Source organism: Mya arenaria, chromosome 16, assembly GCF_026914265.1.
Source record: "Mya arenaria isolate MELC-2E11 chromosome 16, ASM2691426v1".
Taxonomy (NCBI): domain Eukaryota; kingdom Metazoa; phylum Mollusca; class Bivalvia; order Myida; family Myidae; genus Mya; species Mya arenaria.
Window position 1 is genome coordinate 45,468,956 of NC_069137.1, and position 61,876 is coordinate 45,530,831.

Here is a 61,876-nt window from a genome sequence, read left to right on the forward strand (position 1 = left end):
AAACCATGTGCATTTTTTATTTGGTCATAAAGGTTGAGTGAGTTAAACATGATAATGCATTGAAATCAAAATGGATCGACTATAAGTGTGCGCCTTTATAGTGGACAACTACGTCAGTAGTTATATACAATCCAAGATAAAATCAGTGCATAATGTTGTTGTTGTTGTTCGTATATGAATTCCAACCGTTCAAATGAAGAATTGTGTATTCATTCGTGTTTGGTCCTTTTGCAATGAATTTCCAATTTACGAGAATGAAATATAATGCAAATACTATATGGAGAATGACATACAATGCACACTGATAATATAAATAAACTAAATGTTGTAATTAACAATTTTCTAAAATGAAAAAAAAAACAAAAACAAAAAACAATATGTTATGTAAGCATTATCCTAATTTGGGTCAAATTTACATATTTGACATGTCACGTTGATTGTGTACCAATGTTGTACATATGAGACGGGAAGATGGACACACATACCAAGCAAAGACCGTTTATGTATAAGATGTTATACGTTAGGAGATTAGTATCTCTTTTCAGTTGAATGCTGAACGTGGCAAACATTTAAGAAATACTGCAGTGAACACAACGCTGCTGATCTATTTCAATTCGAGATTGCATACATCTTTAAAAACGTGGCTTAGTGCGAGTAATTGGCCATACATACTATGTGAGTCCCCTATAAACTCGTGTTTAAGTGAACTCGTGTTACACTTGCGGTCTCAAGACAGTTATCCCATGTTTTGTAGGTAAGAAGTATTAATAGCGCTTCAAAATTTGTTCTTCTTCTCCTTTAGCGGCGGGAACTGTTTTAGGCGGGAAGTTTTCTCGTGGTCTGTGTTTTACTTACGAAAACAGAGTGAAAAAAGCTATTTTGATGCATCTGTGGTATTTTTGTTGTTTGTGTATTAATTGTGTGCATGTGGTGTTAATACATTTTTGGCTCCATTGTATTGTCGTTCGGTGTCATAACAGGGTTATATATTGAATTTTGCTCTACTTGGTTTGCCCATGTAGTTCTCAGTAATGTTATTATAAATGCTATTCTATTTGTGATCAGGTAATTTATTTGACACCCCTTATACGTTTTTTGTCTCTAGTTCATTGTCATTCGGACTCTAGGACTCTAAGCAGGGTTATTTTTTTTTAAATTTTGTCCCTTCAGTTCTTACTGTAATATTCGTATTTGAACTCTGATAAATTCGTTGATAAACCTGTTAGTCTTGCTTGCCGTATTATCATGATGTCTTTAATTTAGGGCACCAGTATATGACATTAAATGATAAGACATTTATAAGTTAAGGCACACAAACAGTTTAGTTTTTCTGGCTCGCCTCAATCATTCTTTTTTATCGAATTTTATTATAAACCAAATGTTATTTATATCAATCCTCAGCCAAACAGTGATTTTAAAATATATTTGAAAACAATATAAGAAAACAATTTGTTTTGTTGATTGTTGATGATAGATTCTCCATTTAGACATGCATATATATACAAAGCGGATATGGGTACTTTCTGGAAGATATTCAACAATCTAAGAATATGTTTATAGACTGCTAATTCACCATTTGGGACCGTTCGGAACACATCACGTTGATAAAAAAATATCGTCATATTTTTTTTAATTTACTACTTGGGACTGTTTGAAAGACATTCAAAATCTTCAAAAATTAAGAAATTTTCGTAAAATGTTCATTAACTTCTTTGGACCTTTTAGAAGACATTTAACGTCTTAACAATATTCTTCTTAAATAAAAAATGAACTATTTTACATCGTATGAAAGGCAATACATCAAATAGTAATTGAGTCATTGTGGAGCAAAATACTATAATAAAAATTATAAGTGAACTACAACAATATCCTTCACTAACTTTAAATACATGGGAATCTAGAGTATAGTTTGTCTTGGCCTTCCTACACTATCTACATTTTCATTTGAAAGGAATACTGAGGACACCACTGCTCTAAAAGTAAGTTAAAGTTTAAGATCATTTAAAGGTTATTTCAAACAATCCTATTTGATGCTTTTAAATAATTAAAGCGAGCAGCATTTATTTATTAAGAAGTGTTTGTTTTCTGTTGATGTATATTAAAATAATCCAGTCAGTAGTATAATTTTATTTCATCATGGTATTGACTTAAGTAAAATGTTTAGCCGGTATTAATATGGTTGTCTTATCTACTTTAGTTCACACAGAGTACACAAATATTGACCTTCGTTGATCTTCAATTCAGAACTTGAAGATGTTTAAACATTCAACATAAACGTTAGGTCAGGGCGAAAGAGATAACGCATTGCTAAACCTGCTTTAATAAATGACATTGCTCCTTATAAAATAATCACTTTAAAAGTTTGGTTTAAAAAATCAATTCACAACTGATGTTAAAGGCCTAGTTTAAGGAATGTTTGGCATGATAATCCCCTGCTGTGCATCTCCTGCTAATTGCACTGGTGTCACAGTAGAGGTCAATTTCCTGTGTATTCGTTAATTGGCTCAGGGCCATTTAGGGTCTTTTTTCATAACAAACATCCCCAACTGCACAGCAGGATAGTTTGGAGATCTGATAAGACAATTAAGCAAGAAGATTAAGATCAATTAACAAAGGTTGTGTACAAATACACGTCGTTTGTTTTTGTGGCGGGGGGGGGGGTCACTTACAGAAGGCTTAAACTAGGCCTTTAAACAAGAAACTGCCTTAATGTATTTGTGGTCAACCTTTCTGTTTGTTTAATGAGAAGGCAGTATTTTGCATTTTTCCAATTCATTTATTTCAGTGAATAAGCAGTCAGCAGTTATTGGTATAAAAACACGTGAAGCGTTTTATATTATTGTGACATATATAGTTTACACAATATAATGTTGACCACTTAAAAGATAAAGGTTGTTAGTCGCTTCAAACCTTTTTTTGTAAGGGTATACATACACATTTAAAACATTTGTAAAACACTCTTGTAAGCTCGATTTTACATCATTATTTAATTCTTAGTACATTGTGCTATTCAAATGTTTTCAGAATCAGAATTATATCCAGAAAAATGACCTCAAAAATTGGCCTGGCAGTATTTGGTATGGGCAAAATGGGTGAGCGTGTTTGTTTGTATGATTTGTAAAGCAGGTGTCAAATGTGTGTTAATATACGTCAGCTTACACTGATAATCATGTTGTTCCTTTTTGGGCTATAATTTACAGTGGATCCATATTCATATAATACTCGTCTTCAAGATGTTTTAAGTTTGAATGGCAAAAGCGGCAGTACAAAAGCCTGTGTCAATAAACAATGCACATAGAAATAGGATGTTTACAATTCTGAAAGTTTGAGTTAATAATTGCTATTAATAAAAACATTTCCAAAATGCATTTTGTTAAACACAGAGAATTTGTATAATTCAGTGTATTATCAAAGTATGAAGTAACGTCAACAAAGATTTAAGGACGTCGTAGAAAAGTCTTTTAAATATGTTTGAACCCTTTATGACAGATTTATCTATTTTGTAAACGGACTGTTGTCACATATACAACGGCTGTTTTTTACATTTAAACACTTTTTCTGCTTTATTAAGGCTGATTAATTAATTATTGCTCTTTTTCAACTAATGAAAGGTAAGATGGAAAGAGTAACCGTGGAGGTTGAGAGTTTAAACCCTACCAGGGTGTCAGTTGTCCAGTGATATATGTGTCCGCCCATCACGGAAAAGGTTCTCATTCTGACCTCGAACAGGATTAAAGTTGACACAAGTGCTGAGTTATATTCAAATAACGGAATCGAGCGTGATCCTATATTCAAAATATAGCTACAAGACATCATTATGAACTAAAAACATTACAACACTTTTATGCTTAGTTCCGCGTTTTATTTGTTTCATATATAACTATAAACATGTTTCATGAAATGATAATCAACATATCAATGCAAACCCATTTCCGTTGTCAGGATTAGAGCACGTACGGAATATTCTGCGATCGCCACGTGCCTCTCTCAGATGGATCGTTCGTGAGAACGTTGAAGAGGCACGTGCTCTGACGTCATCATACAACCTTGACACGCGCTGCGAGACGCCTGCTAATGCTCAAGTGGCCATCGAGGACCCAAAGTCGGTAGTTCGTGAGATAAATTTGATGAATAATTTGTTAAATGTCCGTTTTAGTCAAAATTAATCGTCAGCACATTACTATTGATTTATATATATATATGTGTGATCAAAAACGAGTCGACATATATTATGCACCTCTATTTAACGAGTCCATTAAATGTGTAAGTAAGCGAGCTTTTGGTGAAATTGGGTATATATGAGTTGGGCGAGTGGAATAAATTTGGCAATTATACATACACGAGTGTCACAGTATTTTTATCCCATGCTTTTGTCACCAATAAGACTTTAGCTTATGATGTGCCGATCACCAAAAACTGACAAAGCATGCCATTTCCCGCGGTACATGCAGTGCAGAAATTAAGTACCCGAAAAGAAATTCGACCATTTTAATTCCGTGTATAAAAAAAAATAATAATGTGTTGATATCTTATACGAATCATAAAATCGACTCTACATCTTTAACGAATTGTTTTATGTAGTATTTAAATGGTGAAATAACACCTGTTGGATCATAAATTTGTAATATGATTATGTCTTCATTGCCCATTTAATGCAGAAAGTGTTAAACGTTTGATTATTGTCTTTTATGAAATCAAGGGGGAAAAATCATGTTTGCCTCTAATTATCTAAAAGGAGAAGGAAGTACTTAAGACAAATAAAATTGTATCATCTTAAAACAAAATGAGAAATAAACGTATGCTTTACTGAAACATTATCAAGTTATCAGTTATTGGAACCAAATATACTGTTAACAAACAAAAGTGATATTGTTTTCTTGTTTAAATTTGTTAGTGAAGTTATCTTAACGTAACGTCTATTTGAAGAAATTTGAAAAGTGTTATGGTTGTTATCAGTGTAGAAGCAGTGCTGATTGTATCCCCATCATCCACCCACGAGGATCTCATTACCAGATCTCTTCATGCAGGTAAAATACAACAATACTCTAGAAGGCTACCAATTGCCTGTTAAAAAAGCATCAATGTCTTGCTTACACAAAGTACATACCATTTAAACGTAGATGGACAAACTCAACGGGCAAGACTTAACTATGACCCAAGCATTAAACTGATCTATTGGTAAGTAAAGATACCAACCAAGCAGCCAAAGCATTACCAATTTCATAGTTTTTATTGAACACAAGCGAACATAATTATGTAAGTGAATGTACAGGGATAAGCAAGTAAGAACGCCTTAACAATTATCATCTTTGCAAACACATAGCCTAATACAAAAACTAAAACTACACAGAAAAGCCCAGAAAGCAAGCCTTGACAATGTTCGTGTTTAAACACACGTAGCTCAATACAAAGTTTGAAACTACAGAGACAAGCCCAGTAAGCAAGCCTTGACAATGTTCATGTTTAAACACACGTAGCTCAATACAAAGTCTGAAACTTCAGAGACAAGCTCAGTAAGCAAGCCTTGAAAATGTTCAGGTTTAAGCACACAAGTTCATGTTTAAACACACGTAGCTCAATACAAAGTCTGAGATTACAGAGACAAGCTCAGTAAGTAAGCCTTGACAATGTTCGTGTTTAAACACACGTAGCTCAATACAATGTCTAAAACTACAGAGACAAGCTCAGTAAGCAAGCCTTGACAATGTTCGTGTTTAAACACAAGTAGCTCAATACAATGTCTAAAACTACAGAGACAAGCTCAGTAAGCAAGCCTTGACAATGTTCGTGTTTAAACACAAGTAGCTCAATACAATGTCTGAAACTACAGAGACAAGCTCAGTAAGCAAGCCTTGACAATGTTCGTGTTTAAACACAAGTAGCTCAATACAATGTCTGAAACTACAGAGACAAGCTCAGTAAGCAAGCCTTGACAATGTTCATGTTTAAACACACGTAGCTTAATACAAAGTCTGAAACTACAGAGACAAGCTCAGTAAGCAAGCCTTGACAATGTTCATGTTTAAACACACGTAGCTTAATACAAAGTCTGAAACTACAGAGACAAGCTCAGTAAGCAAGCCTTGACAATGTTCATGTTTAAACACACGTAGCTTAATACAAAGTCTAAAACTACAGAGACAAGCTCAGTAAGCAAGCCTTGACAATGCTCATGTTTAAACACACGTAGCTTAATACAAAGTCTGAAACTACACCGACAAGCCCAGTAAGCAAGCCTTGACAATGTTCATGTTTAAACACACGTAGCTCAATACAAAGTCTGAAACTACAGAGACAAGCTCAGTAAGCAAGCCTTGAAAATGTTCATGTTTAAACACACGTAGCTTAATACAAAGTCTGAAACCACAACGACAAGCCCAGTAAGCAAGCCTTGACAATGTTCATGTTTAAACACACGTAGCTTAATACAAAGTCTGAAACTACAGAGACAAGCTCAGTAAGCAAACCTTGACAATGTTCATGTTTAAACACACGTAGCTGAATACAAAGTCTAAAACTACAGAGAAAAGCTCAGTAAGCAAGCCTTGACAATGTTCATGTTTAAACACACGTAGCTCAATACAAAGTCTGAAACTACAGAGACAAGCCCAGTAAGCAAGCCTTGACAATGTTCATGTTTAAACACACGTAGCTCAATACAAAGTCTAAAACTACAGAGACAAGCCCAGTAAGCAAGCCTTGACAATGTTCATGTTTAAACACACGTAGCTCAATACAAAGTCTAAAACTACAGAGACAAGCTCAGTAAGCAAGCCTTGACAATGTTCATGTTTAAACACACGTAGCTCAATACAAAGTCTAAAACTACAGAGACAAGCCCAGTAAGCAAGCCTTGACAATGCTCATGTTTAAACACACGTAGCTGAATACAAAGTCTAAAACTACAGAGACAAGCTCAGTAAGCAAGCCTTGACAATGTTCATGTTTAAACACACGTAGCTCAATACAAAGTCTGAAACTACAGGGACAAGCTCAGTAAGCAAGCCTTGACAATGTTCATGTTTAAACACACGTAGCTTAATACAAAGTCTGAAACTACACCGACAAGCCCAGTAAGCAAGCCTTGACAATGTTCATGTTTAAACACACGTAGCTCAATACAAAGTCTGAAACTACAGAGACAAGCCCAGTAAGCAAGCCTTGACAATGTTCATGTTTAAACACACGTAGCTCAATACAAAGTCTAAAACTACAGAGACAAGCTCAGTAAGCAAGCCTTGACAATGTTCATGTTTAAACACACGTAGCTCAATACAAAGTCTAAAACTACAGAGACAAGCCCAGTAAGCAAGCCTTGACAATGCTCATGTTTAAACACACGTAGCTGAATACAAAGTCTAAAACTACAGAGACAAGCTCAGTAAGCAAGCCTTGACAATGTTCATGTTTAAACACACGTAGCTCAATACAAAGTCTGAAACTACAGGGACAAGCTCAGTAAGCAAGCCTTGACAATGTTCATGTTTAAACACACGTAGCTTAATACAAAGTCTGAAACTACACCGACAAGCCCAGTAAGCAAGCCTTGACAATGTTCATGTTTAAACACACGTAGCTCAATACAAAGTCTGAAACTACAGAGACAAGCTCAGTAAGCAAGCCTTGAAAATGTTCATGTTTAAACACACGTAGCTTAATACAAAGTCTGAAACTACAACGACAAGCCCAGTAAGCAAGCCTTGACAATGTTCATGTTTAAACACACGTAGCTTAATACAAAGTCTGAAACTACAGAGACAAGCTCAGTAAGCAAACCTTGACAATGTTCATGTTTAAACACACGTAGCTGAATACAAAGTCTAAAACTACAGAGACAAGCTCAGTAAGCAAGCCTTGACAATGTTCATGTTTAAACACACGTAGCTCAATACAAAGTCTAAAACTACAGAGACAAGCCCAGTAAGCAAGCCTTGACAATGTTCATGTTTAAACACACGTAGCTCAATACAAAGTCTAAAACTACAGAGACAAGCCCAGTAAGCAAGCCTTGACAATGTTCATGTTTAAAACACACGTAGCTCAATACAAAGTCTAAAACTACAGAGACAAGCCCAGTAAGCAAGCCTTGACAATGTTCATGTTTAAACACACGTAGCTCAATACAAAGTCTAAAACTACAGAGACAAGCCCAGTAAGCAAGCCTTGACAATGTTCATGTTTAAACACACGTAGCTCAATACAAAGTCTAAAACTACAGAGACAAGCTCAGTAAGCAAGCCTTGACAATGTTCATGTTTAAACACACGTAGCTCAATACAAAGTTTAAAACTACAGAGACAAGCTCAGTAAGCAAGCCTTGACAATGTTCATGTTTAAACACACTTAGCTTAATACAAAGTCTGAAACTACAGAGACAAGCCCAGTAAGCAAGTCTTGACAATGTTCATGTTTAAACACACGTAGCTCAATACAAAGTCTGAAACTACAGGGACAAGCTCAGTAAGCAAGCCTTGACAATGTTCATGTTTAAACACACGTAGCTCAAAACAAAGTCTGAAACTACAGAGACAAGCCCAGTAAGCAAGCCTTGACAATGTTCATGTTTAAACACACAACACTCAATCCGAACACCGAAACTACAAGAAAAGGTCCAGTAGCATTAAATGTTATCATATGTCCTGTATATAAACACAAAAGTCAAACACCTAAACAACATATAGCGCTGCAAGACAACATGTATTTCCGAATAATCATAATATAATCATTATTAAATGAACCGACTTGACACTGTCCATAAAAACTAAGACAGAAATCGCCTAATCGGATAATGATTAATAGTCCCAAAATGCAACGAAAATCTAATATGACTAACAATCTTATCGGCAAATCGGCATTGCCAGAGTGCTAGTAAACTTACACACCACCCTGAACATTATTTCTAGTATAATAAAACTGTAACCACATAGAATTGCTTCGCGTTCAACAATGAGTCAACTGTATGACCGAACGACATTATTTATACTGGAGCCGTTGCGCTTCTAGCGTATGTAATGCCATGACATTATGCCTCCAAACACTGAATTCGTTAAGCATTCGGCTACTTGGCAGGTCTCTCAAAAGTTGGATGGTGTTTTCTTTGATTAAATCTACAAAATAAATCAAATAGCGGAACGATAACAAGAATTGAAGCAATAACTAACGTGTGAATAAATAACAACGCCTTTCGCTCATAAGCTAGTAAGTTATTGAACGTTGTCCATGATAGTATGGCTCAAAATGATTACTTCATCCACAACCTTCGACAAAAATAAACAAACGACTCGTACTCGAGTACAATTTCAATAATTCGGATGGTGGATGTTTTAACATTAACATAAACACAAAACTCTTTTATGGATAGCCATCAGAACACATTATGTTTGCTAGTATATTTTAGGGAAGGCCGTGTTTTGCGAGAAGCCGCTGACCACGAGTATACAGTCCACCCGGGCATGTTATGACTTAGCTGAACAAAAAAATAAACCAATCTTTTGTGCCTTCCATAGGTGAGTAAACCGTCTACCCAGTAAATTACTATCTTGCTAAACAGAGAAACAAACCAAGTCTGTGTGCCTTCCATGAGTGCGTATTGTGTCCAACTGGGCATGTTACGGTCTTAGTGAGCAGAAAATAAAAACACCTTATGTTGTGGTTTCTATAGGTGAGTATACAACCACACTACAATTCGAATACAATTATCAATATTTATTGGTGTTTACCGAGGACTTAGGAACACATTGTACCTTTTGAATAACAATTTTTTTTTTCGCTTTAGGCGATTCGACCCCAGTCATTTCTCGATCTATCAACAAATTCTCACAGGAAGTACAGGACCGGTGCGCATTGTAAAATCTACCAGTCGTGATTTTAGCCACCCACCTATAGAATACGTCAAAACGTCAGGTGAGCTATGCACCAGCCATGTAGCCACGTCCCAAGGTCCTGGGGTATACCGGGGATAGCGGGGGGAAATAGGCCTCCTCACCTAGGATGTCCCCGGGTGCGGGAGCATTATGCGGGGATCTTACAAGCGTTTTGTTCACGAAGGGCAAATATTTTACTTGGGATCGGCTGGACCGAGAGTCAAAGTCCTCATGAATGCTTAATGGCTAATATAAAGACATTTGCACTAAACACTTAAACACCTAAACAGTGCGGGCTGGATCTGTCGAATCGTTAAGAATACTTTATATAAGCACAAACTCAGCTTACAATACAAACTTCATATGTGCATATGCAATCAGTAATCTCATTAATATGTATAGCTGTTTTTGTCCTCAATATTAGTATATTATAACAGGAGTTTCCTCTGGGAAAAAACACATCAGACACCACTATCTAGGTGACAGTTGACAGATGTTCTTCAAAAAACATTGTTAAAATGACCAATACCGTGTACGTTGTAAATGATGTACAAGTATGTTAAGCGATTGCAGATCAAGAACATTTTGAGGGTTTTGCGAAAGACATGCGTTTTTCCTTATATTCATATGTACGCACGTTTCTCCACACGATTGAATTTTTAGGCGGAATTTTCCGGGACTCGACCATCCATGACCTTGACATGGCAGGCTGGATCATAGGAAGCCGACCGACAAGCGTCTTTGCACAAGGCCACGCCCACAAAGATGAGCTAAAGGGGGCAAGCGACAATGATCAAGTGGTTGTTGTAGTAACGTATGAAAACGGCGCCATTTCTGTGATAGACAACGGGAGATGGTGTCCCTTTGGCTATGATCAACGGCTGGAGGTATAAAAACATATAATTCACTCTTTCAGTATTGTATAAGTAAACATGTGGAGGTGTCTTTATTTCAAATATGGGAAAGGGCTTTAGAGTGCAATTGTTTGAATGGGAATAGCATATTACAGTGTAATACTTATGTAAACAATTAGACGCAACGACAGCTTACATAAAAATAAGAAACATTGATTGGTCAAAAGTGCATTCAATTATTGATATTAACCAATCAAATGAATTAAAACGTACAGACTAAACTTAACCATGGTGACAACTTTTCAAGATAATATATATACTTATATTAATTAATCATGGTATGCTTTGAAAACGATGCTACAAGATAAAATTATGTTGTGACGGTACAACATAGTAACTAGTAACGATAAAAGTTGTTCATTTGCTATCGCTTAAAGTGATCAATTAACAACAATACTTATTTATGTGTCGTGAAACATGGGGAATCATCTGTTGTGTTATCATATCTTTAACTTTTATCGTATTTAAAATCTGACTCTTTGTTAAATTGAAACGCGTTTTACAATTCAAAATATATTAATATGTATCTAACAATATCTGTTTACATTTGGGTATTTCACTTTTACGGAATGTGACGATGTCAAATCATAAGGTTTTTTTTCGTGTTGATTTTCAATGGTTTTTCGATCTTTGAAATTTTGGTATTTCATACCGACATGCACGTGCCTGATACGAGTAAAGTGTGACGCGATTTTCTGATTTCTTCGAGCTCAACATCCTTTAAATGTACATCTTACCTGCAAAACAGTAGTCCCATAACATGTGAACCGTATGGGTTGTTGCGGGGGGCCTTTTCCTTTTAGTCCCGATACATTATTTCTCCATCTGTTCTTTAGGTACTTTGTGAAAAGATGCAGCTCTCCGTTGAAAACAGGGGAGCTAACCACGTGGTTAGCGGTACGAACCGAGGTATGTTACAATCGGCTCCTGAGGCCAACTTCATGCGCAGGTACCCGGAGGCGTACGCCAACGAGCTGGAACACTTCCTTGACGTACTTGAAGGTAAAGAGAGTCCATCGACGGATAAATTTCAGCAGTTAATGTGAACCTTGTCTTCTAAGTAAAGTATTCAAATATGTATCATCCATACATTTTAAATTGTATTAGACAGGATCAAATCCAATATTTAACGTAAGAGGGGAAGAAAAATGTGGCTAAGTTTTTTTGTTTTTGTTTTATTTTGGCGTGGGGGGATCTTCTCCCAGGAGAGTGTGGCAGTTTTAGTTTAAAATGAAGCAATCTGATGTATTCATATTTATTATATAGACATTAAACTTCATTTGGTCAATTAACGCCTCCCCTTAATACGCTAGGGTTGTATGCAAGAAACTACATTTGAAAATTACACAGTATAAACCACAAGTTTGTAACGTTTTAACATAGCTTATAACAATTAAAAAGGTATTATTTCGATTCCCTTCAGGAAAAAAGGTGAAATACGAACAAAAAGCAGGGCTTAAATTGTGTAACTCAACATAAAAGTATGAAATAGTAGAGTGTAACCTAAGTAAGTGTTATGGAACCAGTAATTAATACTTTCCTTCATTCTCGTGTATCACATGACAACATACTTTTATCACACAGTTCCTTCCCCTGTTTCAGAAAAGGATGAGTTGCGAGTCACGAGGAGAGATACTTTACAGGCCATGCGTCTGGCTGACCTGTGTTATGAGTCACTTAGGACGAAAACAGCCGTACCGTACACGGATTAATATCTATGAATTAGGATTTCATGTATAGTACATTCTAATTAAACATACAATTTACGAATATTAGAATATTAGAAATACTTGCTACATTTTTAACCATGATAATGCAGATAGGCAATGAAAAATTGTTTAAGGTCCGTCAGCAGCCACTCATCCGATACACACTCCCTGACAATGTGCCGGCCAATGTGGTTATATTTGTATGACAGTTAGATGACCTGATGTAATCGAAATTATTAAGAAGGGCTCGTTTGCTACGCCCTCACCGCCTATTCTTAATTATTTAAATATGACTTCAGGAAATCTAACTATTACATTACTGCATTATATCAAGAAAATTTGAATACACAATAGATACTACAGGGCAAGACCAATACCCGAACAAAACACATCACCATAGCGGGATGAACATCCGTAGGTCTTTCGGACCATCTTATTTATGTATATATACATATCGTTTTAAACCGCATCGGTATCCCGACAACATGCTCAGTATCAAGTTAAAGTTTCTAAACAGAAAGTATAATGGTGGTTTTATATGGTCGTAGAAGTGTTGTTGTGGTGAAATGGTTGCATGTGTAAACCAACGGATCGTTTTCCTGCCTATGTGTGTTAGGAATACTTTTTCTCTTTAATATCTTTTTTTTATAGATCTTTGCTTTTGTACATGTTCGTCAATCGCCACCGTCTTTATCTTGTTGTGAGTTCATGTTATATAAAACAATAATTTATACAACATCACCAACTTCTTTATCTTATTGTGACCTAAGGAAGTTATATATCCGTCAATGCCTTTTTGAATATTGATGTGTTCGCACTGTCCCAGAATGACCATGAACAGGTTGATGAACTTTGAATGACTATCGGCATTCACTCACCAAAATCCAGCCGATGACTGACATAAATAAGCTGCTTATCAGTCGTCTACTGGTTGCCAATGTCGAACAACGATCTCTTACTAGTCGCAAGAACAATCGTTGACCAGTCCCCGACTGAGTTTGACATTTTGGTCGCCATTGGTATTCGTTATACGCTGCTAAAGTAGTTATTTGGTACTAAAATATGTGTGACAGGGGCTTTATATAGATATTCGAGACTAGTATCATCAGAAAACATAAATTACGTCATAAGAACAAAATATGAATCACAGCCGGATACGCTTTTTTACAATCAATACGTATGATTAGAATATTTCAAAATACTAGAAAGAACAAACTATAATCGTTTTCTATGCAACATTTTTATCGATATTTGAAGATAATTCCAAACTTATACACTCGGCTAATATCCTTAATATCCATCGTTGTAAAAATGGCAAATATTTAATTATATCATGTTCCTTTGTAACCCGAGTTTGGGATATGATAAACAAGTCGACAAAATGGCTCAGTAATTAGAGCATCGTGATAGTATTCTCGGGGAAGTTCGTTCGGGCCCCGCATGTCGTCACACCTGGTTGTACAGGTAATATGATACATATCATACATTTGTTTTATTTTTCTGAGCTGATACAAGAATGTATCCAAAACCGAGCCACTGGAAAGTAATTTCTACTGTTTACTGGTTTGTTCACGAAACTATACATATGCAAGCAGGTGTCTCAAGAGTATCTAGAACAACACGACCTCTTTCATTAATACGTATTTTAACATGTTTTGATATTTTGATTTGAATCGCACGAATTCAAGCAGGCGAAGTGCGTCAAGTCTGAAATGTTTTACCATCCGTCTAAACAATCTATGAAATAAATGGCCAACATAATAAAACCCATTGATAACTGAGTATAACTCTTTCGTCAAATGCGTTATGAAGGATGAACCAGAAGCCGTCCGTCAAACTGAATGGTAGGGACATGAGCTTCAAGACTAAAGCGTATTTTTGCTATCATATAAAAGAAAGTCCTTATATATGTTGTTCAATTATACATATCGTATAAAATTGTACTAGTTTCCACAATCAGGTCAGACAGAGCACGAACTTAAGATAAGCAGGACTATAATAGTTCTGTAATATAATATTTAATCGGAAAAAGTAAGGCCATGGCTTCTGTCAAAGAGAAAGGTAATTGAGCTTATTTTATTTAAACTATATAAAATACTTTAATGTTATAGAATATCATATAATATAACGTAATATCAATGTGGTATTGACTCGTCGACGGAGTCTTAAAGCTGCACTCTCACAGATTAACCGATTTGACTACTTTTTGATTTTGGTTTTATAATCAGTTAATTGTTACGTTCATGTTTGGAAACCAGTGATACAAGACTGTTGTCAAAAGCTCAGATCGTAGGTTACCGTATTTACTACTTTTGTATGCAAAGAAACCCTCAATTTTCTTAACGCGTAAGTAACGCTTTTAGCCATATAGCATAGCTTATTAAATGTTAATAAAAAACTGCGATCTAATCTTTTGTCAGCAGTCGTGAGAGTGCAGCTTTAAAAACGTATACTTGTTTATGAAAAATGTCAACATTATGTGAGATAGAACTAATTTCCTTGCAGCAATAATACTGTTTTGGGCGGTTTGCTTGCACGTGGACACAGGTTCAGGGTCATGCGTGGACCTGGATGTGACCGGCTGCCGGACCAACCCACAACTCTGTCAAGATCCCCTTCTTGCAGAGGTCACTTGTCCCGTTATGTGTAACAGATGCCGTGAGTATAGTGAACGGTTTTCTAGGCCATTGTGTAATATATTGTTATTAATTGGGTGATTTCATATTGGCCTAGTTAATTCCAAGGTTAGCTGCTGACCGATGACAAATAACTCCGCAAATATGACATCAAGTAAATTATTAGTATTTTCTAACATTTTAATAACTTACCTTAAGTATATATCGAAGCTTAGTAATCCCTTATTCATTCAAGGTGTCTGCTTGTGCTGATTTTGACATGAATCCTTTCAGTGACATTGCACATACTTATGAATAAAGCACAGTACAGTCTTAGGAAGCATGTTTCCTCTATATTATTCCGGAAATCGTTTGCAAAAAGTTCAGAATTATCACCGGCCATTTTGTCGGTTTTCGAAAAGATAATTATCGAAAAATCCACCAACAGGTTGAATACAACTGTAATATCAAACCGTGCAAAGTGGTTGAAATACTTTGTTTTAATGAGGGACACTCTTTTCAAAACAGTCGGTAACACGGAAAACATAATGGCTGTCTTTTAAGATAATTTTCTTCATATTTCTCACATAAGGGCGAGTTTCGACAGCCAATGAAAACGGTCCATTTGTCTAATCCAATATTTAGCGAGTTTAGTAGCCAATCAAAAAGGTAGAAACTCATATTGGCCGACTTTGTTCGATATTGGGCGAGTTTTGGCATACATTGTCGCCAAATTTTTGGTATGAGTGCTACGACTGCCCACGTATCGCGTCTAATACGTAATAGTTCATTAATAAAATCAACACTTTTGAAGTGGAACAAGTTGTGATTCAGTTGGTTGACAATAATAAAGACAATCAGTTCGAATTAATTGAAAACAGCAACTCCATATAAGATTATTTTTTCCAGCAACTGTTCCACAAACGACACCATCTGCATCATCAGGTAAAATACTTTTAACAGTTTTAGAAACAATTTTTGCACCATTAGAAGGCCAATACTTAATTTGAAGGGAATTGCACAAATGAACACACTAGAAAAAAACTAGGTGTAAATAATACTATACGGTTATTGCATTTAAGTGAAGTCGCTATGATTTCTTTTGATCTGCTAATAATCAGAATTGACATCGATCGAGGGCGTAGTTCAAGGTTGTAACACATTCACAAGGTCGATAAATCAACCCATTGTCCGAAATAAAAAAGTTTTAGAAACAACCTTTGTACCATTTTAAGAAGGCTGAAATACTCTTAGACAGATGTACATGCTAGCTTTTGTAACTATTGTATTCGCAAGCGATAACATTTGAATTATTGCATTTAAGTGAACGCGAATCGGACATTATTCCATCCGCTTACTTGACATCGACAGTGGGCCTAAGTCGAGATTCACTATGTCGATTATTCAACACATTGACCAACACTGAAATGCCCGAATTGCTTGTTATCAAATACAATGATATAATGACTGATACAATTAAGTAAGTGTAGACAACGCCCCAATCAAAAACATGACCAAATGATTATATATATACATAGGTGGCAAACTTATCATGAATGAACCGCAAGAGCGATGTAATTGAAATACATTGTACACATGTACTGAGGAATTAGAAAAGTATTCAATATTTCACAATATACATTTAACAATGGTACAATGTAAAAGTCACTGTTAAATTGATACTACTACTACTACTACTACTACTACTACTACTACTACTACTACTACTACTACTAATAATAATAATAATAATAATAATAATAATAATAAAATAATGATAATAATAACAAAAACATTCATTTATTTGCCCACAGACACCGAATTAATTGAATAACGTACACTATAACATAACTTACGGCGCGGCGAAGGAGAGATATAACCCAACGCAATATTTTTCATATTTTTTTTATATAAGTAGTGTTATAACTATGCACATAAGTTACCGCCACCACAGAAAAAAGTATTCATACGCGCTGTCAAAAAAGTAAACAAACATTAGAAACGATGTTTCAAAAGAAATCATGTCGGTGTCAACAAACTCAGCACCACGATGAGCTTAATCCAAACAAACACTTCCAGACAGTGCCAGAAATTACCTTGTCCAGAAATTGAATGCCAACAATGTTCCTGCGAACTAGATTATGCAAACATAGGTACATAAGAACATTGTATCTATAAACAACTATAGCCTAATTAAATCCAAATCAAAACAAAAACATGTACAGCATCCTGTACTTCAGTGAAAATACCCCGTCTACTTCCTCGCAAAATGCTCGATCTATGCAGTTCGCCAGCAACGCTTCAAAGTTGACACACTGTCAGAGTCACTGATTCCTAATGAAATCCAACTTTTTCTGGTGGATTTTACCACATGTGTATAGCTCCAATTCACGGAGGTATTGTCCTTGTGTACATCCATTAAAATGACAAAATTCCATGCTTTAATCGACCAGCTACAAATCGAATTCGCACTATTGAAAGCGACTGTGACGCTGACTCATGTTCTTTTTAAACTTCAATCGCCAAATGTCATGTACACACTCGCGTGATTACTTATGACGTTACGCAGTTATGACCTTGCTTTTATTGTTGATTTGCTTGATTTAAATGGATTGAAATATATGTTTTGTTTGTTTTAAAGTAAAACTTTTGAAAATCAGTTGATAATTGAGACATAGTTTATGCTTTTATTGTTAATAAAATGATTATAGGTCGGGCTATTTTCTTTCCTGCGGATGAATCATCCTAATAACATACAGTGTAAATTCGTCCCACTATGACAAGAGAAGAGTATTGAAGAAACTTCGTCCTATATTTCGACTGTAAATGACTTATGTTATAAATAAATGTTTATTTTGTATCAAATTTATTAAACTCTTCATTTCAAACGATAAAAACTCGGCAGAGCCTCGTTTTCATCGTTTTAAAATGAACTCGTTTAATAAATTCGATACAAGTTAAAACACTCATTTGAGACACTCTATTCACATTGTTGTTATGGACTTTATATCTGTCATAGATAAAAATATTTGCAACGAAATTACTGAGGTGTAGTTTTCAAAAGATGTGTCTTATGTTTATATTTGAAGGTTGTTAATATCTTCTCATTTCTTATGTCATATGGAAAGTGATTCAGTATAACATTGTCCACAACAGATAGAGCAGACCTATTGTCCAAAATATAATGTTAGAATATTCACCACTATTTTTTCGTTATTCTTGTGTAAACACCAAACAGCATACAAGTAGATTATCAATACAATTATTTAAAGGTCGAAAAAGGTAGCCTTAAAAAACACATATCAATGATAAAGTTCAAAAAGAAAATATTAAGCAGATACATTGAGATATATCACCGGACGTGACGTGTTTAATGTAAACTGTACAATTTTTTTTGGGAAACAAGTGGCTTAATTCAAAGCAATCATGCGACTCATTCGTTCCTCTTGTATTTATTCTATTAATGACACCATGATAAATATTAAACTACTAACGGTACCAATGCAGGTGTCACACCATAGATTAAACAATTTCTAATAAATAATTTACTGTTTTTGTTGTGATTTTTACTCGTGAATTAAATACAATCGGCTTATTTGATTGTGGTAATAGAACACACTGCTTCTTCAATACTTAATATCTAAACTTAATTTGTATCAGTTAAACTCATACTTAGCCTGTATAAATATTATTATAATAAACATCTAGTGTCAAAACTTATTTAATACCGGTTGTTCTCATAATTAGCCTATGGAAAATAGCTCGTTAAAAACAACTTCAATATAAAAACGCATGTCCATATTTAATTCTGCTTCTTGCGCGTTTAAGTCTACTTTTGAATTATAGGCTCCCTCGAATGTTACAGTTGTCAGAATATAAAGACACCATCAACATGCAACCAGACCCAGATGTGTAGCTCGGGACAGGTTAGTGAAATGATTACATAAGCACACACGGTTATCATCTGAGCTTGGGAGTAAACGAATAGACGCACGTTTGGATTTTTTTAAAAATACCAAAATTCTAATACTTAATCTCAACAAGATAATGCTGAATTATGTTATGGCTAAAGCACACAAACACTTAACTAATATAAGCGTGTTGAATGAAATATCAAAGTACAAATATTGAAGAAATAATTTGTACTTGCATTTATATAATAAAATACATTTTATGTTTCCAGTCATGCTTTATGGAAACAACAGATACGGTGCATGGTGTTTTATATCACACGGGATGTCTCAGCAACAACGTTAGTACTTTCGTGTATAATTTGTATCATCGACGGGATAAGGTTTTACGGATCAAAACGGTTATGATGACATACTTTAATTGTAGAATATGCGTAATGATAAATAGTGCAAGCAATTACCAATTTACTTGTAATATAAACAATAATGCTACCACGTTCAATTGGACTTATATATACCGATAGATACAAGAAACAATCAATAAAAGACCAGCTCATTTACAAATAAAACCAATTACAAACAAACATATAATTGATAATCACTTGCCAAGACAAATCAAGCTTAGCTGCAAACATAGGGTCGCTAATAATGGCGACATTCTCACTATGACAGTACACAAATTAAAGGCACTTTATCAGGTATTTCCAAATACGTGGTAATAGTTATATACACGTCTGGACATATTGAACGATACGGATATTTAGTGGTCATTTGTTAAATTGAGATAATCCATAACTTAGTATCAAATCATGACTAGCTTGTTGATAAAACGTATCATTTGATGACATCGCAAACAGAAACTCATGGAATTCGTCGATTAAAGGATAGAAACAGTTCATTAAATTTACTTCTACTCAGGTTGACAGACTCGCCATCGTTAATTGTCGCACAACAATTTTGAACTGGTTTCAAGGATTTGTGTATTTTGCACATAACAGATGTGCACACCACCGGGATATGAGCATGGGATCGTCGGTCGCTCCACTGAAAAACGACAACGAACATCCTGCCATGAATGTTGCTTTGGAAATTTATGTAACGATCATTTGTGCACAAGCAGCAAATGTAAGCATTCCCTTAATACGATACACGTGTACATATTGTCCATATGTTCATGTATATAGCATTATAAAGAAGCTAGTATTTAATATCAGCATTCACTACAAGTATAACAGCCTCTTTTATTATTACAAAAAGGTATTACGTGTTCATGTAAATGTAATATAAAGGTTTTACTGTGCATCTGTGTATATATGTAAAAAATCCTTTATTCGCTTCTGTTACATAATTCTTAAGTATAGATTAAGAGACATTACAAAATCCCTTGCATATCATAGTTGAATTAGTGACAAAGAATTTTTTTTTTGTATATTTATACTTCATATTATTTTCAGCCATTGTCCAATAAACCTGAAAAGCTGAAATCATAAATCCAAATAAATGATCACATTCCTTCATTTGCCTTCCAGAACTTGAAAGCCTTCATTAGCGAATATAATCCAAATAGTCACAATTCATGGAAAAGTCATAGGCTTTATCCCATTTTATACTATTAAATTTGAAGCATTTTGAATTATGACATAATTGTGAAAAAAGATAAATACACTTTTTTTATATATTTACTCAACAGATGACTGCAGTGATGTGTTAAGATCGGGTCTTTCGCGCGGGTCGGGTGTTTACAGAATCACGCCCTGGAATATGCACAAGGAAGTGGAGGTTTACTGTGATATGGATACCGAGGGTGGGGGATGGACGGTGAGTATTATGTTATTCATGCTTATTGCTAAGTGGTAGTATTACTTGTGGTGATAAAAACTTTGTTAATTGTAAATGAAAATTATCGATTTTTTATGAAAATATATTAATCATTAAAGTCTGGTTTAAGCATCTTGAGGAAAGTATAAGTACAATACATCTATTGAGACCATGAACCATTTATCTTGATAAAGCTCAAAGCGAATCTGAAATATTTGTGGCTTCACAATCATCATGGTATCATTGGTCTTAATACTTGAGCCGGTATTCACATGATACCTTACCATGCTATCTAAATTGTTCATCATTCAGTATTTTCCTTTATTTATCAAAGCAAGTAATTTCGGGGGCCTTCCTTATCCGATTAAGCGTCATATCAAATCTGATATTAAAAACCATTGTCCTTTAGCCATTTAAAATACAGCCTTCTATTATCTTAAAGGTATTCCAACGACGCTTGGATGGGTCTGTGAACTTCAACAGGAACTTTTCGGACTACGAGCAGGGTTTTGGCTCCTTAGATGGTGAATTTTGGCTGGGTTAGTTTGATTAAGCTTATAGTTTAAATTCTGCAGTTATTAAGCACTGGGAATGATATGGATGAATATTGGGAAAACTTTAGGGTTGAGGTTTTATGATTCATTTAAAGAAGCAATTGACTTTCGTTTAAGCGTACTGTCACATGTAGTAGTGTGTGTCATTTTTATTTTGTGTATGTAAAATATTTGCCTTGCAGCTTTACGTATGATACACGTTGACGGCTTGGCTACTGGGTGTGTCACGTTGATTCTACTGTATCGCAAAAAGCACGCAAACGTTAAATTTTAGAAAATATTGTGGAGTAATATAATAATACAATGAAAGATGTAGGGACAAGCCGTAGTCGAAAATTCAAAAATAAACCCTGTTTATGGTACAAAGCAAGAACCAAGCAACAAACTTTAGCCACAAAGATTAAATACAATTACAAACATCACAAACAAACCATACCCTCATCAATAATGTTTTACCATTAAATGATGGGATTACCGCATTGAAACAGTCATTATAACAATAATTCACTGGAACTGGACTCCACAAGAGGCTTAAACTTGTAAGCATGACCATAAACTCACGCTTCTCCCACTATTATTTATAATTGCTAAATAAAAATATATAAGCCTCATCAGAACACGCATCCTCTTAAAAGCAATGACAAATACGGGAAAAATCCCCCATAAAACCTGATAATTTTAAGTACTTTATGACACATTGCTTTTTTCCAAACGCTTTGCGTTTGACATTATGGTTGGCCCTTTTCCCAGTCAATTGCAAATAACGCAATGTTTGGCGATTCTCTGAGCCTATTTGTATGAAACCATGATTGGTAATTCTCACAGCCCATTACATATTACGCCATGGTTAGCCATTCTCCCAGTCAATTTTATATGACACTATTGTTGGTCATTCTCCAAGTCCATTGTATATGGCACTATGGTTGGCCATAATCCCAGTACATTGTATACGGCACCATGGTTGGCCCTACTCCCAGTTCATTGTATATGGTACCATGGTTGGCCCTACTCCCAGTCCATTGTATATGACACCATGGTTGGCCCTACTCCCAGTCCATTCTATATGGCATCATGGTTGGCCTTACTCCCAGTCAATTGTATATGGTACCATGGTTGGCCCTACTCCCAGTCCATTGTATTATACAACATGATTGTCCCTTAACGGAGTCTTTGTTTACGACGCGTTGATAAGCCCTTTTCTTGGTGCATTGTACATGACACAATGGTCGGCTCTTTTCGAAGTCCATTTAATATTGCGCCATTGTTGGCCCTTCTCCCAATCCATTGTATATGACGGCACGGTTGGCCCTTTTCCGAGTTCCTTGTATATGTCACAATGGTTAGCCCTTCTCTTTGTCGATTGCATCTAACACCATGATTATTTCTACTCCCAGTCCATTGCACGTGGCTTCATGTGTATCCTTTTCTCCAGCACGTTGTATGTAACACCATCATAAGCCCTTCTCTGAGTGCATTGTATATGACACAACGGTTGGCTGTTCTCCCAATTTAGGGAATATGATGCCATGATTAACCATTCTTTAGGTAGTTAATATACGAAACCATGGTTTGCCCTTTTCCGAGTCCATTGTATATGACACTATGATTGGCTCTTTTCCCAGTCCATTGAATATGACCCACCGGTTGGCCCATCATTTAGTCGGCAATTTATTACGCTATGGTCGACTCTTTTCCGAGTCTATTTCATATGACACCATGGTTGGTCCTTTTCCGAGTCTATTGAATATGACACTACGGTTGGCTCTACTCCAAGTTTAGTGTATATAATGCTATTGTTTGCCCTTTTCCGAGTCCATTGAAAATGACAGGATGGTTGGCTCTACTCTCAGTTTAAAGTGTACGATGCAATGGTTTTCCCTTTTCCGAGTCTATTGAATATTACACCACGGTTGGCTCTTCTCCCAGTTTTAGGGTATATGAGGCCATGGTTAACCATTCTTCAAGTACTTAATATACGAAACCATGGTTTGCCCTTTTCCAAGTGCATTGTATATGACACCATGGTTGGCTCTTTTCCCAAACCATTGAATATGTTCCACTGATTGGCCCTTTATTAAGCCTCAATTTATTACGCCATGGTCGACCCTTTTCCGAGTCTATTTCATATGACACCATGGTAAGCCCTTTCAAAAGTTCAATGTTTAAGCCACTGTGGTTGCTTTCTACAAGTTAATAGTATGTCACTGCTGGCTGCCCATTTCCCCATGCATTGTATATGACACCATGGTTGACCTTCTCTCAGTTCGATAAATATGACACGATTGTTGGCTCTCCTAAAAGTACATTTAAAATTGACAGTTAGTGTATGCCATTCCCGTAGTTCATTCCAAATGAAACTAGCTTTTCCTCCTCTTCTAGCTAATTGCACATTATGCCATGGTTGGCACTTTTCAAGTCAAGTGTTTGCCCTACAGCCTTTTCATTGCATATGACATTATGGAAGGACCTTCTCCTAATACATTGCACATGACAACATGACACCATGGATGGTTCTACCCCCGGTCCATTGAATATGACGTCTTGGATAGCCCTTTTCAGAGTATACTATATTTGAAACCGTAGTTGGTCATTCTTCCAGTCAATAACATATCACACCATGGTTGGTACTTTTCCCAGTGCGTTATACATGACACCATGGTTGACCTGACTCCCAGTTGTGTATATGTGTTATCAATCTTTGCCATTTGTTAGTAAATTGTATAAGACATCGTAATTGGACTTTTCCAATCCATTGTATAAGACACCATGGATAGCCCGTCTCCCAGTCCAGTGTGTATTTCCTAGTACAATGCATACGACACTATGTTTTTTTTTATTTTCCTAGTTCATTGTTTGTTCATTTGGCACATTGGTTGGTTAATGTTGTAAGGGTAAATTCTAACGATTAACTTCTAAACTTCTATCGTGTACGCAAACGATAATGTGGTGATCCATTGTGTAATACATTCACTACACATTTGCATACCACCAACCTAAGCATTTTCAATCAGTGATATGTTGTTATTTATTTCTGAAGACTAACTGAAATTAAATAATGCTCATTTCCTAACACATACTTTGAGGTAAAGTTGGACGCGTCATTTTAATAATACTGATTGTTTCCTCATTTCGAAGAAAAGTTGATTCTATGTTTAACTTATTAACCGAATTTTTTTGTCTATTCGAATATATAAGAAGATCATGTACTGTTAGTTGTCAGTATATGGGCGTTATGAAACATCAATATATACTTAATTAACGAGATAACTTTCACACACCCTTTCATCCTTTTTTTTCAATTTCCAGTTAAACATCGAAATTCACACAATTCTCTGACTGAAAGATCATGTATTCATTATTTCCATGTAAAATGCAATGTGCACACAAAGATCTCACTGATAAACGCACATAGTTTGTAATCACAATTGCGGATAGGCTTACTACACTGGCTTTACGAGATGCTCAACGTGTTTGGCAGTAGGCTCTGTATAATGGTCAACAAAACAAAATCTTGATAAGTGAACGAGGAGCGTGAAATACACTAGTCATCAAGTCTAAATTAAATGTATCTTTCTCACAGGTCTTAGTCTTCTTCACTCAATGACAAGCCGGGCTAACATGACATTACGACTGGACATGAGTTTCTCGAACGGAACTACGGGATTTGACGAGTACTCGGGCTTCTATATTTCGCCACCAGAAGGGTACAACGTTAACGTTGACAAGAGGATCAACTCAGCCGGAAGTACGTTTTTTTTGTTTAAGACGCTAGGAGTGCATACAGTTAGGTCGAATACGGTTACATACGATCATAGAAATGATATGGACTTTAATTGGTGGCATACACGCGTTATTCTCTCACCGACATAATTTTATGAAGAATTTGTCACGTGTCGTCAAACAATACATAAAAATATTAACATATATATAAAATGTGTAAGTTAGCGATGATTTGTAATATACTCATAACTCCATTTTCTTGTCTTTGTGCAAAAAATGATGAAAGTCTCAGATATTTATATATAAAATTAAGAGAAAATATCACGTTTCCTCATTAATGAAAAATAAATACTGTATTCAAATAAATATTTATTATAAACAAGATTAACAAAATAACCGTATGTCTTGCAGGAATATTACTAATGAAGCAATTGTTGTTTTGAATTAAAAAGTTCATTCTGATTGATTTGGTATATAACACAATTTACATCATGTGTATACAGGACAAAAGGAGACGAATATAGGTTTACACGTTATTCGTGTATTGGTATACTTAACATTATTTTACATGTTAGGTATAATAAAAAAAACAAATACGTTTTTTAAAGTAAGTTGGTTCATTATGATAAGAACAAATCAATACGTGAAATAGCGGAAACATTTGTATCAATAAATTCATAAATATTTAGCATCTTTAAAATGGTTTATTATAACAGCCTATAAATGATAAATTTCTCTTATTAACAAAAGGTTTCATATCAGAAGAGAATTGGATTTATGGAAATGAGTGTTTTTGTTTAAACAAAGTATCATTGAAAGTAATTCAGATTCAAGACTCAAAACATTTATTCAGTATTTGTAAACAAGCGGGTTCTTCATTACATAATCAAAATGCTAATTCATTTATACATATATACATCGATAACGCAACGAGGTGCACATATGAGACAAGAAAAATGTTATAAAATAACCATTAATAGTCACCATATTAATATAATTAAATATGACACTTGTTTATAAAAAAGTTTTATATTAGCATTGAGGATGCACAAACAAGCGTTAAGTAACGTTTGCATGTACTTTTTCTCAAGCACAGAAACATATCATATTACAAACATGTACATTGTCAACAATTATATTGTATGTTATATTATAAATATAATTTTAAACGTAAGCACTTAACTAAGTAAATTTGGTAACGAAACAATATTAACAATATGAAGACAATTTAATCCTTTAAAAATACATTTGAACAGATTTAGTTGAATAGGATAGTTAGTAAATAAGATAAGGTCATCGTACTAGGTCTATCAAAGTATTTTCGTTTATGTTATGCGTAAATCATTATGAATATTACATATACAAACAAAGTGAAACTCATCTTCAATATCACCACATTTGCGTTTGGTGCACGAGCGTTGATTATAAGCAACTGTAAAATTACCATAAGGCCCAGTTTTAATACGTAACTGGTGAGCCGAAAGTCTTTAATTATTAAGGGAATTCGAGCGTTCGAAAGAAATTTAAAGAGGATTATACGTACACAAAATGGGACTGTTATTAATCGAGTTGTACCAAGATTGTTTAAATATGGCGTTATAAAAAAAACACTAAATTGTGCTATTTCATATCCTCACAGCTAGTCTGGTAAAACTTTACAGTACTTGCTCAATGGGACTTGTCCTTCCGTACAGTCAGCTACAATATCGTTTTTCTAGACATTGGTATCTACCAAGTTCACCATATATTGGCATTGTCAATTTGGTCTGCTTCACGGGTAATAATGATTTATAACACTTTAAATAAACCCTCTCAATCTCTTTATTAATTCCAACACCCCAAAATTCACAGGCATATTTCGAAATTGATGTTACAAATGCATCAAATAATTGACATATCGTTCTTGAGAGGCATGTTTTTAACTTTAAAAGGCCATAGAAAGCTTTTAAGCATATCCCCGTTAGTGTTGATTGGTGCTTTTTTGTGGAGACGGGCAATCCATGGTGTCTTCAGTGGAATGACCCATTATAACCATGTCATTTGCAAATAACATTCGCATAAAAATAATTTCCCCTAAGGTTATAACCGAATTAACATTAACCGATTAAACAAGTTGAACTCCAGAACTTCTAAATATAAATAAAATAATATCGGGGGTATATTCTTCGCTTGCTTTAAGCCTATGGAACAAAGTCAAAAAATGTGTTACTGGTTTTCACAGTGCCTTTTCTCATAATACATATCACGTAAGATTTTTTTTGCCACGTCCACCTAGATTATACAGTTTTAACCATAGGCCATTTCTCTATTTAATGTCCAATTCCTTCCCATTATCTAAAAATGCACAGGCTGTTCGTGGTTTTTCCTTTTGTTATTATGACAGCATTATACAGCAATCCTTAGTATTGCTATGATTATTTCAAAACTGCCCTGCGTGGTCATTCGATGCGGTCGGCATATCCTCATTTAAAGTATATAGTACACATCATTAGTACTATGTCTTATATAATACAAAAATCTAAAAAATTAATACAATGAACATTTTAAGTATTATCTTGTGAACGACACTCAACGGGCGAATTTGGGCAACATTCCGCATCATCAATATACATGTACACTGCGATCACACTCAATAAAAATCCTTCTGCTGCTTCCGTAAGCAGCATTCCAATCGCTTATAAACATTGTTTTACAAACAATTTGATAATGACTAACATCATTTTATACAATATCAAACAAACCATATCTATGAAATTAAATGTCCCTCGACCCATATATATACACCAGCTAGAAAAATACCAGAATCAATATTAAAATATAATTTACTACATTTGAGCCCAAACATCTGTATCCAAATTAATTTCAACAATTACTACGCCTTAAATAGGTAATACAATTAATCTCTAATCTCTCCAGATTTAGAAACATTACAGATTATCTCATTACGTTAAAACAAGGTATAGTTTGTGATAAATAATATTTATGAATACGTTAAATGTGTGTAGAAAAGTAATATGACTCTTAAAATCTGCTTGTAAATCGATACGTTTTTCTTTATCTTATTATCATACTGGTAATTAACATTCGAATTTATAATGATACACTCATATGATTGTGATATAAATGAGATACACCGATATATTTACAGTGTCGGATACCTCTTTATTCTCCGACCACAGTACCCCGTGGGATACAAACCACCGTCCGTTTGCAACATACGACAGGGACGTGAACGACTGTTCTAGAATCTCCGGAGGAGGCTGGTGGTTCAATAGATGCTCGAACAGTAACCTGAATGCCCCGTACAACACTAATGCTTTGTTTTACAATACAATGTACCCAGGAAACCCGAAGACGACAAAAATGATGCTACGATTGAGTTATTAAGATTTGACCGGTGTATTGTATGCATTAAATAAAACAAATATTATTCATTCCGAAGTGTTGCAAAATTACCAACAAATTTTGTTTAAAAGCCAAACCTCACTCGTACAGGCGGTCTTCTTTTTCGAATGTGTTTCAGTAATTATATGTTATTATTAAAATCATAGGAAGACAATTGTTAAAAATACATATTTATTTATTTCACTGAATATTTCATCGCAAAAAAACTGCTTTATTTTAAAACAATGTTTACATCTGATTAAACTAAAAAAAAACATGTGTATGTCCTTTGAGGCTAGTATGTATCAATATGCAATAAACAAACCATTGCATTCATCATTAACATGGAACTTTTAAGTTGCAGTTTAAAACACTTGATTCTTATTTTGTGTTAACATTTGCTAACAGTTAAACAAGCATGAACACATAAAAGTAATCGCTTTTTAACGCACTTGCAATAATTGAATACATAATTTCGATATTTTTTACGTATAATGGCATACACATGGGCAAATATTTGGCAATCAAACCGGTAGCGTAAAGTGGGTACATAAACAGGTAAATTTGGTTAAAAATGTCATTGAGATAAAATAAAATGGCATACACTGCTATTGGTTAAAAATGTCATTGAGATAAAATAAAATGGCATACACTGCTATTGGTTAAAAATGTCATTGAGATAAAATAAAATGGCATACACTGCTATTGGTTAAAAATGTCATTGAGATAAAATAAAATGGCATACACTGCTATTGGTTAAAAATGTCATTGAGATAAAATAAAATGGCATACACTGCTATTGGTTAAAAAGGTCATTAAGACACAATAACATACGGGAACACGCCAGCGCATAAGCCATTTCTAAATTTTCTCAATACCTCAACGTTAACGTTTAAACGCCTTTCTAGCCTAGTCTAACTGCAAGTAAAAACTTAGTTTTCTGAAAGATTATATTGATTTGGCTCGTTTTATGAGGGAACCAATAAGTTTAATATCATGATACAAATATCATGGGAATTGATTCACTGGATACAATGTGATATGTTAGAATCTCTTTAGCGACCATGAAGCATACATAGTGTATAACTCGTACTATGAATGATAATATCCCTTTAATTTGATCATCTGTTAATAGATGTTATATGGAATGTTTGATAACACTTTTATTTCTATTGCATGATTTCCGATTGATATTAGAGATTTTTTTCATTGAATACAAATATGTTTTAGTGTTTAAAAGATTGAAATAACATTATGACAGTGTTAATTGTTTAGAAATTTTAGCCCGCTCATGATCACAAATCGAACTACAACGTTAATCAGACTAAAGTCACGCAGCGCTTACCATTAACAAAAAAGGTACTTAGTATCAATGATGTGAATATAATTTACACCAATTACATTACGGCCTACAGAAAAACAAATATTTTTTTCACGATTAATAGTAATATGAAAACTAGGTGTTGGTATAAAGTGACTTACATATAAAACGAGAAATGAAAATAAGCATTGTGAATATGTGATAACCATGACATATTTGTGTCGTGTACATGCCAATTCTAACTCTCAGACTTTAAGAAATCAGAACGGTTTGAACTTTCTAAACTGGAAGTGGTTCATACATGGTGGTAAATATTGCATGGACATATCTGAACCAATATTTACCCATACAACATTTTTTTTATCAATAACGGCTTAATGGTACAAAAAAGGAGAACAACAGCCTATGTCGGCAACTTGTGCAATACGTGGACCCAGATAATGGCGACATCTCACCTGCCAGAGTACATTGATTGTATTCACAATATACTCAAAAAGGTGGTTAATGGTCACACGAATCAATCCACACATAAACGGACAATCGACGACAAGTTAATTTAGGCAGTTGCGAATATTTTCCGATTAATGCAACATCCTCGGGTCGCGATGCATATTTTGACCAGCCAAACTTCATTTTAACACGTATAATGGCATCAATCACGCAATACATTCCTTAAACGAGCCATAACCTACCGATGTCGATATGGTTGCAATTCGAAACAAAGTCACAGTAATAACGTTTAAGTGTTGTTGTTTGCAAATGTGACTTTGTAATAATACTCGTTTTATAAAGTTAAATTAACACTACTGATCTGTTATGTTTAAAACCGTGTCATGTGACTATAAAAAGGGCAAAAGAAGCAATGCTACAACAAAGCCAACAGACCCAAGTCCAGTCAAACATTCAAACATAACCCTTATCTAGGACACTGACCTGTAAACACAAACGTACACATTCACGAATTCAAACGTCACACACAAATACGATTAACAATAGGAATAACGCCTTGTATTGGTCAATGAAAAAACATATAATATAAAAAGTCATTACAAAATGTGCTTCTGATATAAAATAATACGTCTGCTATGAACATCTTTCCCTGAAAATGAAGGTATGACAACATATGTGAAATAAAGCAACTCATTAAATATAACATATTTTGTGTCCACTCGGTGAAAGCAATCTCCTTACACATATTTTTAAATACTTTCAAAATTATTCAACTCACATGTAATTGTAATACACTCGATTGTTTTGTTTTTTCGAACGTACGATATCAAAGGTATTTCTATCAGTTGTAAACACATATTATATAGCAATATCGAATACAAACTTGAGAAAAGCGAGAAAGCAAGAGCTGAGTAAATAAAACAGGTCCTCTATTGAAACAAAAAAGATGCTGTTTTGTAATTAAATTATGTTGTTGTTTTGGTTGTTTTCTTATAGTTCGTAAACATCTCATCGGCATATGGTATTAATAATTTAAAAAAAAATGAAGGTATTTCCTCGAAGAGGTATATTTTGTTACAAAATTAATTATATGTGTTTAGTGTTTTGTTCATTTACCAAAACAAAACTTCCTGGCAGAAAACAACACAAAATACTGTTTATATAAACCCAAACCAGAACATATTATTTATAATTTCACTTCTTTGAGATAAACAAAATATAACAACTTTGTCGGAAAAACAATCCATAATAATAAAACAAAAAACGAAACTATTCTCTTGCAGGTTTATAAATGACTAAAGTCGTGTTTACCTTGATAATACACTTGCAAACATGTCTTCTGTAGTTTGGCTTCAAAATGATATTATATTGGTTTTGAGACTGATAAATTTTATAATGGCAAATAGGTTTGGAATAACCTTGATACAAATACAGTTTTTTATAGCTTTAAATGGTTGCCCTGTCCTGTATGTTTATGCATTAATTTTTAGGCCTGCTTTGATGATCGTTAAAGTTGATCGAGGAGTTTTTAAGTTAATATTAAGTAGAAAAATGAGTTGTTGTAGCTTTAGGAGAAAACATATAAACTTTATATACAGATATTTATTTTTTATTTTTTCAAAACCTTTTTCATTTGAGTACAAGAGTTTTTAGTACAATATTTGAGCATTTGTGTGAGATAAATTTTGTAAATTGCAATTAATGGTTTCTGATGTTAAAGGTAATATAGATGAACCCGTTATTAAAATATACTTTGCCTCAATGGCATTACACAAGGAGTGTGCATTTGTTCTTCGAAATGTAACCTAGTTTGCTTGTTAGGACATTGTTTAAAGCATTAATTTGGCAACACGTGTTCAACAGGTACTTGACTTCAATAATAAATCTAAGCAAATAAATAGTGTTTCTATGGCAATTTCTCATTGAAGAGGAGGTATGTTTGTACATCTTAATAGCTATTGCAATAGTAAACATATACTGTCAAATGTTTGTTGCAAAGGCTTTATAAAACTGACTAATATGTTCAGCAACAAAGTCCAAAATATTGTATAACGTATGCTTGGCTGTTTGGAATGACTGGGAAATACCATGGTGATTGTTACCTCAATTCATAATCCGGAATAGCGTCTTTCTTTAAAAAATAATATCCTACATTGTTGTCCAGATACAGCAGTCACATTTTTAGCTTTGGAAGATACCAGTTTAACAGTATGCGTATGCATAACACACATATATTGTGTCTTGTTGATATTACTAGTTAATGACAACCCGTTTATTTATATATAAAAAATAAACAATAATTACAATGTATAAAATGTGTTGTAACAACAATTGTTTAACGATTGGGTTAATAGTCAATATGAATAACTGCTTAAACATTATACAGTAATATTATGAACCAAATCGTTATAAAATGCATTGTTGTCGGTTTCAACCTCCTTTCATGTATATCATATCAGACACGTATCCGTGTGATAGAAACTAGGAATAGCTTTATTGCGATCACATCGGAAAGCACGTTCGTTGTCATATTTAAAAAAAATGATTTCAAATCAGGTAGCGTTGCTAAGGTTTCGTATTTGTAACTTTATTCAACATGTAACGTCTCTTAGGCTTCATTTGTGTGTCTTATTTCAGTAGGTAACATTTATTTGGCATTATAATTGTGCCTTAATCAACAGATAATTTCACATTAGTGTCTTTGATCAACTGGTATTGTTTCTTAAGCTATATATTTGTGTCTTTAATCAACAAGCAACGTATCCTAATCTTCACGTACGTTTCTTTTATATCTATGTACTTAATCAATCAGTAACGACTCTTAGGTTTCATACCTGTGTCTTCAACTAACAACTTACATCGATTAGGAGTCACATTATGCTTTAATTAAGATATAACGTCGCTTACACTTAATATGTGTGTCTCAAATCAAGGTAATATTTTCCAGGCTTCATATGTATGCCTTTAATTAGAAGGTAACGTCTTTTAAGCTTTATAGTTTTGCATCTGAGTAATAAGTTACGTTTCCTAGGCTTCCGTCCCGTATGCTCTATATTGATTGCGTACCTTTTCTACGAGACGGCGGGTTTTACAGAGTAAAGAACATTCACTATTATGAATCATTTTGTGTTGTTATGTTGTCATAGGAGTTGAGATGGGGAAATGATTTAATTATCAAGTGGCCTCGTAAACGTGCGACTAGCACAGTTGCACAATACATTTCCCCAAATCTTCCTTGCCGAACAGACGAGAGCATTACAACTACCTTTGGAAAAATAGATGGCTTTCGGATATATATTTGTGTTTAAAAAGTATTGCTAAATACTTTATTAAATCTCCATTTTATAACGTTGTTGTTTTTGCTGTTTGAACGACGTCATGTGATTTTGATAATCATTACAAGATATGCTTTAAATCAATGACAACGACAAGTATAACCAATGCAAGCCATTTCCTAACTCAACTCCTACGACCTCAAAGTTATGTGTTTACCCCTTTTAAATCAATATTTTAAAAACAATATTTATTTAAAAGTTGGATTCTGGAGAATAATATTTATAGGGGGACTTTAAATAAAACTATTTTTAATATTTACAGAAATTATGCAATTAAAGTCTGTGTTCTACAAACGACACTTGTTACAAAATTGATAAATAATGTTTATGAACATAAACATAACAAAATGCGAAAATTAAACATGGATTTATTCATACACCTATGTAGAACAATCATTGGGTCTTGAGAAAGAACATCATTAATTAAATTTAAAAAAAAAATGTTGAGATTCGGTAAACATGCGGAGATTAACATTAAAATTTGATTGGCTTAAATGAGACATACTACTACTACTACTACTACTACTACTACTACTACTACTACTACTACTACTACTACTACTACTACTGCTGCTGCTGCTACTACTACTACTACTACTACTACTACTACTACTACTGCTACTACTACTACTACTACTACTACTACTAATAATAATAATAATAATAATAATATAGATAATGTTAACGATAATAATAATTATGATGATGGTAATGATATTAATAATGATAATAATTCGGCATGCAGTTATGTATCGCATGGCACTAACAGGAATCCATTAGAAAAACATGATAATTATCTGGCAAAGGTACACGTTGTAGTATGAGGAATTTATTCAGGGTACGTGCATGTTTTCTTCTACAGCAGATGAGCTGATTGTTTAGTCTTCGATACCGGCAAATAAACGGAACGTACAGGTAATGCGGTATGTTTCTAGTTAGCGAAGAACTGTCTGCTCGTAATGCCAATTCAAAGACAACAATGCAATTCTATTGTACACTATCCAAAATGACACTTGAAGAACTAAAGTACTGACTCTCATGACACCCATATCGCTGATGGCCGGATAGACTACGCATGCAGGGGACGTTGATAATGCACGGACGAAATAGGGATTATCTTATATGTAGCCCTCGTCCGTTTTTTAAATGCAATACACTATATTCCCAAAATAAACTCTCCGTTTTCTTAATAACTTTAATTTTGTTGACTTGTAAATATTATCTTTAGTGGAATAGACTTATACTATATTTTAATTTACAGTGTCGATATCACAGATGGATTACGTGGTTTAAATTGTTCATAAAATTATCTCGTGCCTCCTTTTATTACAAAGAACGGTGTTGTGTATTACTTGGGGAGGGGTAACCATCCAAAAATTAAACAAAGTGTTTAACAATTCTTTCAACAATTTTGCCTTTAATTTCGAAACAGATACTGATGAATTAATGTTTGCTTTTTATGCTTTTAATTCAGTGAGTAAAAATAATACTGCTCGGTCAAAACATTTCAAAAACACTTATTTTAATCTTCAATTTAGACATTACTTAATAAATGTTTTACTCGACATCCGGGGAATGTGTCTATAAGATGTGCTGCTACTTGTTTTTTTCTTTTGATAAACATTCTGCAAACTGCAGCAGTGCGCAAGAAATAGGGCATTTAAAAATAAACCTGCACGAGCGGAAGCTCGAAATAGCTACCTATATAACAGTGCTGGTTCCTCCCAGAAACCAGACACGCGGATGCCTGCCTGCTGTAACATTGAGAAACAGTGGTAACGTTGAACTGGATAAAGTTAAGGCGTAGTAGTCATTTCAATCTGGACAAGGTATGTTTGTATAATAGTAAATATATTTTTTATAAAACAAACGTGAATTTTAAGTTATTCCCAGTGGTTTTCAAAACAATATTATGAGCTTATGTATATTATAACGGAGAGTTGTATACATGAATAGTTAGAGTGTATTTTCTTATTTTTCTAGAGCGCTTTTGCTTTCAAATTACATTAATTCGCAGAAAGCAATACGTTTTAATATGATACCAAAAATAATGTGATCATTCATTATTCATATAAAGCATAAATGACTCAATGCCAAGACAAGTACGTTTGCATATCGAATATATTCAGATAACACAATTTTGAGGAATCATAAATTAACATTAGCTATTGGTGCAATTGCAACAATTTTTTGTGGTAGTTTGGCTTAAGCCTGTTGCTGTTTATAAGCTTATGGTGTGAGACAACAGTTATTTTTGCTATATGTTTCATATAGACACTAACCTGGCTTTTGACTTTATACACATCCCAGTTGAAAAACAAGGACATGGCATCTCTAGAACAATTCAAGAAACAAAATATAATCACAAGAAAACACCATGTTGACCATTGACCTGACTGTCAAAATTGAGTTCAAATACATAACCCTTCCGCCAAGGAGTCAATCGGCTACAAACAACTAATTTTCAGACTTACACAAGCTATGATTTTTCAAATATTTACACTAAAAACTATCAATTTCTGCAATGGAGTGTCATATTCAGTCAAGTTCTCTGCAAATAGAACATTTTTTGCTTCTTTTTCATTCAATATTAATAACATATTGATACTTGAACACAAGCACTCTTTTTTCTGTATTTACATCCGGATTTTGGTCAACGGGGGGGGGGGCAGATAACTGTGGTCTTGAGCCATATGCTAAACGTTATCATTTACTACGACACTTGTTTATTGCGCATGCGTTTTAACAGCCCGCTCGCTTTATTGCTTATCAGCACAGGTATATAAAGTATTCTAAACGAATAACGCGTGTTGTGTTACAGTAATAGTAATTAGTATGTTTTAATGCTACGAGTGTATCATGTTCAAAACGTCGCGAACACTTCGGACGAAGATAAACTTGATTTGCATTTGTGCATTTTAAGAATTTGTTTTTCCGACCAATCAGTTGTAAATGTCTTACTGGGAACCGAGGGAAATGGAGTTAAGATTTAGACGGGCAGTCAGGGGAATAATATTTCATCAACGCAAGTTCAATACTAAGCGGTAAAATTAGAATAACAAGCACCTGAATCCAGACTATTATCATACACAGGTAACCAATGGGAATTTCAAGGCAGAGACGGCAGATAACGTAGAAGTTTATGTTTTAGCATTCCCGTGCACTGATTAATCATAGCACTGCACGTAACCTTTATAAAGTCAATTGATGTACTATATTCAATTTGAAAATATTTTGCGTGTCAGAACATTGTTTAAAGCATTAATTTGGCAACATGTTTTCAACAGGTACTTGACTGCAATAATAAATCTAAGCAATCTATGGCAAGTTCTCATTGAAGAGGAGGTATGTTTGTACATCTTAATAGCTACGGCAACATTAAACATAAACTGTCAAAGGTTTGTTGCAAATGCTTTATAAAACTGACAGATATGTTCAGCAACAAAGTCCAAAATATTGTATAACGTATGGTTGACTAATTGGAATGACTGGGAAATACCATAGAGGTTGTTACCTCAATTCCTAATCCGAAAAAGCGTCTTTCATTAAAAATTAATATCCTATATTGTTGTCCTTAAACAGCAATCACATTTTAATGTTTGGAAGATACCAGTATGCATAACACACATATCTTATGTATTGTTGATATTACTAGTTAATGACAACCCGTTTATTTATATATAAAAAATAAACATTACGTACAATGTATAAAAAGTTAATCAACAGATAATGTATCTTATATTTCACATTAGTGTCTTTAATCAACTGGTATTGTCTCCTCAGCTATATATTTGTGTTTGTAATCAACAAGCATCCTACTCTTTACGTGTGTTTCATTTATATTTGTGTACCTAAACAACCGGTAACGACTCTTAGGCGTTATATATGTGCCTGTAACGAACAGCTTCCATCCATTTGGATTCATAGTATGCTTTAATTAAGATGTAACGTCGCTTACACTTAATATGTGTGTCTTTAATCAACAGGTAATTCTTCTAGGCTACAAAATTATGCCTTTAATTAGAAGGTAACGTCTTTTAAGATGTATAGTTTTGCATTTGAGTAATAGGTTAGGTTTCTAGGCTTCGTATTTGTCCCGTGCTCTATATTAATTGCGTACCTTTTCTACGAGACGGTGGGTTTTAAAGAGTAAGGAAAATTCACTATTACGAATAATATTGTGTTGTTATGTTGTCATAGGAGTTGAGATTGGGAAATGATTTAATAATCACATGTCATCGTAACCATGCGACCAGCCCCTGATTATCAAAGTTGCACATACAATTCTTCCTCGCCGAACAGTCAATAACATTACAGCAACGTATTGAAAAGTAGATGGATTTCAGCTATATATGTGTCTTTGAAAACTATTTTTACTCTTTTTATAAAAAATGATTGATTAAAGCTCCATTTAATAACATTGTTATTTTTGCTATTTAAATGACGTCATGTAATTCTGATCACCATTATAAGACATGTTTGTAATCAATGACAACTACTAGTATAACATAGGCGAACCATTTCCCATCTCAACTCCTATGACCACAAAGTAATGTTTTTACCGCTTTTAAACCCATATTTTAAAAACAATATTGATTTAAATCTTGGATTAATGTTATGGAGAACAAAAATTATGGAGTGACATTAAATAAAAACTATTTATAATATTTACAGACATTATGCAAGTTAAGTCTTTGTTCTACAAACGATACTTATTATAAAATTGAGCAATGAAGTTTATGAACATAAAACATAACAAGATGCGAAAGTCAAACATGATTTATGTTATACATATATTTATCATGGTATACATCAAATGATGTTCTGTAGAACAATGAGTGGATATTGGGAAATAACTTAATAATAGATCAGGTGAACATGAGGAGAGCAACTTTAAAATTGGATTGACATAAATTTGACATCATGATAACTATAATAATAATAATAATAATAATAATAATAATAATAATAATAATAATAATAATTAACTATAAATAAATATAAATAAATAATTATGTATTGCATGGCGCTAACAGGAATCCAGGAGAAAAAACAAGACGATGATTTTAGTTTCAAATAGCATTATTATTATTTGGCAAAGGTACACGTTGTAGTGTGGGAAATAAATTCAAGGTACGTATGGCGATATTTTTACTTCTACAGCAGATGAGCTTGAGCTGATTGTTTACGCTACGATACCGGCAAATAAACGGAACGTACATGTTATGCGGTATGATTCTAGCTAGTGACGTACTGTAACTGTCTGTTTGAAATACAATTTCAAGCACAACAATGCATAATTATTGTACACTATCTAAAATGACACTAGAGGAACTAAAGTACTTACTCGGAGATTCTTATGACACCCATATTTCTGACGGCATGACTACACATGCAGAGGACGTTGATCTTGCACGGACAAAATAGGGATAAGCTTATATGTCTCCCTCGCACGTTCTCAATTGCAATTCAATAGAATACCACAATAAACCCTCCGTTCCCTTATTAACGTTTATGATTTTGACTTGTAAATATTATCTTCAGTGAAATAAATTCATGCTATATTTTAATTTACAGTGTCGATATCATAGATGGATTACATGGTGCATGATATTTCATAATTTGCTCTTGTGCCTTCTTTTATCACAAGTTACTGTACATAACTAGAGGAGGGGTAACCATCCAGAAAATAAATATAGTGTTTATCATTTGTTTTTCACAAACTAATATTGATGAATTAATGTTTGCTATTTATGCTCTTAATTCAGTGAGTAAAAAATAACTGTTCGATCAAAACATTTTAAAAATACTTAATTTAATCTCCAATTTCGACATTGCTTTATATCTGTTGTACTCGACATGCGTGAAATGTGTCTGTTAGATATTATGCTAGTTGTGTTTCGGCTAATAAACATTCTGCAAACTGCTGCAGTGTGCAAGAAATAGGGCATTTAAAAATAATAAACATATGTGAGCTTAGGCTCGAAATAGCTACCTATATAACAGTGCTGATATATCCCAGGTATCAGACACGCGGGAGCCTGCTAGCTGGAACATTGTGAATAAGTGTTTACGTTGAATTGGATAAAGTTAAGGCGTAGTAATCATTTCCATTTGGCAAAGGTAGGTTTGTTTATTATTAAATATACTTGTTTATCAAACAAGCGTAAGTTTCAGTTATTCAGAGTTATTTTCAAAACAATATTATATTAGTAGGTATGTTATAGCACAGAGTGGGATAAATGCACAGTAGGTGTGTGTTTCCTTTATTTGTTAAGAGCGCTTTTGTTTTCAAATAACATTAATTCGCAGAAAGAAATTCCTTAAAATATGATACCAAAATTATACAGGGTCACCATGAAGTTATATTAAGCATTATTGACTCAATTCTAAGACAAGCTTATTTGTACATCAACTATTCTCAGATAATTAATTTTGCCGAAGAATAAAAGAACATTAGCGTTCGGTGCAATTTACATGATTTGTTTTAGCACTTGGGCGTAAAAGTAAAAAACCGTGTAAATAGGGGTTTTTGTTGCTGTTTATTAGCACGTGCTAGAAATCGTCTTAAACTATACAACTTTTTAATTTTGCATGCGTATAAACAGCCCGCTCGTCTTATTGCTTTTCAGCTCGGTTGGATAAAGTAATCTAAATGTTTGTGTTACAAAGAATAACGAGTAGTTTTTCATGTCACTAGTGTATCATGTTCAGAACGTCGAGAACACTTTGGACGAAGATAAGCATGCATGTGTGCATTTAAAAAAAAATATTCTACCGACCAAGCAGTTATAAATCTCTTATTCGGAACCGATTAACATTGAGTTAAGATTTACACGAGCAGTCAGGTGAATATCATTTTATCAAAGCCAGTTCAATAATAAGCGGTAAATTTAGAATAACAAGCACCTGAATCCAGACTATTATCATACACAGGTAACCAATGGGAATTTCAAAGCAGAGAGTGCAGATAACGTAGAAGTTTATGTTGTAGCATTCCCGCTTACTGATTAATCTTGGCACCGCACGTAACCTGAATATAGTCAATTGACGTACTATATTGAAAGTAGCATGCCCATTGAAAATGTCACGGTTATGAATAATTTCAAAGTTTGTTCATGGATTTGGTCTGTTTGAAGGCCTACATTCTACCAATCTCTAAATTGATGATCCGTCCGTATGTCAAAAATGTAAAGCACGACATTTGGGAAAATTAACGGGAGTTACATATATAGAAGAATGGGACTTCGGATATCACAAGATGATTAAAATAGGAATATGGAAGAGGCATTCCAAGTCTTCATTGACGTTGATAATTTATTGTAACGGCGAAACGAGGGCCGAACGAGACAAACGTTTGCGCAATTTGCTATTGAGAGCACGCGATTAAGGTGTTAATACTAACCAACAATAAACGGTCATCGGTCATGTATGATAATTCAGTCATTATGACGTCCACAAATAAGGACAAACATACCGCAATACTGAACTTGAAGACGTTTGAATCTAGGTCAGATAAAAAACACTCCTTGACATGGTAACGTGTTGTCAATGCTCGCGCCAAATCTTGCAGAAATAAAGGACACTCACACAGAACTAAATGCGATGGGCTTAAATTGAAAAAAAGCTAGCAATAATGTTTGTGGTTTGTAATTCAAACAATACGTTTATTAAAAGCTGACGTTATTTGTGATCGATTGCAAACATATTCACTCGGAATTGAATAAGCCGAAAGGTGCTGCACCTGCAAGGTTATAAAGAATAATGATGCAAAAACAGTCCTTTGACATATATTTTCATTCACAAAAAGGCACATAAATACCAATCGGTGACGCTTAACAGAAACTTTTATCCGGAAACCTTCGCGGGAATTTTCGTAGACGTTTATCCACACGTGCACACAGTTTAGAATAAATTAGATACAAAACACAAAGCTATGAGACTCTCCAGGACGTGAAACAAATCATAATATAAGTTTGGCATGAAAAGCGTAAACTAAACTAAAGTTCCCAGGTCATATTTTTATGTTTACACTATGTTGCAAAAACTCATTTTTATGAATATTAGTAAAGTATTGGAGAAAACTCTTCTTCGAAAGAAATTGTTTGATAACAAATACATACTCTTTAAATAAATAAATTAACACTCACGATATAAAGGGTTTTTGTTTCGTAATATAACTAAATATGAAAAAGAACATACGACGTTATCCTAGTCGGTATCAAAAAAACTGATTCAACAATTACCCATGATAACAAGATATTCAAAGCGAAATATCCCACTGCCACGGTACTTAATTGTACAAAGGTTAAAATCAACAAAGGGTATAAGACGATGCATTCAAATATGACATAATAATGCTTTTGACATTGGAGCACCATTACATGTATATGAATTGCAGGATTGATTTCAGTTGTTTAATTTGTGTAAGAAAGATAAAATCGAGATTAAACAATTATTATATTCTTATGCAACTTCTAACATCTTCATCGTTTTCGATTTAATGATCATACAAAGGATATAAGAGAGTTGCCCGCCTTTTCTAATTAAACATGATACAAATATTTTTAATCATTTATAAAATTCGTACATTATAGTAAAACAAGGAACACCCTTTTTTGATTACTTTAATGCAGTCATATGTTGTTTTTTTGTAATTTCTGATTGCAATCCTTTTATTTTCGTACACTCCTTATATGCATGACAAGCATAAAAAAATACATGGAATTATAACATATTCGTTATCATATCATCAGGGAAAATTAATAGCTATGATATATATTGAAGGAATGAGTTGCAGGATTGATTTCACTATCGGGATATGAACGCAATTTAGATTGTTAAAGCGTGTGGTGTTCTAAGGCCTCCACGCGCACTTCGACCAGCCCAATTGCATTTTTTATCCCCGATAATTACAATTACACGCAATTCATTACTTATATTTACACCAAACGTTAATCTTTTTTGTTTTTTACAGTAAATACTTTATTTTGCAGAATTTTTTCTCATCTAGTATGTTATTCCGTAATCGAAAGCAGTTTATCAAATTACGCCAAACAACGCGGGAAATAATAGTAACTACAAATATATTTTTAAAGTACAATTTAAATACTATGAAAAACAACAGATTTAACATATCATGTTTTCGGAACCTGCTGGCACATTATAAACAAAACCACGATTTGTGGCCAAGATTCCATGTTGTGATGAAGTTTATACTTAAACAGGTCAATTTTACGTTGGCTAAACAAACGAAAAATATATACTATGAACGTATGATACAGTCGTATAATACTGTCGTATTGTTCAGACTATAAAAGTTTCATATGTTTTAATCATTCACATGTAAAGACTATTCGTTTCTTATTCTAAAAATATTAATCTTGTCAATGTATTTTTACAGTATGATGTTCTTACGTCCGTTCGTCATCGTTGCGCTGGTAATGTTGACGACCTGTGAGGCGGACAGGTTGAGAAAATTGGAGTTACAAATGAACGGGATGAAAGCTGTTCAGTCCTACGTAATGGCGGTAGGTGTACATTAAACAATTATATACGTCCGTTAACGTCAATGTGAAGTTTGACTGACCTGATCAACGGTATTGAGCGAGAAAGTGAACTACTTGATCATACTTAATGGCGATTGGTAGAGATTGTAAAATTATATATTTTTGGTTTGTGGTCAATATGTAGTTTTGCTGTACAATTAAATAATTATGATGAGCGCAATATGTGGTTTTGCTGTACACTTATATACTTTTGTTGAGGGCTATATGTTGTTCTGCTGTACAATTATATACTTCTCTTGAGGGCAATATGTAGTTTTGCTGTACAATTATACACTTCTCTTGAGGGCAATATGTAGTTTTGCTGTACAATTATACACTTCTCTTGAGGGCAATATGTAGTTTTGCTGTACAATTATATACTTGTCTTGAGGTCAATATGTAGTTTTGCTGTACAATTATATACTTCTCTTGAGGGCAATATGTAGTTTTGCTGTACAATTATATACTTCTCTTGATGTCAATATGTAGTTTTGCTGTACAATTATATACTTGTCTTGAGGTCAATATGTAGTTTTGCTGTACAATTATACACTTCTCTTGAGGGCAATATGTAGTTTTGCTGTACAATTATATACTTCTCTTGATGTCAATATGTAGTTTTGCTGTACAATTATATACTTGTCTTGAGGTCAATATGTAGTTTTGCTGTACAATTATATACTTCTCTTGATGTCAATATGTAGTTTTGCTGTACAATTATTTACTTGTCTTGAGGTCAATATGTAGTTTTGCTGTACAATTATATACTTCTCATGAGGGCAATATGTAGTTTTGCTGTACAATTATATACTTCTCATGAGGGCAATATGTAGTTTTGCTGTACAATTATATACTTGTCTTGAGGTCAATATGTAGTTTTGCTGTACAATTATATACTTCTCTTGAGGGCAATATGTAGTTTTGATGTACAATTATATACTTCTTTTGAGGGCAATATGTAGTTTTGCTGTACAATTATATACTTCTCTTGAGGGCAATATGTAGTTTTGCTGTACAATTATATACTTCTATTGATGTCAATATGTAGTTTTGCTGTACAATTATATACTTGTCTTGAGGTCAATATGTAGTTTTGCTGTACAATTATACACTTCCTTGAGGGCAATATGTAGTTCTGCTGTACAATTATATACTTCTCTTGAGGGCAATATGTAGTTCTGCTGTACAATTATATACTTCTCTTGAGGGCAATATGTAGTTCTGCTGTACAATTATATACTTCTCTTGAGGGCAATATGTAGTTCTGCTGTACAATTATATACTTCTCTTGAGGGCAATATGTAGTTTTGCTGTACAATTATATACTTCTCTTGATGTCAATATGTAGTTTTGCTGTACAATTATACACTTCTGTTGAGGGCTATATGTAGTTCTGCTGTACAATTATATACTTCTGTTGAGGTCAATTTGTAGTTTTGCTGTACAAATATATACTTCGGTTGGAGTCAATATGTAGTTTTGATGTACAATTTTATACTTCTGTTGAGGGCAATATATAGTTTTGCTGTACAATTATATACTTCTCTTGATGTCAATATGTAGTTTTGCTGTACAATTATATACTTGTCTTGAGGTCAATATGTAGTTTTGCTGTACAATTATACACTTCTCTTGAGGGCAATATGTAGTTTTGCTGTACAAGTATATACTTCTCTTGATGTCAATATGTACATTTGCTGTACAATTATATACTTGTCTTGAGGTCAATATGTAGTTTTGCTGTACAATTATATACTTCTCTTGATGTCAATATGTAGTTTTGCTGTACAATTATATACTTGTCTTGAGGTCAATATGTAGTTTTGCTGTACAATTATATACTTGTCTTGAGGTCAATATGTAGTTTTGATGTACAATTATATACTTCTCTTGAGGGCAATATGTAGTTTTGCTGTACAATTATATACTTGTCTTGAGGTCAATATGTAGTTTTGCTGTACAATTATATACTTCTCTTGATGTCAATATGTAATTCTGCTGTACAATTATATACTTGTCTTGAGGTCAATATGTAGTTTTGCTGTGCAATTATATACTTCTCTTGAGGGCAATATGTAGTTTTGCTGTACAATTATATACTTGTCTTGAGGGCAATATGTAGTTTTGCTGTACAATTATATACTTCTCTTGAGGGCAATATGTATTTTTGCTGTACAATTATATACTTCTCTTGATGTCAATATGTAGTTTTGTTGTACAATTATATACTTGTCTTGAGGTCAATATGTAGTTTTGCTGTACAATTATATACTTGTCTTGAGGTCAATATGTAGTTTTGCTGTACAATTATATACTTGTCTTGAGGTCAATATGTAGTTTTGCTGTACAATTATATACTTGTCTTGAGGGCAATATGTAGTTTTGCTGTGCAATGATATACTTCTCTTGAGGGCAATATGTAGTTTTGCTGTACAATTATATACTTCTCTTGATGTCAATATGTAGTTTTGCTGTACAATTATATACTTGTCTTGAGGTCAATATGTAGTTTTGCTGTACAATTATACACTTCTGTTGAGGGCAATATGTAGTTTTGATGTACAATTATATTCTTCTCTTGAGGGCAATATGTAGTTTTGCTGTACAATTATATACTTCTCTTGAGGGCAATATGTAGTTCTGCTGTACAATTATATACTTCTCTTGAGGGCAATATGTAGTTTCTGCTGTACAATTATATACTTCTCTTGAGGGCAATATGTAGTTTTGCTGTACAATTATATACTTCTCTTGAGGGCAATATGTAGTTTTGCTGTACAATTATATACTACTCTGTTGAGGGCAATATGTAGTTTTGCTGTACAATTATACACTTCTGTTGAGGGCTATATTTAGTTTTGCTGTACAATTATATACTTCTCTTGAGGGAAATATGTAGTTCTGCTGTACAATTATATACTTCTCTTGAGGCAAAATGTAGTTCTGCTGTACAATAATATACTTCTCTTGAGGGAAATATGTAGTTCTGCTGTATAATTATATACTTCTCTTGAGGGCAATATGTAGTTTTGCTGTACAATTATATACTTCTCTTGAGGGCAATATGTAGTTTTGCTGTACAATTATATACTTCTCTTGAGGACGATGTGTAGTTTTGCTGTACAATTATACAGTTCTGTTGAGGGCAATATGTAGTTTTGCTGTACAATTATATACTTCTGTTGAGGTCAATTTGTAGTTTTGCTGTACAAATATATACTTCGGTTGGAGTCAATATGTAGTTTTGATGTACAATTTTATACTTCTGTTGAGGGCAATATATAGTTTTGCTGTACAATTTTATACTTCTGTTGAGGTCAATATTTTGGTTTTCTGTACAATTATATACTATTGTTGAGGGCAATATATAGTTTTGATGTACAATTTTATACTTCTGTTGAGGTCAAAATTTGGTTTTCTTTACAATTATACACTTCTGTTGAGGGCAATATGTAGTTTTGCTGTACAATTATATACTTCTCTTGATGTCAATATGTAGTTCTGCTGTACAATTATATACTTGTCTTGAGGTCAATATGTAGTTTTGCTGTGCAATTATATACTTCTCTTGAGGGCAATATGTAGTTTTGCTGTACAATTATATACTTGTCTTGAGGGCAATATGTAGTTTTGCTGTACAATTATATACTTCTCTTGAGGGCAATATGTAGTTTTGCTGTACAATTATATACTTCTCTTGATGTCAATATGTAGTTTTGTTGTAAAATTATATTCTTGTCTTGAGGTCAATATGTAGTTTTGTTGTACAATTATATACTTGTTTTGAGGGCAATATGTAGTTTTGCTGTGCAATGATATACTTCTCTTGAGGGCAATATGTAGTTTTGCTGTGCAATGATATACTTCTCTTGAGGGCAATATGTAGTTTTGCTGTACAATTATATACTTCTCTTGATGTCAATATGTAGTTTTGCTGTACAATTATATACTTGTCTTGAGGTCAATATGTAGTTTTGCTGTACAATTATACACTTCTCTTGAGGGCAATATGTAGTTTTGATGTACAATTATATACTTCTCTTGAGGGCAATATGTAGTTTTGCTGTACAATTATATACTTCTCTTGAGGGCAATATGTAGTTCTGCTGTACAATTATATACTTCTCTTGAGGGCAATATGTAGTTCTGCTGTACAATTATATACTTCTCTTGAGGGCAATATGTAGTTTTGCTGTACAATTATATACTTCTCTTGAGGGCAATATGTAGTTTTGCTGTACAATTATATACTACTGTTGAGGGCAATATGTAGTTTTTACTGTACAATTATACACTTCTGTTGAGGGCTATATTTAGTTTTGCTGTACAATTATATACTTCTCTTGAGGTAAATATGTAGTTCTGCTGTACAATTATATACTTCTCTTGAGGCAATATGTAGTTCTGCTGTACAATAATATACTTCTCTTGATGTCAATATGTAGTTTTGCTGTACAATTATATACTTCTCTTGAGGGCAATATGTAGTTCTGCTGTACAATTATATACTTCTCTTGAGGGCAATATGTAGTTTTGTTGTACAATTATATACTTCTCTTGAGGGCAATATGTAGTTTTGCTGTACAATTATATACTTCTCTTGAGGACGATATGTAGTTTTGCTGTACAATTATACACTTCTGTTGAGGGCAATATGTAGTTCTGCTGTACAATTATATACTTCTGTTGAGGTCAATATGTAGTTTTGCTGTACAATTATATACTTCTCTTGATGTCAATATGTAGTTTTGCTGTACAATTATATACTTCTCTTGAGGACGATATGTAGTTTTGCTGTACAATTATACACTTCTGTTGAGGGCAATATGTAGTTCTGCTGTACAATTATATACTTCTCTTGAGGTCAATATGTAGTTTTGCTGTACAATTATATACTTCTGTTGAGGTCAATATATAGTTCTGCTGTACAATTATATACTTCTGTTGAGGTCAATTTGTAGTTTTGCTGTACAAATATATACTTCGGTTGGAGTCAATATGTAGTTTTGATGTACAATTTTATACTTCTGTTGAGGGCAATATATAGTTTTGCTTTACAATTTTATACTTCTGTTGAGGTCAATATTTTGGTTTTCTGTACAATTATATACTATTGTTGAGGGCAATATATAGTTTTGATGTACAATTTTATACTTCGGTTGGAGTCAATATATAGTTTTGATGTACAATTTTATACTTCTGTTGAGGTCAATATTTTGGTTTTCTTTACAATTATATACTTCTGTTGAGGGCAATATGTAGTTTTGCTGTACAATTATATACTTATGCTGAGGTCAATATTTTGGTTTTCTGTACAATTATATACTTCTCCTGAAGGCAATATGTAATTTTGCTGACCTATTCAGCGATACTGACCGAGAACGCGAGTTTCTTGATACTACGTAATGCGATTTGTAAAGATTGTGCAATTATATACTTTAGCTGTGGTAAATATTTACTTTTGCTTGCATGTCAAGTGATATTGACCTAGGACGCTAGCATATAAGTGGTTCTGAATTGTGAACAAAACATATCGTTCATTTATATATGTTTGAGGGCAATATGTAGTTTTACTGACCTGTCAAGTAATATTGACCGATGACAGTATAATACTCATTGGTAATGGCGTAGGGTACATAGTAGCATTATGAACTCCTTTTGTGGTCAATATGTAGTTTTAGTTTTATTGATATGTCAAGTGAAATATACCGGCGACGCTAGCTTCTCAATACTTCTTTATGTATTGACAACTTGATAAGTGATAACAATCTTAAAATAGGTCGTATAAGTTTGTAACATATCTAAGATAAAAAAAATCTTGTTAGAAATGACTTTTCTCCATTTGCAACTTAGATTTTATTTCTAATGAGTTAACAAATGTTATCATGCAGTTACAGCCCTTTTTTAAAGGAGGATTTGTTCTTGTTTCAGAGATTGGACACAATTGAAGGAGATTTTAGTACATTAACTGATAGAGTTTCAATGCTTGAATCACTTGTTAACACATCCTATAGCGATACTCGGGAGACGGACAGTGTCGAATCAAAAACCGGGCATACTGTAGGAAATACATATTCAAAATCTGAAATTAGCGACATCACAAAAACGCTTACAATGTATAAACATTCGTTTAAAAAGCATAAAAAAGAACTTACTAATGTCAATAGCGTTTTCAAAGACACATTGTCGGCCTTTGTTTCGAATGCATCCTCGACTGTAAGCTCATTAGTTAGCATGGTCAATGCCCACGTGCTACAGAGCGCTGAAATATATCAGCTACTTTGCAAAAGGTCAACAATACAGTAGCTGAAAGTGGGCGGAAATTGCGCTCTGATAGTTTTATATATTTGAGCAACTTAAGCTCCGACGTTAGGACTGATATGGCCATACAATTTGAAAATGAAAAACAAGAAAACAATAAAACTTTGCTTGCTATTAATTCTCAAGTGGGAAAACATGTCGCAAATGAAACTGATACTCTTGAACGTTTTAAAACAAATATCCTTCAAGACCTTTATGCTGCACAGGCAAATGTCCAAAACGAACAATTGAGATGGAAAAGAAGGTTGAAGAACTAATAGGCAGAGCAAATGAAGTTGTTGGCATCATTGAGGAGCAGAGATCTACAATAGAAGACCGTATTATGGTCACCATCAAGGCGCGTAAGTAGCTCGCACCTAACGTGAGTATATCATATATTATACAACCGTATTCTTGCTTACTTGTTTAAAGCAATTATATCTTCTACAATTGACTACCTGTATTAGTTACTCAAACATATGTCGATTAGGTTATAAAAAAGGTTCATTAAAAGGTTAATAGATGTGTTTGATAAGCGGTGTACCGATCAATGTACTGTGTTGTATGGTCACTTCAACAGTGGAGTAAAGTCAATATGACATAACGTTATTTAATCTGCCATGAATAGATACTATTTAGGACAAACATTGCTTCGACAACCTTTGTAAGCATGGTTATTAAGGATTGGGTCATGTTGGTAATTCTACATTTCTAAAATGGCTCGCGTCAAAGAGACAACAGCAGACGTTTGTATACAATTGTAGCAGTGTTAACACATCATTACTGAACATTCTAATCCATGTCTCCCATTTACAACATACGAATCAATGAATGATCATTTATGAAATTGACGATGCATTTTATTGATCTATTTCCCTATCGAGATCCGACTTAATGGAGTGACTAGTCTGGATTATCGTTTTGACAGGGGCAGAAGAAATATTCAAAGAACCTGCTTTGCTCCACTGTTGTTCAATATTTCTCCGTCTAGTTCATAATATAAGTATGGTTTTGTATGGTCCGACTGATCGCAGTCAAGGGACCGGGCGTAATAGAATGAGTTACAGAACCTTGGCTGCTCTACTGCCGTTAACTAATTCTCTATACCTCTATCTATGTTACAGTTCACGACAATAATGGTCGTCATGGTATTTCTGTTCTAATTCACGTGACACGTGCAGCAGATTTAGTTCCAGCACTAGCGTTGCTACACCGCCTTAAAATATTGTTTTTTGTTTTTTCTATCTAGTTCACATTTCGTGGAGTGACTGGTCTGCATGGTCCGATTGTTCTCGGTCATGTGACAAGGGCAGCAGAAGTAGACACAGGTCATGTGATGTAACTCCGCCTTTTACTGATGGCATTTGCATTGGAAGTGATACGGATACAGAGGAATGCGTCATTCACGAGATATGTCCATGTGAGTACGTGGTGTTCACTTTTAAAGATGAATAGTCTCTCACAAGTAAATATTGTTTGTGTATGTTATACCTTTAGCTTTTCAATTTTTGCGAGAATAAAGAAGAAGAAGCTAAACTGAAGTGTTTAATATATCGTACGAGTATAAGGTTTAACATGCAGCTAATAATGTTAAAAGGAGACAAAGTTTTAAGAGAACATTATGTTCAAATGAATGAAGTAAATCACAGAACTAGAAGTTTTTCTGAACGTATTTATCAAAATAATATACCAACTCGAGACATGCCTGTTGTCAGCCGAATGTCTACGTAGTTTTACTATTTATAGTTATTGCAGCAGTTTTATACTTTCAATATAATAATATTTTGTTATTTCAAAGCATTTTTATTACAGTTTTAACCTCAACGATTTCAATATCAGTGATTATATATATGTAGACGTAATATGTTGATGTTTAACTTAATGCGAATGCAAGTTCTTTCACAATTATACATATGCCAATAATCAAACTTTCTTTCTTAATTGTGACATTATTATACTAACCAGATGACTGCAGCGATGTGTTAAAACTAGGCATGTCACGTGGGTCAGGTATGTACATAATCACGCCCTGGAACACGCACAAGGAAGTGGAGGTTAACTGCGATATGGATACCGAAGGTGGTGGGTGGACTGTAAGTATGATTGTGTTTAAATTAATGTTACACTAATCTCATTAAATTCTAGTTTCTTATAAAACGATATGTTTATGAGCCAGGCCCCAATTTCTCGAAACTTCTTAAGTCTTTTATAACAGGATTAAGCTTATTTCACTATTTTTGTTGTTCTATAAAATGTGTATTATTTACTTCTTAAGAGTTTGTAGAAATTATGAAGGAATATTCTAAATGACAATAAAAGATTTTTTATTTTTCAAAATCCATTTTTAGTATGTTTTTAGGCTAACTGAAATAAGCGACTTAAGCCTGTTAAGCTTAAGAAGTTTCGAGAAATTGGGGCCTGGTCAGTGAATACCTTGGCATTGGAAGTAAGATACGAATTAACGTTTCTTAACCGAAAGATGTTTATAAGAAAGGCATTGTGACATTATGATTATTGATAAGAGTATGAGTGGGCTACTTTTTGCGCTCTACGTCATCAACATATATTTATTTCGTACAAGTTCTAAATGACTTATTAAATTACACGAGGAAAGTGATAAATGTTTGTATCATCAAACCTACGAGCAAAAGTTGAAAGTAATATAGGAGAACGAGTTTAAAATTCAACGGCACATTTTACATGCACGTGTAACTACACTAACGTGCTCATGTCGTGTTTTGCAATATCTCTTTTATCTTAAAAGAAATAACGCAATAATCTTTTCAATCATATTTTGTGCAAAATAAAGACATTCTATAGAGATCAAACTCTTATCTATCAAATATGTTTATGATGTTGTCCCATTAATAGTAAAAGTATTGTTGTTCGAAATGCATGACCCATTTATGGTAAAGAATAATGCAGGTGTATGTTCAAAAATAGTAAAGATCAATGCTATTTAAAGAAGTCTACCCATACACAGCGAATAAAACTGTTGCTTAAAGCAGTCGACCAATAAGAATTACGACTTATGCATAAACTGTTCCCAGATATATACAGTAAATGTTTATGCTGTTCAAGGCATTCGACGCATATAAGACACCTTACATATGAAATTATTTGGAACATACATACTAATGAATAATGTGTTTTAAGGTATGTAGTCAATACTTAGTTCGAAAAAATGCTATATGAAATATTCGACACATTAAAAGTAAGAATCAGAGTGTTTCAATGTGTTGGGCCTTTTTACCTCAGAAAGTATGCATTGTGTTCGACTTTAATATAAATATATATGATGAAAACTGTTTCGTATATTTTAGCATATTTATGAGTGTGTATAATGTAACGACAGTATGACACTAGACATGAATAGGTGGCATTGTCCTTTACAATAATAACTATATTATATAGAGCTATGGAACATTTAAATGAAAACATGTCGAGTTTCTTTAAGCTTAATATTCCGTAGTCTTATAATGTTTAGTTAGAAAGGAAACATGTTATTAAAAGTATTTGACAGAGCGAAGTTACAGCACGTGTATTTGACCTTTATACATTAGAAATTATTGGCAACGTTTATAAGTATTTGAGATATAATGTTTTTGGATATATTCTGCACAATTTTAGAGTAAATCATGTAACTGCATAATATAATCGACATACATGGGGATAAATATAAACTTCACAAAAAATGATTATATTTTCAATTAATACACATCGGTTTTCTTTAAGGTTTATTTAGTATTTTCAATGTCATTTAACCGAAAAATGACGTTTATGCCAACTTTTTTTATCGCGGCTTTTTTTTTAAAAAGTATTGCTTTTAGTCAAGCTCAGTGCATTATCCAGGTATTCGGATATACAAATGGTTTGTAATCAAATTAGTTATTAACATTGCTTTCCATATGTAGGTGTTTCAAAGACGCTATGATGGTTCTGTTGCCTTCAACAGGAGCTTTGCGGATTACGAGAGGGGATTTGGTTCATTGGATGGTGAATTCTGGACAGGTGCGTTCTTACGATAACGAAACCTTTCATCGTATGAACAAACGATAATTGAATGATACTCTTCGTTATAATATACTAGACATATATATATCAAACAAGACATCTCAGAAAGTAAACAGAAATTTAAAAATGCCCGTTCACAAACATTAATTTTGACGTAAGGGTTTTCAGTTGTATGCGCCACGTAAATAACACTAAATGATATTAAGTGTTAATTTGCGAATAAACTAAAACCATGAGTTCAAATGCCTATAACTAATGTATACTCTGTTCGAAGAATGGTTTATTTATAGAATAATTCATGGTTGACCATGGCTTTTGGTTGATAATTGCCTCAGTAGAAGGAATAATTGCCCGAGAGCTTTAGCCCGAGGGCAATCATTTTATTTGGGCAATTACTCCTATATCTTATGAAATGGGTACACATAGAGTTCACTATTAGACGCCCACGTTTCTTCTATATCCAGTAAAATATGTACACATAATATTCGCTATTAGACGGACAAGTTTCTTCTATATCTAATGAAATATGATCACAAAGTCTTTACCGTAAGACGCACACGTTTCTTCGATATTCAATGGAATATGCACACATAGATTTCATGGTAAGACGCCCAGGTTTCTTCTATATCTTATGAAATATGTACATATAGTCTTCATTATTGACGGACACGTTACTTCTTTATCAAATGAAAAATATGTACACAAAGTTTCCACTGTTAGACGCATTCGATTTTTCTATATCAAATGAAATATGTACATATAGTTTTCACTGTTAGACGCATTCGATGTTTCTATATTAAATGAAATATGTACACATAGTTTTCACTGTTAGACGCCCTCGATTTTTCTGTATTAAATGAAATATGTACACATAGTTTTCACTGTTAGACCCACTCGATTTTTCTGTATTAAATGAAATATGTACACATAGTTTTTAGACCCACTCGATTTTTCTGTATTAAATGAAATATGTACACATAGTTTTCACTGTTAGACCCATTCGTTTTTTCTGTATTAAATGAAATATGTACACATAGTTTTCACTGTAAGACCCATTCGTTTTTTCTATATTAATTGAATTATGTACACGTAGTTTTCACTGTTAGAAGCACACGATTATTTTATATAAATGAAATATGTACACATAGTTTTCACTGTTAGACCCATTCGATTTTTCTATTTTAAATGAATTATGTACACGTAGTTTTCACTGTTAGAAGCACACGATTTTTCTATATTAAATGAATTATGAACACGTAGTTTTCACTGTTAGAAGCACACGATTTTTCTATATTAAATGAAATATGTACATGTAGTTTTCACTGTTAGAAGCACACGATTTTTCTATATTAAAACGAAATATGTTCACATAGTTTTCACTGTACGACGCACACGTGTCTTTTATATCCAATACAATATGTTCACATAGTGTTCACTGTAAGACGCACACGTGTCTTTTATATCCAATAAAACATGTTCACAAAGTGTTCACTGTAAGACGCACACGTGTATTTTATATCCAATAAAATATGTTCACATAGTGTTCACTGTAAGACGCACACGTGTCTTTTATATCCAATTAAATATGTTCACATAGTGTTCACTGTAAGACGCACACGTGTCTTCTAAATCAAATGAAATATGCACACATAGTCGTCATCGTAAGACGCACACGTGTCTTCTGTAGCTTTTCGCATAAATATTTATATATCTTATGGCATTTGTACACATAGTTTTCCCTGTTAGACGCACACGTTTCTTCTATATCTAATGACATTTGTACTCATAGTTTACACCGTAAGACGCACACGTTTCTTCTATATATAATGACATTTGTACACATAGTCTTCACCGTTAGACGCCCAGGTTTCTTCTTTATCTTATGACATTTGTACTCATAGTTTACCACGTTAGACGCACACGTTTCTTCTATATCTAATGACATTTGTACTCATAGTTTACACCGTTAGACACACACGTTTCTTATATATCTAATGACATTTGTACACAAAGTCTTTACTGTAAGATGCAATCGTTTCTTCTATATCTTATGAAAATGAACACACTTTTTTCTCTGTTCGACGCCCATGTTTCTTCTATATAATGACATGTGCACATATAGTTTTTACTCTATCACAAAAGTTTCACGAGTTGTTGAACTTAAATGGCAATACGCCGTGTCCATCGATATAAAGAGATTTTAATCAATTAATTATTAGGATGAAAAGCAACTAAGTCATAGTGGCCTTCACAACCTGCTATTTGTGTTACTATATATAGTATTGTTCGTACCCTTTACCTATAACGCTCGAACACGAGTGTACACATCGCATAAGATTATAGTTGAATTAAATTTATCTTTTTCACAGGTCTGGATGTTCTCCATTCAATGACAAGCCGTGGTAACATGACGTTACGAGTGGACATGAGTTTACCAGATGGAACTACTGGATTTGACGAGTACGCGGGTTTCTATATTTCTCCACCTGACCAGTACAACTTTAACGTTGATAGGAGGATCAACTCAAGAGGAAGTATGTTATTCGAGGAATTTGGGAGAAATTGATACACTGTTTAAATACAATACGTCTAACTAAGATCATTACCCTTTATTAGTTTCCAAAGAGACATAATTATACTAAATTATCCTTTTATATCAAGTATATTAGAACAATTTAATGTATTTAAAACGGAATAATTCACCACAATATTTATTTTGTCAAATATATTAGTGCCCAGTATATTTAAGTCTTAGTCGATGCTAGAAGTTGCTATATTATTTTAATAAAATACGTCGCGATTCGATAATTATCATGACATGCCTTTTAAAGGTAAAACTTGTAGATGGGTGCACAAGGGAAATGTTTTAATTATAATGAATGATAATGTTTAACGCATTCGACTTTAATTATTAAAAGAAAAAACACGTATAATTTGTGCACATATAAACAATCTTTATATGTGGGGGATGTAATAAAACTAAGGACTAGAAACCAGATGATATAAGTGCAAGGAAAAAATATTTTTTTCAAAAACTTACATTCAATTAAATCATTGTATACAACGCATTAAATCTTACTAACTGATGTATTACATCGCTGAAGAAACAGGCATTTTTTTGCGTATTTTCCAATTCGAAATGTTCTGGTTCTGACTTCCGCGTAATCCCAGTTAATTTTAGAAAATAAATTAGGTGTATGTATCTGTACTTATTACGTGACTTTCACATGCTAAATATACGCACTTTAAATAGTTGTAGCCCGGAATTAAAGCTTTTTCTGGTTTTCCCTACCTAATCCTCCGGTACAAACAAAATTAAACCGTAATATACTTCTGAAAAACAATAGAGTCATTGGACTGTTAAATGAATTTCAATAGCTCGAAATTCACTTTTTATTTGTACCGGCATGGGAAAACCCAGTTATGTTAATTCCGGGCGATATGTATTGGGAAACCATTATGCGCTATTATTATACGGCTAAACTCAGCTGAGACAGCGACAACAAGGTGATCTACTATTATAAAATGATGTATTATCGGCTTCATATTAGCTCGTATTGACAGATATAAGCTTGTGGTTTTTTTTCCGATTTGGGGACCGTCTGGTGTCTAGCCCTTAAATAGCAAAGCCAGCACAAACTCTCCAGTTAAAAAGCGCCAAAATATCGCATATATGATTCTAATTAATTAATATCTCTAGACACTGTACCTTGTGTTCCAAAAACGAATATATTATCTCATCTACATTCAAGAAATTAAAAAAAAAACAAGTCTGTTAGCAATAGGTTGACTTGTTTATACCTTAATATGATTGACAAGCAAACCCTTTTTAGAGATCAAATAATACTTATACTAATTGTATATTCACAGTGTCCGATTCCTTCCTTCTGTCCAACACGGGTGGAAGGTATGATATCAACCACCAGCCCTTTTCAACGTACGACAGGGACGCGGACAACTGGCCTGACAACTGTGCCCAAAACTTTGGAGGAGGCTGGTGGTACAATGGTTGCATGGGCAATAACCTCAATGGACCGTACACCAGTGATTATTTTTATTACCTGTCATTTAAACGGGGCGATCCTCAAAGACTGAAGACGTCTACCATGATGTTTCGATAGAGCCGTTAAGATTTGAGTAGACTATTAAAGCATTTCATCGTTTGTGTGTTTGTTAATTATCAGTAGCTATAGTATGCAACATTATAAACTTGATTTTATTCATCCCAATGATATAATTGATACAGATGTAATGCAACTAAAGCAAAAACGCTGTTCTCAACAATATTGTGAACATAAATTTATGATAAAAATCATGGGTTGTTCCATTGTAAAACAAATGCTCATTTGAATGAACTCTCTTATATATTTAGTAAAGTAGCTATCAAAACCGTTTTATCATTTTTTTAAATTGTTAGTTCTTGTAATTTATCTATTGTGTATATCTTTATGCTGAGAAACCCTAATGGTTTCAGTCGAATAAACTCTGTTCAGATATGTTATTTTCTGTTAACCAGAGATGACTGAGAGCTCACGTCATACAGGCTGTTTCTATAAATTATTACAACAAGTCTTTAATTTGAATATCGTGAATAATGTGATTGAGACAACACATATCAGGCAGTACAATGCATTACTATTTCTAGTACACCGGATAGGCATTTCCGGTAAATTCAGCCGTGCTGGAAAACTCCATCTGGCATCCCCCCAAAATAACCCATAAAAGACGTGATAGAGAAGGAACTTATATACGTATGCAGTGAATACAAATTACTGCGCGTCATGACGTCAGTAAACATCATCACACGCGCTTTTTGGTGAAATGTACAAAAATGCGCTTTCTTATGTATTTTCCTCACAAAAAAATGTAATGTAAGGTATGCTAGAAAAAATATCTATCATGTGTGTCCGTTCCGGATAGAAAAATGCTTGCACACCGGACGTGTGTTTCCGGTCATGGTACCGGTGCTGGAAAAACTCATCTTACACCCCATGTAAGATGAGTCACGCGCAACAACGCGCCATTTCTGATTTCTTTTATTGTATGGTTTATGAAAGTATATTTTGCAGTTTCTCTAAAGCGGAATCAAAAATATAAGTATACAATACTTTTAATTCAAACTGAAAATAATCGTAAAAGCGCGATTTGTAAAGGAACTAATATCCGTAGATAATGATTTAAAACTAATGCGCTTTCTGACGTCAGTACACAACGTCACACGCGCTTTTTTGTGAAATGTACAAAAGTGCGTTTTCTACGTCATTTTTCCACAAATTCATAATTTTAGGTATGCAAGAAAAAATATCAATCATGTTTCTTATTCTTAATTTGATTGCAATTATTCACGTTTTTCTCCTGTCATGTTATAGGTTCCTACCATTTCATTTCAACAAAACGGTACATTGTTTTCCTTCCATAAAAAACTGTTTGGTGCGATTTTATGAAATTGCTTATTAAACTAAAGCCGTTCATTGCTATTAAAATTGTACCCCGAATTCTCATTTGTTTGTCTTTGCGTTTAACAATTCAACATTAACAATTTATTACCACAATGCATTCGCATACTTTCGTTGCCATTGCATATACATGAACAAATAAATGCATATTGCATTAAAATGGTGGATATACAGACAACCAAAAAACATCACGAGCGTTTTAGTTTTTATAGCCCTCTCGATGGAATCACATAGATTCTAGAATATTTTCCGTGCTTTGTACTGCCTATTTTACTCTTGTAATATTACCGCTAGCCGGGCTAAGTATTGCCTATTATCATTAAGAGTGCCGCCTTTCACGTTCGTGAATACTCCTTTGGCCACCATGTGCACCGTGGAGTACTGCCTATCACCATTGTGTGTACCGTCTATCACCATTGTGAGTACCGTCTATTACCATTGTGAGTACTGTCCATCACCATTGTGAGTACTGCCCATTACCACTGTGAGTACCGTCTATCACCATTGTAAGTACCGCCTATTACCATTGTGAGTACTGTCCATCACCATTGTGTGTACCGTCTATCACCATTGTGAGTACCGTCTATTACCATTGTGAGTACTGTCCATCACCATTGTGAGTACTGCCCATTACCACTGTGAGTACCGTCTATCACCATTGTAAGTACCGCCTATCACCCATTGTGAGTAACGTCTATCATCATTGTGAACACCGCCTATCACCATTGTGAGTACCACCTATCATCATTGTGAGTACCGCCTATCGTCATTGTGAACACCGCCTATCATCATTGTGAACACCGCATTTTACCGTTGTGTGTACCGCCTATCATCACTGTGTGTACCGCCTTTCACCATTGTGAGTACCGTGTATCACCACTGTGAGTACTGCCTATCACCACTAACAGTACCGTCTATCATCATTGCGAACACCCTCTGTCACCATTGTGAGTACGGCCTATCGCCATTGTGAATAGCGTCTATCACCATTGTGAGTACCGTCTATCATCATTGTGAACACCGCCTATCACCATCGTGAGTACCACCTATCATCATTGTGAGTCCCGTCTATCACCATTGTGAGTACCGTCTATCACCATTGTCAATACCACCTATCATCAATATGAGTACCGTTTATGACCATTGTATCACCGCCTATCACCATTGCAAACACCGCCTATCACCATTGTGAGCACCGCTTATCAACATTGTTAGTACCGCCTTTCACCATTGTGAGTACCGCCTATCACCATTGTGAGTACCGCCTATCAACATTGTGAGTACCGCCTATCACCATTGCGTGTACAGCATATCGCTATTGTGAGTACCGTCTATCACCATTGTGAGTACCGCTTATCACCATTGTGAGTACCGTCTATCACCATTGTGAGTACCGCCTATCACCATTGTGAATACAGCCTATCACCATTGTGAGTACCGCCTATCACCATTGTGAGTACCGCTTATCACCATTGTGAGTACAGCCCACCACCATTGTGAGTACCGTCTATCACCGTTTTGAGAACTGTCTATCACAATAGTGAGTACCGCATATCACCTTTGTGAGTACCGTCTATCACCCATGTGAGTACCGCCTATCACCATTGTGAGTACCGTCTATCACCATTTTGTATACAGCCTATCACCATTGTGAGTACCGTCTATCACCCATGTGAGTACCGCCTATCACCATTGTGAGTACCGCCTATCACCATTGTGTATACAGCCTATCACCATTGTGAGTACCGTCTATCACCATGTGAGTACCGCTTATCACCATTGTGAGTACCGCCTACCACCATTGTGAGTACCGTCTATCACCGTTTTGAGAACTGTCTATCACAATAGTGAGTACCGCATATCACCTTTGTGAGTACCGTCTATCACCATTGTGAGTACCGGCTATCACCATTGTGAATACCGTCTATAACCATTTTGAGTACTGTCTATCACAATTGTGAGTTCCGTCTTTAGCCATTATGAGTACCGTCTATCACCATTGTTAGTACTGTCTTTCACAATTTTGAGTAACGTCTATCACCATTGTTAGTACTGTCTATCACAATTGTGAGTACCGTCTATTTCCATTATAAGTACCGTCTATCACTATTGTGTGTATTGTCTAGGACCATTGTGAGTACCGCCTATCACCATTGTGAGTACCGTCTATCGCCATTGTGAGTACCGCCTACCACCATTGTGAGTACCGTCTATCACCATTGTGTGTACTGTCTAGGACCATTATGAATATCGTCTATCACCATTGTCAATACCGTCTTTCACACCATTATGAGTACCGTCTATCACCGTTGCGAGTACCGCCTACCGCCATTGTGTGTACCGCCTATCACCGTTGTGAGTACCGTGTATCACCTTTGTGAATACCGCCGATCACCATTGTGAACAGACCGCCGATCACCGTTGTGAGTACAGTCTATCGCCGTTGTGTGTACCGCCCATCACCATTGTGATACAGTCTATCGCTATTGTGAGTACCGCCTACCACCATTGTGAGTACCGTCTGTCACCATTGTGAGTACCGCCTATCACCATGGTGAGTACTGTCTACTACCATTGTGTGTACCGCCTATCACCATTGTGAGTACCGTCTTACCATTGTGAGTAACGCCTATCACCATTGTGAGAAACGCCTATCACCATTGTAAGTACCGCCTATCACCGTTGTGTGTACCGCCTATCACCATTGTGAGTACCACCTATCACCGTTGTGAGTACCGCCTATCACCGTTGTGTGTACCGCCTATCACCATTGTGAGTACCGCCTATCACCGTTGTGAGTACCGCCTATCACCGTTGTGTGTACCGCCTATCACCATTGTCAGTACCGCCTATCACCATTGTCAGTACCACCTATCACCGTTGTGAGTACCGCCTATCACCGTTGTGTGTACCGCCTATCACCATTGTGAGTAATATCTATCACATTGTGAATACCGCCGATCA

The 61,876-nt window shown here is 34.2% G+C and overlaps 3 protein-coding genes across 4 annotated transcripts; all 3 read left to right on the plus strand.

The window, feature by feature from the left end:
- Window positions 1-1,942: 1,942 nt before the first annotated feature.
- Window positions 1,943-12,489, plus strand: LOC128221285 (inositol 2-dehydrogenase-like). The gene is made up of 9 exons (XM_052929840.1): window positions 1,943-1,979; window positions 3,025-3,092; window positions 3,943-4,102; window positions 4,957-5,027; window positions 9,398-9,506; window positions 9,776-9,903; window positions 10,527-10,750; window positions 11,614-11,779; window positions 12,380-12,489. Exons 2-9 carry the CDS (start codon window positions 3,047-3,049, stop codon window positions 12,487-12,489), a joined length of 1,014 nt encoding a protein of 337 aa, XP_052785800.1. The 5' UTR covers window positions 1,943-1,979; window positions 3,025-3,046.
- Window positions 12,490-14,474: 1,985 nt separating this feature from the next.
- On the plus strand, window positions 14,475-28,538 carry LOC128221274 (fibrinogen-like protein A). Its single transcript, XM_052929829.1, has 10 exons — window positions 14,475-14,547; window positions 14,992-15,144; window positions 16,011-16,046; window positions 18,948-19,027; window positions 19,285-19,353; window positions 20,011-20,137; window positions 20,703-20,830; window positions 21,273-21,369; window positions 24,965-25,129; window positions 28,253-28,538. Exons 1-10 carry the CDS (start codon window positions 14,526-14,528, stop codon window positions 28,489-28,491), a joined length of 1,116 nt encoding a protein of 371 aa, XP_052785789.1. The 5' UTR covers window positions 14,475-14,525; the 3' UTR covers window positions 28,492-28,538.
- A 6,789-nt stretch (window positions 28,539-35,327) lies between these two features.
- On the plus strand, window positions 35,328-57,952 carry LOC128221280 (microfibril-associated glycoprotein 4-like). 2 transcript variants are annotated; one of them, XM_052929835.1, is made up of 9 exons: window positions 35,335-35,423; window positions 39,617-39,717; window positions 42,998-43,124; window positions 49,074-49,804; window positions 50,692-50,862; window positions 51,408-51,535; window positions 53,357-53,453; window positions 55,826-55,990; window positions 57,327-57,952. In XM_052929835.1, the coding sequence occupies exons 4-9, from the start codon at window positions 49,696-49,698 to the stop codon at window positions 57,575-57,577; spliced, it is 921 nt and encodes a 306-aa protein (XP_052785795.1). In that variant the 5' UTR covers window positions 35,335-35,423; window positions 39,617-39,717; window positions 42,998-43,124; window positions 49,074-49,695; the 3' UTR covers window positions 57,578-57,952. The 2 variants fall into 2 exon arrangements, with proteins under 2 accessions (XP_052785796.1, XP_052785795.1); XM_052929836.1 differs by lacking the exon at window positions 39,617-39,717 and having other exon boundaries at window positions 35,328-35,423.
- Window positions 57,953-61,876: the final 3,924 nt, after the last annotated feature.

Bases quoted from the DNA above. Each gene is read 5' to 3' on its own strand.
- LOC128221285 (XM_052929840.1), top strand. From the start codon at position 3,047: ATGACCTCAAAAATTGGCCTGGCAGTATTTGGTATGGGCAAAATGG. The intron at 5,028-9,397 runs GTAAAATACAAC...AGTATATTTTAG, and splicing joins TACCAGATCTCTTCATGCAG to GGAAGGCCGTGTTTTGCGAG. The intron at 11,780-12,379 runs GTAAAGAGAGTC...CCCCTGTTTCAG, and splicing joins CTTCCTTGACGTACTTGAAG to AAAAGGATGAGTTGCGAGTC.
- LOC128221274 (XM_052929829.1), top strand. From the start codon at position 14,526: ATGGCTTCTGTCAAAGAGAAAG. The intron at 15,145-16,010 runs GTGAGTATAGTG...TATTTTTTCCAG, and splicing joins CGTTATGTGTAACAGATGCC to CAACTGTTCCACAAACGACA. The intron at 20,831-21,272 runs GTGAGTATTATG...ATTATCTTAAAG, and splicing joins CCGAGGGTGGGGGATGGACG to GTATTCCAACGACGCTTGGA.
- LOC128221280 (XM_052929836.1), top strand. From the start codon at position 49,696: ATGGAAAAGAAGGTTGAAGAACTAATAGGCAGAGCAAATGAAGTTGTT. The intron at 51,536-53,356 runs GTAAGTATGATT...TTCCATATGTAG, and splicing joins CCGAAGGTGGTGGGTGGACT to GTGTTTCAAAGACGCTATGA. The intron at 53,454-55,825 runs GTGCGTTCTTAC...TCTTTTTCACAG, and splicing joins GGATGGTGAATTCTGGACAG to GTCTGGATGTTCTCCATTCA.